Consider the following 69,901-nt stretch of genomic DNA (forward strand, 5'->3'; position numbering starts at 1 on the left):
ATTACCCACACCCCTCTCGTCACCGGCTGTTCCACATGAACAATTACTTTTCCATGCAATACTTTGCCCTCTTCTCGATGTTAAACTCCTCCTTCCCAACCCGATTGCTCACTGCTCTTTTCAAGAAAGCCTTCTCAGAGGAATAAAACCTGCTACCCTAGTCTCTCCATTTCTCTGTAACATCTCCACCCTCTGGGAAAGAGCTTGTTCTGGTGAAATGTTTACAGCTAACTGTTGCCTGACCAGTCTCCCATCTTCCTCGTGGTCATGTGTCCCAACTCCCCCATAGGCCATGTGGCTCGAGGGTCTTTCCCTCCCACAAAGTACCCATCCCGGCAGTGCCATGAACTAAGAAATTTAAAACTCATAGAGAATTTCAAATGCAGTTTATTGCAGCCACACAAGGAAATGGGAGTTTAAGATCTCTCCTCAAAAGACAGTCAACTTGCTTACACCGTATGTACAAAACCAAAGCAGCACAGCGCTTGCTGCAAGACATAGGATAGCAAGGAGTCCAGAGCAAGTGTGCTCCGTGCATGACAAAGAAGGGGTGGGTCTAACCAGCCCTCCTCCAGCGGACTTAGGAGGTGCTTTGAAATGTAATGTGTGTAGTAGTGATGGCTGAACTGTTTCTGAGGCAAAGCACAAAGCAGGGTCATAGCCAGAGACTGAGCTTGCCACTGACTTAAAATTTTCTTTGGGAAGCAGAGCAGAAAGGAAAGAGCTGGGGAAGTATGATCAACCAATGTAACTAATCATAGCTTTTTTCTTCAATAAGGCGGGGACAATTGACCTTGGTCTTGCCAAGCATATCTGGGAGTGACGGAGAGAGAGAGCTAGCAGTATAGAGAGTGCCTCTTTATCTGGTCCCTCGGGAATAGCTGGTGGAAATAAACTTCACGCTGGAACTGCCACCAGAGCTCTTGGTGCCCCCAGAGCTGGATCCGTGGCCTCCAGTCGAGTCCCGGCTGCCTCCGCCGCCAGCACCCCTGCCGCCAGAGCTGCCGCCGCCCCCTCCAGAACCTCCTTTGTGTCCCCCACTGCTGCCTCCGGCGCCGCCATAGCTGCCGCCGCCGCCACCTCCGGAGCCGTAGCTGCCACCTCCGGAGCCATAGCTGCCGCCGCCACCTCCGGAGCCGTAGCTGCCACCTCCGGAGCCGTAGCTACCCCCGCCGCCGCCGCGGTAACCCCCGCCTCCTCGGCCACCACCTCCACTGATGCTGGAATGGCTGGTGCTCACAGCTGCAAGGGAACGCTCAGTTATCTCCAACCCAGCTCCCTTTCCAACCCAGCGAAACCTGCACAGGCCCCAGAGAACTCAGCTTGTACTTACACACACTCACGTTGGCGGCACACTCTCCTGACATCCTGTAGGCGAAGGAATAACAAATCCCTCATCATTCTCCAGCTTTGCAAACCTCTTCCCCAAGCCCTCTCAGCCCTCCCAAAGCTCCCTGTCTGGGGCTTCTCCTTGATTGGAAATCTAATCCAGTCCCCTCTCGCCTCTAAACCTCTAGTATGTTTTTCACAAACAGGGAGAAATCTCCATAGAAGTTAGACAAGCGTTGCAGCTAGTGGCGGGTTTCCTTCAAAGGCACTAACTTTAGGCCAGATGACATCTGAGCAGCCCAGATGAAGAATACATTTCTCCATCTCAAAGCATTTCATAAAGACGCTATAGCCCTCAAAAGAGACAAATGTGTGACCCTGGTTCCCAAAGTGAAACAACCTTTCCCCCTGCACCATCTGCCTTTCCTTTCCCCACACCCAGGACAAGCAGCAGTCACGTGTTTGCAGCTTCAACAGCAGTCAGCTTGCAAGGGAGGAAGAACATAAGATGGGGCCAAACGGTCCAGGGTCCCTTTTTCACCTGCTTTCCTCTCCTTCCAGGAGGGTCCTGTAGGTGGCAATCTCCACGTCCAAGGCCAGCTTGGTGTTCATCAGCTCCTGGTAGTCACGCAGCAGGCGGGCCATGTCCTCCTTGGCTTTCTGCAGGGCGTCCTCCAGCTCATTCAGCTTGCCCTGGGCGTCTTTGAGGGCATTCTCACCACGTTGTTCAGCATCGCTGATGGACTGCTGCAGCCCAGATATCTGAGAAAGGAGAATCCAGCACATTACACACTCTCCTATCACCTAATCCCACCTTGGCCTTCTTATATCAAATTGATCTCTTCAACCCCGCAAGGCCTGTACGCTGGGTCCAACAGAACCACGAGAGCTTAAGTCGTCTCATATATTCTCCTGCCTCCAGATACCGTAGCGTATTGATACCGTGTTGACTTCCTTAAACACCCTTAAAAGTGATGCAGCAGCCTCTCTTGGTCAGGAGTTGAGGCTCCTCTACCCCTTGGCATTCTTCTAACTGTGTACCCTGAAACCTTCTGGCTGCCTTTCTTCTCACTCACCACCGCTTAAGTCTCACTTTGGGTCATGGGCTAGGTCACTCATGACACTCACTTCTATAGCTCTACTAGGTCATTTTCACAAGTTTCCTGAAAGAGAGCCCTCAGCGATGGCTGAATTCTGGAAATCAGTATACTCACCAAAAGAACTGGAAATAATACAATAACCTTGATGTGAACGGCAAGATTCAAAATCAGAAAAATACCCTCCAGTTAATTACCTGTGGGTCCCCTTTTCCCCAATCCAGTAGCAGGTGGAAGCAAGTACCTGTTTCTTGACACTGTCAATTTCAGATCTAAGTCTCTGGATCATCCGATTCAGCTCTGAAATCTCCATCTTTGAATTTTTCAAATTGTCCCCATGTTTACCAACAGTGACCTGGAGCTCTTCATACTAAAGATGGTGGATCAATCAGTTAGATGTGGCAGAGTACACTATGGCTCACGCACACAAATATAAGAGAAAACACAGGATAGCAAGGCAAGACATTTCAGGAAACCTGGCCAGATGTTCAGTCCATTCACCTTGGTGTGGTACAGGGCCTCGGCCTCGGCCTTGCTCCTCTGGGCGATCTCCTCGTACTGGGCTTTGACTTCGGCAATGATGCTGTCCAGGTCCAGGCAGCGGTTGTTGTCCATGGACAGGACGACATTGGTGTCACTGATATGAGTCTGCATCTGAGACAGCTCCTGCAAGACATAATAGTTCAGTGACTCTTGTAGTGTTAACACAAAAAACACCTTCGACAGAGGGAAGGGTCTCAAGATGGAAGGTATAACTGTTGGTGGGAATGCAGATTGGTGCAGCCACTATGGAAGGCAGTGTGGAGGTTCCTGAAAAAATTACGACTAGAATTACCATATGACCCAGCAATCCCTCTCCTGGGTATCTACCCAAAAAATCTGAAAACATTTATACATAAAGACACGTGTGCTCCAATGTTCATTGCAGCTTTGTTTACGGTGGTCAAGACACGGAAACAACCAAAATGTCCTTCAATAGATGAATGGATAAAGAAGTTGTGGTATATATACACAATAGACTACTATTCGGCGGTAAGAAAAGATGATATAGGAACATTTGTGACAACATGGATGGATCTTGAGAGTATAATGCTAAGCGAAATAAGTCAGACAGAAAAAGCAGAGAACCATATGATTTCACTGATATGTGGTGTATACACCAAAAACAACAAAAGAACAAGACAAACAAATGAGAAACAAAAACTCATAGACACAGTTTAGTGGTTACCAGAGGGTAAGGGGGTTGGGGGGTGGGAGATGAGGGTAAGGGGGATCAAATATATGGTGATGGAAGGAGAACTCACTCTGGGTGGTGAACACACAATGGGATTTATAGATGATGTAATACAAAATTGTACACCTGAAATCTATGTAATTTTACTAACAATTGTCACCCCAATAAGTTAAAAAAAAAAAGATGGATGGTATAGCTCTATTCTTCTGGATAGTGGTGGGTTCAGGCTTAAAAGCTCTCCATTTGGGTAAACGTGGTTGAAATTAGAGGACTTACCACTTGGTAGAGCGTTGTAAGGAAATCAATTTCCTGATGCAAGTTGTCAACTTTGGCCTGAAGGTCCACCTTGGTCATATAAGCAGCATCCACATCCTGGAGGAACAATAGACATCATGACATCATAGTCTTTCCAGGGCAAGTCCCTCTCACCAGCTGTGAGGGGATTTTCCACGTAGAAAAGTTGTTTGGGGCCTACTCTACATCTTTATATCGCAGGTGGATCACAATCCCTAAATTGCCCCACCCCTAGGATCACAATCACAAAGGAGTTTGCCTGATTTGCTGAGAACTTGCCTCCCCACTTACTACAAGAAGTGCTGAGGGATCTGGAGAAGTAGAGTGCCTGATAAGTCCAGGTTCATACACATGTGGGGGGGGTGGCGGGGAAACTCTACTTCAGCTTTTCATCAGGCCCACTACCTGGTTCTCCACATCTTGACTCCTTTCTGCTTAGTACTTGGAGACCTTCTTCTATTGTTTATTTCAGATGTGAGGTCCATCCTACAGAATTTGCTCACCTTTTTGATGGTCACAAATTCATTCTCTGCATTAGTCCGTTTGTTGATCTCTTCTTCATATCTGCAAGGAAATCAGAAGTGAACTCAGAAGGTGAGCCCTGAAGTTCTGCTTTCTAGACTAAAATTGGCACTGCCTGTCATTGCTTTTGTATTATAAGCCTGGGACATCTTAGCCACCCCTTTCTTTGGAGCAATAAAAACCATTAAGCTCTTTCTAGCTTCTGAAAAGATGAAGATATCCGAAAAGGCCAAATTGATTTGCCTCTAACCTAAGACAAGACACTGTTGCATACTGTCCATTGTCTTTGCTTGTCACTGTCTGGAAATATTTTAGAACGAAAGTCAAGAATTGCCCAGTCAGCTTTCCTTACTTGTTCCGGTAATCTTCCACCAGGTCTTGCATGTTCTTCAATTCCGTATCCATCCGAGATTGGTCACTCGTCAGTTGGTCCATTCTCTTTCTAAGATTATTGATATATGACTCAAAGTAGGGCTCTAAGCTGTGGGTCCTAGTGGAGGTATCCACCTGCTGCAGCAGCTCCCATTTTGTTTGCAGCACCTGGTTCTGCTGCTCCAGGAACCTCACCTAAAAACACAAGACCCTATTACTCACTGGGGCAGAAGTAGAGTCCTATGGCCACTGAGCACCAAGGGCTACCACACAGCAAGGCCATACTTGACTTAGAAAAGAACTTCAATTCCTGTTTTTCTGGCTATGACAAACAAAAAAATAGGAAAAAGATGATCCAGTTCGTACGATCTTCATTGTAAAACCCAACTCACTGTTCATTCAGTGAAGCGTTCATTTCCCTGAGAATGGCAGTTAAAGTACTATTTCAGTTGGAACTTTAGAAGGGAATAGCTGCACAAAAACCAAATAGCAAAACACACGTTAAAAAAATTACTGCAATTACACTTTGAAACAGGTACGTGACGCTTAAGAGATTTGCCTTCCGAATTTTTTTTAGGTAGGTTGCCGTAAAAATTTGTTTGCATTCCCTGAGCATACACACAGTTCAAAAGTATATGGGGAAAATCCAAAACTGGATTCCAAATCTATTATGGATAACTTGAGTTGGCATTATTGATGATTAATCAAAAAGTAAAAAATGGTTTACATGTTTTTCCAGAGCAGATACTTGGAAGTATAAGTATAAAAATATCTTGACCCTGATCTGGTACCAGTGTAAAATTCTCAGAGGGCAGACTTGCCCTTCTGACAGCAAAAGATGTTTGGCACTGACTACATACTTTCTATGACAATATCCGTTGCACTCTTTTTATACTCAACTCCTTTTTTATAGTTCGGAAGACTTTTCCAGGGCTCTCATTTGCACCTTACAGGGTTGAGTTAGCCTCTTTTCTGTTATCTTCATTCAACATATGTGAGTCCCAATTCAGTTCAAGGGCTGAATTAAAAAACACATTAAGGTGATGTCAAATTCGCACACGTTTAGGTAGCCCACAGACCCTTTTGTGAAAGAGAGTTGTCATTAGCATCATTCACAAGCATACTTCTAACATATGTCCTAGAAGACAATTTCACAAAATGCCTTTTAATCATCTATACACAGAAAGTTGAGGCTCAAACCCAAACATGTCTTGGCTGCGCCCGACTCAAATGGACCAGGAACAGCTCTCCCGGTGCACTGAGCTGATAAACTCACCTTGTCAATGAAGGAGGCAAATTGGTTGTTGAGTGACTTGATTTGCTCCCTTTCTTGAGACTTTACTTTTTGGATCTCAGGGTCAATTTCCACATTGAGGGGTTGCAGGAGGCTCTGGTTGATGGTGACTTGCTGTATGCCACCAGGGGGGCAGACAGGCCCAAAACCACCCCCAAAACCACCTCCACCAAAACCACCTCCACCAAAACCACCTCCACTGCCAAAGCCACCACCTAAACCACCACTGCCAAAACCACCCCCAAAGCCAAAACTGCCACCTCCAAAGCCACTGCCACCATAACCACCACCAAAGCCACTCCGTCTACCTCCTCCTACCACACTGATGGAGATACTTTTACTGCCACCAAGATTAACAAGACTTCGACTTCCGAAGCCGCCACCAGCACCCCCACCGCCACATCCTCCGCCTGAAAATCTCCCGCCACCTCCTCCACTACGGCGCACAGAGGAGCTAGTGGCCCTGCGCTGGAAGCTGACCACCCCGGCAGACCCAGAGCTGAAGCCTCCTCCACTCCGGTACCCAGACCTGGAACTAAAGTGGCGACTCATCCTGACTTAGAGAGAGTAGGAGCAAAGTGGAGAAAAGAAAGGAGCAAACACTCCTCTACCCCAAGCACAGAGACTTCCCCTTATATACAGGGAGTGATTGGGCTTGGTCCTCGAGTCAGCGGGACGCAGTGCCACTCAAAGGTTTGACTTGCCTGCAGCCATACAAGAATTTTACGAGCCTCGACAACACAATACAATAAACACAACACACCTCGCTCCCAGGATGGCTCTCAAAATTGCTGTGTATGCAAGATTTCTCTTGTAGTTATCATTTTATCAGACAAAATCTCTCTTCAAGTGCTTGCAACTTTGGGAAAATAGGACCCTACATCTGCCACCTTCTTGATAGGATTTCATAACCTCCTGTCACAAAGCTATGCAAGTTTCCATTCTTGCCTTGCCCTACTGAGACATTCTGTCCTCAGGCATGGCAGGTACAGTTCCCCATACTTGAATCTCAGAACAAGCTTTCTCACCCATTTCTGAGATCTGCCCTCCAAACCCCCGAGCTCACCACATTATGTCTCCTGACACAAAGCCAGAGCTTAAATAAGTGAACAATCAAAATAAATCATTTTTGTTAAATGTTAGCTTTATAAGTGCACTGCATTCATATTAGAGGAGGAGAAGCTGTCATCAAACAGGATGAGTGGGCGGGTGAGCTGGAAGGACCAGAAGGGAAAGACATGTTCTTTTCTAAGTGTTCCAGTGATTCCTTTTCCTCAAAGAGACACCAGCAACAGAAAACAGGTGCAAACAAAGGCATGACAAGCATATAAAGCAGTGAGATGAGCAAATAGAAGCTATTTCATACATGTTGTAAAGCAAAGGGGTGGAGGTACGACTTCACAGGTGGTTCAAGTCTCACACTAGACTATATGGAAAGATAAATGTAGATTTAGAAGGGAGTCCGGGAAGCCTGATCTGAGAATCTTAAATTGTTTCTGGACAATAGTCGTGGCAGTAGTAGTAGTAGTGGTAACAATAGCTAACATGTAACAAAAAAAAAACCTGACCATATGAGGGGTGTAAATTATGGGGTCTAACTATTATGTTGCTTTGTACACCTGAAACTAATAAAAAAGTCAAAAACAAAAAACAAAACTGACTTCGTACCAGGCACTGTTCTACACGTTCTATACATATTAACTTACTTCATGTTCACAACTTTGAGATTGGTACTATTATGCTGCCCATCTTTAAAATGAGGGTGCTGAGGCACAGAGGTTGAATGGCCTGCCCAAGTTTACCTAGACGGTAGGTGGCATGGCTGAGATTTGAACCAAGGATGCCGAGGTGTGCAAGATCCTAACCAGCGTGTTGTGTGACAGCACAGCAACTGAATTCAGGCTGTGCTGCCCACTGTGTGCAAAGCCAGACAATATGGGAAGCTGTCCCACTTCAGAGAGCTGCAGGAGGCCCATTTTATCCCTTTTTATCCTTGGCTCCAGATACATGCTTGGAAAATGTTTCTTCAGTTCACTCTGAGAAGGGGAGAGGGGAGATTGGAGGCGCAGAGTTCATGGGGAGAATTTGCTTCCATCCAGGTGCAAGAGTACCCCGCATGCAGTGCGATGGCCAGGAAATCCCAGAAGCCTTCCTGGAGAGCAGCATTTGATCAATCTTAACGGGAAGTAGTGGCATTGAGATCTGGAACGACCTGAACCCCACACAGACTTTCATTCTGAGGCTTCTTAGAAGTCTGGCACGCTCCCCACACTTGCATATGAATACAGAATTGAAGATTCAGTGTGGAGAAGCCAATGCCAATTTCAGCTCGCTCTAAGCAATTCTAAGCAGTGAATCATAGACCCGTATGGGTGGTCTCCACTGTGGAATACAAGATATACAGGAAAAAACGAATCTGTGAAGACTATCTGGTCCTGTTGCCCTATAGTTCTGAACCAAGACAGCTGAGTGTCAGGCCTCTCCAGCCACTGAGACTTGTGCCTCCTCTTCTCCCCCAGGTTTTGCCCTACACCCTCCTCCAGAAAGTGCCCCTCACCTCTCCACTGCTGCCTCTCCTTCCCTACCATCTCCATGGCACTGTTTTCTGAAACTGTCCTAACAGCATCCTTGGGCTGCTAAGCCACCTATTTCTAGTGTAATGAGTAATCCAGATCTTGTTCCTGAGTAGGAACAATGGGACTATCTGGGATAGTCTTGGTGTGGTAATGACTGTTGCCTAATTGTCTTCTCACAGGCAATCCAAATTATTTCAGTTCAGCACACTCCCTCGTGGGACGTATCACACTGCGCAATTGATTCCTTCTAGCATTTTGGAGGGGTGTGCATATGTGTATGTATGCATGTGTGTATTCATCCTCTCACCTCTGCCAGCCAACAACAAATCTTTGCAGTGATTCATGTTTCCATCCTCAAACTAAGAAACCAACAGAGAGAAAAATCAAAGCGGTGGATGGTCAGGTAATCGACAGAAATTTGTAGACCTATAAGACTTAATCTAGCTGCTACCATGAGGAGAAAAAGACACCGGAACTAGAAAGAGCAAGAAGACATAAAAATCACTACCGGCTTGTGTTTGCATAGCTCACCTCACCAAGAACATACACAAATACTGTCCCTACAAGATGCCTGAGGACTAGACGGTCGGGCTATTTTTAAGCCATTTTACAAAACAGAAGACTGAGGATCAGAGAGATGAAATGACTGGCTGACACGTCAGAGCTGGGAAAAGACACATCTGGGGCAAGAACCTGAGTTTTCTGGTTTCGATTCAAGTGTTCTTCCTCCTAAACTGGAGAAGAGGCTCAAGAACAAGCCCCTGGAACTGGCTGTCATAAGTGAGTGCACAGAGAATCACAGCATATTCCCGCCTGCAGGAACTCAAAGGGCCTCCCCATCGGACCTACCTATCAAAGAAGAGAGAAGCCAGATCCAAAGAAGCCAAAAACGTATCTCCAAGTCATGCAATCAATGCCTGGGGAATCTTCCAATTACTGAACCAAACTCCTATTCTCTTTCCACTGCTTACTTTTGAGGCACTCCAATAGGGCTGGAAACGGCCCCGCTGCCACTTAACCAAGCTCATCGTTTTCTGTGTCGCCAGGGTGGTGGAGGGTGTGTGGTGATATTAAAGTGGGAGAAAGGTGAGAACCACGCACTCTCATTCCTGGCTTGTTTGCGTACTCGAAGTTATAAAATAAAGGCAAAATGAAAGAGGAAAGAGGCATTAATATCTGCAGAAAACAACCAGGTGCAAAGAGCTACCTCTCATTTAAACATCAGAAAAAGTCTACAGAACGGTAGTTCTTAGCCTCATTTTAAAGGAAAGACGACAGGTTCACAGATACATGCCCCACTCCCTCAGGTGGTAACTGACAAGCCAAGTTTATCAGACTCCGAGTACATGTCTGCCTTCATCCCGTAGGCCCCCTCTTGTCAACAACCTGCATCACCTACAGCTTCTCTGATCACCTTCTCATCGAGCCTTATACCTTGACTTTTCCACTCCCAAGATTTACTAAGGGAGACTCTTCAGTCCTCTTCTGCCCTTTTTCTCTGTTCCTCTCCATCTTCCAAACCCACTTTTACTCTTCTCTTCTCTGAAAGGCCTTCCAGTTGCCTTGGCAACTCTCTTCAAACTCCTATCTATAGTCTAGCTCTGGAGCCACCTAAGGGTTCAATTCCTGAGCATTTGGGTCTGAATCCGGTTTTGGTCCATCAGGCCTTGAGGGCAAATGCCTACATCTCCTCTGCTCCACCGGGCACTGGATAGGCTGGCTCTTCCAGGGAGTTTTCTTCGATTAACACTACTCAGCTGTTCCATTGGTTTCTTTTTCTAAACTCAAGTTGCTACCAGATTCAAGTGTGTATTTATATACCGATGGCTTCATTTTCCTATGTGTGTGCATATGCGTGTGTGTATGTGTGTGCGCACATGTGTGTGTGTTTTCTGGTCCCTCAATTGCTCCGTAAGCCTTTTCAAAGCAAGTCCTCCATGTCCTTGGGTGCCTTCCCAGCACCCCCGCTTACCCCAGCCTCCCACATTGTCCCCTGCACTTGAGGGGTACCCCCATCAGTGCTGGATAACAGAAAGCCAGAGTACCTCCCACCCCAAGGACACACACACACACACACATACACCCCAGAACTGGTCGCAGAGATGAAGCTGTCACAGACAGGCCACGGCAGGGACAGGTGTGGTGGTTTTGAGAACTTTTCGGGGGATGGGACTAAGCAAAAAGTTGAAGAGACGCAAGCAGTGACAAGCCAGCCAGCCCTGCGGGACTCCACCAGGAACGTGGGAGAAGGAAATTTCAGGGGACTGGGGAAAGCTGAAACCTGGGAGGGGTAAAGGAGAATCATAAACAATGGGGAGGCGGGGTGAGATGTTGAAAGCTGGCAGCCAGCAGAGGAGGGGCCAAGGCTTCTTATACAGGAGGGACAGGTGCAGAACGAGGGGCAGCCTGTTCAGGGTAGACAGCAAAGAAGGAAGCACCCAGGAGCCACTCACTAGTGGTGCTGAGCAGAGTAGAGCCCGGAAAGGAGGAAACCACCGATAAGCACGTAGGAGAAGGAGGTGCAGGTTGTCTTACTTTGAAGCATGGAGTCATCCAGATTGGGCCCCACTCCTGACAGCAAATTTGTAGCTGTGCGACCGCAAGCAGGTCATTTGCCCTCTCTGAGCCTAAGTTTCCTCGTCTATGAAATAAGGACTATCTCTACCTTACAGGAATATTGAAGTGCGGTGGATAACAGGTAGAGGGAGGAGGAGGGATGCTCTCCCAGCCTTGTACTCAGACGGACGCAGAAAATGATCTAACTATTAGGTAAAGCTTTCGAACAAGCCCCTGGTGCACTGGAAACAGTGGAAAGACCCAGAAAGAAAGTTTAGGTTCTTGAAAAGAGGCCATCTTTTAGGAGAAGGCCTTCAGGGGACCATACATCTGTACTAGGGAAACCAGGGGCCCATCGCATACAGGAAAGCTTGCTGAGCGCACCTGAAGCAGAAGGAAGTGAGGCCAGACTGGGAATTACTCCCACTGTGGGATGCCGGCTCGGCAGGGTGGGGACGACCCCCAGGACTAAGCATACTGGGACGAGTATGGAGGCTGGGCCACACACTCTGAGTCCTTCAGAAGCCCGTCAGGCCTGGCACTGGGACATTCAGAACTGACCCTCCCTGCGGGAGGACCTGCCAACATCCCAAGTGCCGAGCTCAGCCTTGTAACAGAACACTGATCAACCCAAAGACATTCAGTGCCCTGCACTGATGAGGAAACTGATACAACCAGGGCAGCAGAGCCAACACAATCATAAGGGCTGCACTGAGCTGGAAGAGAGACTGGCGAAGCACATGGCTCATAATTCGAAGACACATCCTGGGCCACTTGGCTGGGACTTGAGTGCGAGGCAGCATTCTTGAGAGATTTCCTTAAACCGAGGACTCTCCAGCCCAGAAACGCACCTTGTCCTAGGTCAGACAGAGTTGGAATTTTATGAAGTCAATCATTGTTCCTCCTGTTCACCATGTTCCCAGATTGAAATCTATGTAGATGAGAAGCTGGTGGAATTAAATTTAGATTCCCAGAGTACACCGCCCTGCGGTGGCCTCTGAGAGGGAGGAGCAGCTGGCAAACTTACCCTGGGAATCTTGCTGCCCTGAGTGCCATGTTCCTTCCTGCTTCCCCTCTGATTAATGGATGGGCCTGCTTCGTTCTCCCTCTGAGTATCTGCCTTGTGGGAATAGCATTGACCAGAAGCAGGGATAGAGTGCTCCATGATCCCGAGAAGGACCACAGAGCCCCCACATATGGTCTCCCTAGCCCTCTCCCAGGGCCAGTGAGAATCACATGAGATAATGCACGTAGGAGCATTTTGTATATGGTAAAGGGCTAGGGAATTGCTCATTGTTCACAATGGAATTGCTTCTTACCCGTAACAGGAATAGTGTTTATCCCAGGAAACCTCTCCTGGTGTCGTTCAGTGCTAGCCCCCTGCTCAGGCCCAGAACATCACACCACGACTTCTCATTTAGACTCCAACATCTTCCGTGATTAACTCCCTCTCCTTGGCCTTCGTTTCTCACACCCCTACTCTGTGGAATCTCTGTTCCAATATTCCTAGAATTCAGACATATGACTATGACTGACATGGTGAAGGCTTCTGAAGAGAAAAGACCGGTCCATGTTTTCTGAGACAACCCTAATTCCTGTGCAGAAGGAGAAGGATGGGAAAGTTGACCTCAGGTTGGCCTTGACCTTGTGTTTTATCCCAGAGCCAACGTGGATTCCCTAAGAACATCATGCACACAGGCAAGTACAGGGATAATCAAATCATACCCTGTAATAGTTCTAGTGATGCCAGAAAACTTGGGTTCATTTTACAGTCCTAGCTAGAGCCCTTGGTCTCTCTATGACTTGATCCTTCCCTGGCATCTGATTTTAATTTTCCCATATATAAAATAGAGACTAGAATTCCTTTTTTCTCAGGCTCCATGACATGAATTCTTAAGGCAGCAAAGACGTGAAGTGTTGCCATACACATATCCCCACCCATGTTTCATGTCCTCTCTCAACCTCCTGCCAAGTGATTAGCCAACCTCTTCTTGAAATGTGTTAACTCCCCACACGGCCTCTCCTATCTCGGGATTAATAAAAAGGTGCTTCTTATATTGAGACAAATCTGCTGCAGTTCCAACCTGTCCACGTGTACCATCAGCTATGCTGCACCCCCTCTCTGCTATGGAAACGCCTCAGATCTTTGCAGTTAGCTATCACATCTCCCCCGAGACTTCTCTCCTCCAGGGCCTTCCACTGTCCTCACGTGGCCGGGTTCCTCATTCACCACCGCCCTGGCCACTGTCCTCTGAATGGGCTCTTATTTAGAAATCCTCAGAGTGGTCTGATTGCAAAAGAGCCATAGCAAGCTCTGCACACGACTCTCTTCCTGGTCCCCATGCCTATCCCCAGCAGCCACCACGCCCTATTGGTTCTCATGTGTTGTCACTGTCAGCTGAACACTCTAAATTATCATGTGTACACCCACTGCTGTTTGTCCCTGTCTTCCTGTCCTGGTCCTCATGCTCTTGCTCTTTGATTTCAAAGTGTAAGAACTGCTTATCTGTCTGTCCCCTCTCTCCTTCCCGTCAGGCAGCCCCTCATCTACCTTTCCCTTTCCCAGCCCCTCCCCCCACAGGCCTGCTGCCAAGACAAGTGAGGGGGCAGAAACTTCTCAGAGAGAACGTAGGGGTGTGCCTGAGAACACAATGCCTTATCGATATGAGTTGTAGTCATATTTGAGTGATTCTCATGTCCAAGTTCTATCTGTATTCCTTCAGGGGATGAGAAAGTAGGTCACATCTTTTTTATCTTGTTATTAGTTTCAGGTGGCTAAAAACAACATAATGATTAGACATTTACACCCTCGCAAAGGAATAACCCCAACAAGTCTACTACCCCCCTGGCACTCACTGTGCATCGCTATTATAATACCATTGACTATATTCCCTATGCTGTACTTTGCATTCTGTGACTATATTTTTTTTAATTACAGTTGGCATTCAATACCATTTTATATTAGTTTCAGGTGTACAGCACAGTGGTTAGGCATTTATATAATTTATGAAATGATTCCCCCCCCATAAGTCTAGTACCCACCTGGCTCTACACATAGTTTTTACAACATTATTGACTGTATTCCCCTTGCTGTATTTCACATCCCTGTGACTATTTTATGACTACCAGCTTGTACTTCCTAATCCCTTCACCTTTCTCACCCACCCGCCTCCCATCTAGGAACCATCAGTTTGTTCACTGTATCTATGAATTTATTTCTGTTTTGTTTGTTCATTTATTCTGTTTTTTAGATTCCACATATAAGTGAGATCGTATGTTTATTTTTCCTTTCTCAGTGTGACCATTTCACTTAACATAATATCTCATCCATGTGGTCGCAAATGGTATGATTTCGTTCTTACTTGTGGCAAAGTAATACTCCATTCTATATATGTACCACAATTTCTTTATCCAGTCTTCTACCAATGGATATTTCGGTTGTTTCCATATTTTGGCTATTGTGAATAGCGCTGCAGTAAACATAGGGGTGCATATATCTTTTCTAATTAGTGTTTTGGATTTCTTTGGATAAGTACGCAGGAATGGAATTGCTGGGTCATTCGGTAGTTCTATTTTTAATTTTTTGAGGCACCGCCATACTGTTTTCCATAGTGGCTGCACCAATTTGCAATCCCACCAACAGTGCCCCATGTTTCCCTTTTCTCCACATCCTCACCAACACTTGTTGTTTGTTTATTTATTGATGATAGCCATTCTGACAGGAGTGAGGTGGTATTTTATTACGGTTTTTATCTGCATTTCTCTGATGATTAGTGACATTGAGCATCTTTTCATATGTCTATTGCTCATCTGTATGTGTTCTTTGGAGAAATGTCTCTTCAGGTGCTCTGCCCATTTTTTTTAATTGGATTGTGTGATTTTTTTGGTGTTGAGTTGTATGAATTTTTTAATAATTTTTTTGCTATTAACCCCTTATCAGATGTATCATTGGCAAATATCTTCTCCCATTCAGTAGGATGTCTTTTCATTTTGTTGATGGTTTCCTGTGCTATGCAAAAACTTTTTAGTTTGTTGTAGTCCCATTTGTTTATTTTTTTCTTTTGTTTCCCTTGCCCGAGAAGATATATCAGTAAAAATGTTACTAAGAGTAATGTATGAGAGTTTACTTCCTATATTTTCTTCTAGGAGTTTTGTCATTTCAGGTTTTACATTTAAGTTTTTAATCCATTTTGAGATTATTCTTGTATGTGCAGTAATCAGAGGGTCCAGTTTCATTTTTTGCATGTATCTGTCCAGTTTTCCCAGCACCATTTATTGAATAGACTATCTTTACCCCAACGTAAGTTCTTGTTTTCTTTGTCATAGACTAAATGACCATATAGGCATGGATTTATTTCTGGACTCTCCATTCTGTTCCATTGATGTATGTGTCTGTTTTTATGCCAGTACCATGCTGTTTTGATTACTATGGTCTTATAGTATAATTTGATATCAGGAAGCATGATACCTCCAGCTTTGCTCTTCTTTCTCAGGATTGCAGTGGCTATTCAGAATCTTTTATGGTTCCATACAGATTTTAAGATTATTTGTTCTAGTGCTGTGAAAAATGCCATTGATAGGGATTGCACTGAATCTATAGATTGCTTTGGGTAGTATGGACATTTTAACTATATTAATTCTTCCTATCCATGAGCATGAGATGTGTTTCCATTTATTTGTATCTTCTTTAATTTCTCTCTTCAATGTTTTATAATTTACTGAGTACAGGTCTTTTAGTTCCTTGGTTAAATTTATTCCTAGGTATTTTTTATACAATTATAAATGGGATTGTTTTCTTAATTTCTCTTTCTGATAGTTTGTTATTGGTGTATAAAAATGCAACCAATTTCTGAATATTAATTTTGTATTGTGCTACTTTCCTAAATTCTTTTATCAGTTCTAATGTGTTTTTGGTGGAATCTTTGGGGTTCTCTCTATATAGGATCGTGTTATCTGCAAATAATGACAGTTTTACTTCTTTCTTTCCCATTTGGATGCCTTTTATTTCTTTTTCATGCCTGACAGCCGTGGCTGGGACTTCCAGGCCACATCTTTTATGTGACTTCTTTACACAGACTCAGAAATGTCACAAAGGATGAGGTGATAGCTTACCTTGCTCCATTCTAGAATTTCTGCATCTATACTTTTCTCAGGGGCATCAATGAAAGAAACTCATGCCCATAACACCCCCACCGGTTAATGGGCTCACCTCTCATCTCCCAGCTCAGTTTCTCCTCTGCAGCTGCCCCCTCTGATTCACACACATTCCCCTTCTCTTATCTATGAGTCCCTGAGCAGACTCTCTGGAGGGCCCTGCCCTGACTCGCTGCCCACACCTGCCCAACTCTGTTCCCCAGCCCTGCTCCACTTTCCAGCCTTCTAGGAATCAGTGGGGACTTCCCTTCCCCAACACTGTCAACTGCTGTGAGTCCCACTGCTCCTATTGTGCTTCATCTCCCTGTGTCCACAGAATAGGCCCTGTTCTGATTTCTCCCCCACCACCTCCCCTATGTCACTTGAGTTATTCAGCATCCTTCAGATTAAGAAATGTGTTCATCCACCATTGCATTCCCAGTGCCTAGACCACTGTCTACCACATAGTAGGAGCTAAATAAATGCCTGTTGAACAAATGTGTAACTGACTTTTGAATGATCGGTCACTTTAAGGATTTGTAAGATTATGTCTACGATAAATGCAAAAAATGCAATAAAAAATAATAAACTTTACTTCTCAAATATGAATAATTTCAGAGGCCTGCAAAAACTACAGAAGAAATAACTCCTCTCCTGACCAAACAGCAGTTTGAGATCACAGAAAAGTTTATTGTAGAAACACCAGAAATTTCAAGGTATCACCTTCAGCCAGGAAATGATGATGTCACAGCACTCCCCAAAGGACCTATGCTGAGCTCATCAGATGCCCCAAGAGAATCATGGACTAAGAGTTTGTGTTAGGACTCAGCAAGCAAGTGAAGGTGACTCCAGATCTTAGAAGCAAAGCCACCTTCTCTCTCACGACCCGTTAGTTGGCCAATAATGTCCTCTTCCTATCCCCTCCAGCACATCTCAAGCATCTTACGTAAGGCCCAAAACGAAGCGTCATTCTCACAAAGTGTTCAGTCACAGAGAACAGGAGGCAGAAGGGACTTTGCAGTCTGGAAAAGAGCCTTAAGCTACCTTGCAAATCACAGGCAGCTTGCAGCCTGGTTTAGAATTGAACCTCCCAAGACCCAAGTCTGATCCTCAAACTCTTCAAGGCCTGGGCACCTGGACAGAGTAGAGTTAGGCCGTATATGCCCAGCATGTTGGAAAAGTCTCAGATGAGTCGTTATGGAACAGAGTTCAGGAAGGGCCAGGCTTCCAAAGAATGGAGCTGTCAGGAGGGGCAAAACAGAACAAAACTTGTTTGCTTGTCCATCACCTCCTCCCTTCACTGCTCATCTGGGTCCTCCCTGTGGACAAGAACTCGTGCCCTCTGAAATACTCCCACCTGGGGCTATTAACCCGGGGCATAGTGCTTCCTGAGACCGAGACTCCAAATCAGGCCCAGACGTGACTTACAGACATGTGATGTGGGCAGCCAATCCACACTTTCCATGGCAGTGTGAGGCTATAGACCAAAAGGCAGGAATTGGTCCCCAGTACAGAAGAGCCCCATGCCAAGCTAGCTTGCCTTGCCATCAGCCACTCATCCAAAGGCCTCATTCTGTGGCTCCTTGAGGGATGGATTCTTGTTCCCAGGCAGCTCAGGTGCAGGAAAGGGGGCCTGGAACTGAGAAACCTGGTGTGCTTGACATCAGCTCTCCATTATCTGCCTTGTAGATGCTCTACACTCCATGGCTAAACTGGGCCCTGGGCATCCCCAGGGACAGGAGCAGGGCCAGCTGGGAGAGTCTGAGTTGAAAATGAGACTGGCTGTGTCCTGACTGCCAGCCAATGCTCTCCATAGATAGACCTACTTCCCCATCTAGAGTGGACTTGATTGGCGAAACTGCTGAGACCCATCAGGAAAAGGAAGTGAGAGGAGGTCAGAGGAGGTAGAAAAGGGAACAGGAGCGAGCCACCTCTACTCCACGGTTCGCTTGTGGGACGTGTTGGTAGAAGTTTGGATGATCTGCAGGCGGGCGGATCTCCCGCTGCTTCTGCCCTTGGACTTGCTGCTCCCTCCGTAGTTCCCACCGCTGCCGCTCCCGTAACCACCTCCACTGCCCGCTCCATAGCCTGCACCGCCCCCGAGAGAGCTCCCCCCACTGCTGCCTCCGTAGCCCCAGCTGCTGCCGCCGCCGAGGCCGCCACCGCCGCCGCTGTACCCTCCAGAGCCTCGGCCACCTCCGCCTCCTGCGCCACCGAGGGTCATCTGGCTGCTCTGCACAGCTGTTGGGGGAGAGGGCAGCCCAGTCGGGTATCAGAAAGACTGGGCAGGGGTACCTGCCTGCACCCACCCTCCAGACAGTCTCCTATGTCCTTCATCACTGGCAGCACCTGACTTGCAAAAACTAGATAAAAGTATATTCATTTCCAAAGCATTCTTCATGCTACAAAAAGATTCCGGGTACATTTTCAGTATTAATATACTGAAAATTCTCCGCCATGCTGATTATTGGGGATCATAACAACTAAGGTTAAGAAGCGCTAAAATCATTTATTTCAACAAATTTCTCCAGGCTTTGCAGTTGTGTTTGCTCATTTGGTTCTCACGGTGTGGGACTGGAAACTAAAATGCCCCCTGCCAGTTCCCTGCTGGGCAACCCTGCTGGGCCTTCCCTCCACTCAGTACCAACCCACCCCAGCCCTGGGCTCTGCTACTTACAGATGCTCACGTGGCTCTGCAGCTCTCCTGACATCCTGTAAAAACAAAGCACACACATGAGCCAGACCTGCCAAGCCAGAAGGAGAGCAGGCAGCAGCCTGGTGACATCAGGAACGGAGATGTCCCCAAGCTTTGTTGTGCATGGTCAGGGGGCCAGGGAGTCCAGAAGGGATTTTAAGCATTTTCTTCAAGACTTTAGCATTGGGAGGTGGGGGGTGGGGTCACCACCTGGCTGTAATGGCTGGGGTTGGGATATAGGAACATTCTGCTTAGAGATAAGAGAATGACAATGACCCTGCCAAATCACCCATCCTCGCTTCTGACTTGAATGTTTCTGCTCACCCTGGGTTACCAATCTTCCCAGAAAAGCTGTTGTCTCCAAATAGTCAGTCCCACAGCTCCAGGGGTACAACCTGCGCTTTGGTCCCAAAATATGGCCCACCTGCTCTCCTCGCCCTCCAGCAGCCTGCGGTAGGTGGCGATCTCCACATCCAGGGACAGCTTGGCTCCCAGCAGTGCCTGGTAGTCACGCAGCAGCCGGGCCATGTGCTCCTTGGACTGTTGCAGGGCCACCTCCATGCCCTGCAGCTTCTGCCCCGCGTCCTGAAGTGCCCGCTGTCCTCTCTCCTCTGCTTCCGAAATGACTGAGTGCATCTGGTCAATCTGCTCAGGAGATGGTCACGGAGAAGACGCGGGGTAGTGCGGGGCAGGCGGGGGGCAGGGGGAGGTTGAGTTTGAAGAGCCCCATCTGGCAGGGCATTCTGGGAGGTGACATGTCTGGACAGCCCACCCTGAACACCCATCTTACCTGCTTCTTGACGTTGCTGATCTCTGCCTGCAGCCTCTGGATAGTGCGGTTGAGCTCTGCAATCTCCATCTTGCTGTTCTTCAAGTCGTCTCCATGTCTTCCCGCTGTGATCTGGAGCTCCTGGTACTGAGGGTCAAAGACAGCAACACAGCCAGCCCGCGGCTCACCATGCGCCCTTCCAGGAGGGAGGGGTCTGCCTTCCCAGACCCTGCCCAGATCATTCTGCCCTGGGAAAGTTCCCAGAGAACCCAGCTATGTTCCCATGCACACACACTCACACCTGTGCCAAACCTCCCTTATCTGAGCTCTGAACACATCTACACACCTACACACACACATCTATGTAAAGCCTCCCTCATTGCCACCAGTCTGTGGGTCAGCCCCACATCCCAGACAGACAAAGTTGCTTGGTGACGTCCTTTTTACCTCTTTTTCCCCATATCTAAGCCTTTATACCAATCTTGACCACACTGCGACCCCTCCTCACTTTCTCCACTCTGCCATATTCCTTCCTACCCTTTTCCAGAATGATTTTCCCAGCAGTCAAGCCCTCATTTCCTCAGGGGCCCTTGGCACACTCCATATTTATTCTCATTTTCTTCTCTATCTCCTTTCCCATGTCTATGTGGCCCCAGCAATAGGAACTCCACCCACACGCCATGACTCTGAAGGAACAAGGGGGATGGTTGGCTCAAGGAAATCTCTGCATTCTGCTGTTTTCACTGTTGGCCGTCTACCTCCCCCATCTGATGCTGAAATCCATGCCACTCAGACAGGGGGACAGAGGCCAGCAGGGATTGGAGGTGGCCACAGGTAAGCCATCCACAAATCAGATCTCAAGTGCCAGCTGTTCAGAATTTAGTGACTGACCCTTGATCCTCAACGAGAGTCTGCACCCTCCAAAAAGGTCCAAGTCAACGTATGTTAAAGAAGTAACCAAAGTTGTGCCCAAAGACTTAATTTCAAAGGTGTTGATCTGAGGAGTAAGGGGATATTCCTACCAGTGATACCACGCTGCTATTAAAGGTGATGTAGAATATTTAATGTCACAGAAAGACATTCAAAGTGATAAATTTAAAAAGTACAAGCCTATATTTTGAAAGACCTCACTATGAAAAACTAAGAATAGACACATGATAATGGTGGAGAGCATGGGTTGCTAGAAGACACACCTGAGTTTAATTAAGTTCTGTCCCAGCCACAAGACCTTAGAGAAATTAGGTCATCTCGTACTCTATTATCTGTAAAGTAGGAATAATGAAATCCTTGCCTCCTAGGGTTGTTATAGGAGTACACTACACAATAGATATGTAAAGCCCCTAGTGCGGTGCCTGGAACATATGAGTTTGCAATAAACATTAGGTACAAAGACCTGGTAGGACATATGCTAACATAGTACTATTGGTAGTGAGAGATGAGTAGTCTGGACCTGTAATTTCGCAGTTGTCTGTAACAAGCATGTTTTACTTCAGAAATAAGAGAAAGACGATACAAGTTCCAGGAGGTACGTTTGGCTTTGGGTACCGAGTCTGGCCAGGGGGCCACAGCCCTCACCTTGGTCTGGTACAGCGCCTCCGCCTCCTCCTTGCTCTTCTGGGCGATCATCTCATACTGGGCTTGCACAGCGCTGATGATGCTGTCCAGGTCCAGGGAGCGGTTGTTGTCCATGGACACGATGACATTGGTGTCACTGATGTGGGTCTGCATCTGGGAGAGCTCCTGCGAGGCATGGACCACAGGCTAACTCCTTCCACTGTCCTCCTAGGGCCTCAGTTTCCCTTTTCTGCCCCCCTCGAGGCTCTCTGGAGAAGCCAGAAGCCTGGGCCAGGTAGGAGTCTTTGGGGAAAGTTCTTTGAATTTTGGTTGGCCACTGAGAGGTACCTTAACTACAGGTAAAGCCTCCCAGACCTAGTTCCAGGGAGAAGAGAGAGCCTGAATTCAGAGCCCTTGTAGACACCAGCTACCCAACATGCTGCTTCTGTGCCCTGTATATCTGCCTTGCTCTCGCTTGGCTACCATCTTGAGCTGGGCCCTCTGACAGGCAGACTTGCTTCTTGAAACCACAGGAGCTCCCAGAGGCCACAGGAAAAAACTACACCTCTGCTGCCACTCACCCTCACTTGAGTCTGGGCTCTACCGTTGACTAGGTAGGTAACCTAGCAAGTGACTGACTCCCTCAGCGCCTCAGTTTTCTCGTCTGTAGAGTGGAGATACCCAGGATATAGTGAAGCTCCTAGCACAGCATCTGGCCCAGAGCAGTGCCCCCAGTTTAGACATGGGTGACTGTAGGACCAGGGGTGCTAAGAGCATATTGTCTGTCACCACTGCACGCTTCATCCTCATTCGCTCTAAGATCCACACTGTCCTCTTCTGTGGAGTTCCTCAATAGCCCCCATCAACTTGCCAGCGCTGAGGAAGATTTCTGGTTGGTTTTACCCCTATGTGTCCCAGGTATTAACCTCATTTCTTAGACAGAAGTGGGGATGGTTTCACCTTCTCCTACCTCAGGACTCTCCACGCCTCCCTTCTCCAGTACCCCCATCCAGGAATCATAAGTACTGAGGGTTAAGAGAACGGCTGACTCCTGGTCCACAGAGTTGAGGTGACTGGGGAGAGGCGTCCCTAGTAGGCAACCTTGGGTTTCAGGCCTCCCCCTTTCACAGCCCGTTCCCCATGTAAGATATGAGAAAAGACAAGGGTTTCTTATGAGGATTTAACTCACGATCTCAAATAACTGCTTCAGGAAATTGACCTCCCCAAACAGTGAGTCCACCCTGGACTGCAGGTCCACTTTGTTCATAAAGGCAGAATCCACATCCTGAAGAGCAAGGAAAGACAGTCTGACTTTTTGCCTGGTTTGCCCGATACCAGGGGGCTGGGTGGCCCAGGCAAGTGGCAACGCCCCTCGGGGTTTGTTTCCTCCCCTTATTCAAATAAGAGACCTGCAAACCTTGGTTTTTTGGGCCAGAAGGAAGTGTGACACCAAGCTCTTCATCTTGGTTAATCACACACAACACCCCAGGTCACTCCCCAGGTCCCAAGGCCACAAACAACGGACACTCAAATGCTGTCCGTTAATTTAATTTCACTTTCAGGACCCTGGAGAGATTAAAAACTCAAGGATTCCTAAAGATTCACATTAACATCACTTTCAGACTTTCCCCTTCTGGGTAAGAGTCCCAGCATTTGGCCAGCACACTCAACAAGCCGGCCCCCAAGGTCACCCTGTCTATCCCTCAGTCACACAGCGTTTCACAGGAATTCCTCACTCTATTCAGCCTCCTGGGCCGACTGTCCCCTCCGGGACACCTCCATTCCTCACCTTCTTCAGGATGACAAAGTCATTCTCATTGTTGGTCCTCCGGTTGATTTCTTCCTCATATCTGTGGGGGGAGGTAAGAAACAAGACAGGCTGCAGGGGCTGACCTTGACTCTTTGAGATCTCTCCTGCAGAGGAAGGCTTGGAATTCCTTACAGTTTTACTCTCTTGGACTCTTGCTTCCCCCTACCAGGGCTTGCTGCTCTCACTGACAAGCAGCTGGAGCCAGGACCTGGTTCTGCAGGTCAACAAAGGGGACAACGACCCAACGTGGAAAACCTAGAGCCCCCCCTTTTTATTTGTAAACGTGTCGAGCTCAATCATTTATTTTTTTTTAATTGAGAACTTAAAGTAACCACTTTTGCTAAATCTTTTTAAAGAGAAAAAAATTTCATCTATGATTCTGCGCCCCCAACACCGTCAGTGCAAATTTCATTTCTCCCTTGTTAACTCGCACACACTTGACAGTGCACTGGCCCAAGGCAATAAGCACGTCAGGGTGATGTTTAGAGCAGTGCCCTGCACCCCTCAGCATGGGGAGGGAGAGGCCACTTGTCTGCAGGTGTAGGAGCAGCTGACCTAGCCTCAGACAAGTCCTGCTACTCCTATCGTTATTAATAACAGCCAGTGCCTACCGAGTGCTTAGCCAGTGCAGGCACAGCCTACGAATTTATTCAGAAGAATTTCATCTAAACCAGTGGCTCTCCGAATGTGATCCCCAGTACCCAGCATGAGTGTCACTTGGAAACGTTAGAAGCAAAAACACTCCAGCCCCATCCCAGACCTACTTGGTCAAACTGCTTTTCACAAGCTGAGGCACGCTCACGTTCGAAAGCCACAGATCCACCCCTCACGACAATCCAACAAGGAGGGTACTCACTATCCCTACTTTACTAATGTGAAAACTAAAGGCTTAGATAGCCAGAAAGTGGCAAAGCCCACACTGGAACCGAGACGTATCTGGTGCCAACATCCAAGAAGCTAGTCTACCCCTCCCCACGCAATACAATTGAGAGCTGACTGGCAATACCATCCTACCAGGGCGACCATGTGCAAAATGCCCCCCCCCCCCCCCTGCAGCTGTGCAGTGCGGAGCCTGCATGGCTGTGTCTGGTGGGCCTGCTCCCACCCCTTACACATTAACAATGGAGCAGAAGGTCTTGCCCTGTGAATCAGTTCCCTGCTGTGCTTCTCCCCAGGCCCTTGGCCCCGCCTGGAGCCTTACTTGTTCTTGTATTCCTCCACCATATCTTGCATGCTCGTGACCTCCGTGTTCTGGCGCATCTGCTGCGCGTTGAGAAAATCCACCTGCCTCCTCAGCTCGCCGATGTAGTTCTCTAAGAAGGGCTCCAGGTTGTTGGTCCAAATCGACGTGTTTACCTGCTGCAGCAGCTCCCATTTCGTTTGTAGCACCTGATTCTGCTGTTCCAGGAATCGCACCTAAGAGGAAGAGACCTCCAAGTTCACCCCAGGCTGTGGATCTGAGAAGCACCCCCACGGGGAGGAGGACGGGCAGCTCCACCGCATATCCAGGACTCAGAGACTCAGGATGGCCCCTCTAGGGGTCAGGGAGCTCCCCTTTCTCTGGGACAGGACACATGGGCACAGTGTGGTGGCTGATGGTTGATAAATGGCTATCAGGTCAACTCACCTGAAATTACACTAAGCTAACTTTGGTGTTGCAGGTAAATCCCTCCAGCAGGCTCCTTGTGTCCCCTAACTACCCCCATTTACGTCATAGGGCTGTCACCCAGGTTATTCGTGCCAACATGAGGAAATGGTGATCAGAGCATCTGACACAGCCAAGGCTCATTTCTCTTTGTGGTTGAACTGCATTATATGACTGAGGAGAGGAGAAAATCAAAGGAGGGAAGGAACAATTTGACTTCGAGTATTACACTGATTCCTGAGCAAACTTGCCTGGGTGTCCCCTCCCTGGAGGCCCCACCACCTCTGCTGTCTGCCAGTATGTTTTTCAGGAAGGTTACCTCACGTAAATGCTCTTAGAACCCAGACAGAATTTTAACAGTAAATAAATGTTCTCTTTTTTTTTTTTCATGTTATATAATGCATTCCAGTGCCCCACAGTCAGAACTTTGGGGTTATCTAGTATTCAGGGATTACCCAGGTTCTATTTCCTCCATTCTCACAGAGAATGGAAAGGGGACATCGTCCTATATTCTTACCATCTGTTCCCCAAAACTGTGGACACAAAGGTCAGGTACAGCATCCAGAGAGCTGGGTGCTGTGCAGACCAAGTGCGTGGACTGTCAGTTGCCTGATAATGATAAACCCTCACCTCACCTCTACTGGCTGCACACATATGGAGCCCCCACCCCCACGTCTTAGGTGAAGACCATGGATGCCTCTATGTTTTGTTCAGGTACACACACAGACACACACACACACTCTCCCCAGGATCTGTCTGGGGGCTGTGTCTGGGGACAAACCCCCTGCTTCAGAACGCTGAAGACAGCCCCCTACAATACGGCACTAAGGAGGGTTCCCAGAATCCCCAGGCCTTGCGACTGCCCATCTGAGGATCCAGTCCTCGTCAACCCCCTTTGGGTTCTGACTCTAGGCTGGAAAGTGAGTGCAGAGAACACTGTTACTCATGGCTTATTTTTGTTCAACTTATCAAAGCCAGAGATAAGGCAACTAGCTCTCACAGGTTTGTCCACACAGCTCGTAACAGCCCTGTGAGAAATTCTTGCCACCTGGCCTATTTTTCACTCTGGCAGCACTCCCAGGGAGTGGAGAAATCTGTTGAACACTTGTTCACAGCCCTGTGCTCTGTGTTGTGGGGATCAAAAGAAAGAATCTTATGGGCCCATGGTGAATTTCCACATCAAACAATGAGGAGACAGTAGGACACCTCTGGGTACTTTGGGTTTCTTTGAGTCCCCCTAGTCAAAGAAACCGTGGAGCTCATCAGGCCACCCAAACTGCAAAGGCAGAGGCTGGCATCATGGATTGCCAGACAATTTTATTGGGATTAAACCACTAGACAAGTCATTGAAAGTCATTGTGATCTTTCTCCAGGCCCCCAAAACACTCCTGAGCTGTGTTCCCCATTGGCAATACTCAGGGGAAGCTCAGCTAACACAGATAAAACTTACAGCATGCTGAGCTAACCCTCTTACTGGAAAAAGCACACCCCACTCAGCCTCTCATGCTTCTCTCCCTCCCACTCATGACATTCTAGCCACAGAGACCTTCTGGTGCCTCCAGCAGCCCAGATCTCCCCAATCCTTAGCCTGGCTAACTCCTATGCACCCTTTAGACCTCCACTGAAGTGGCATCCCCTGGTGTCTCCCCTCTGCATCTATCATGATTTACAGTCTTTTGGTGTGAGCCCAAGGAAGGCAAACCATGTCTGCTTTGTTCTCCAGTAAACACGGTGTGTATATCAATGGACACACAGTGCCCAACACAGAGAAGACAGTTCGTAAGCATCACAGACTAAAGAAATGCTAAGGGCTTTGAAATTGTCTGCTAGTGTAGACTTTCCAGCCCACTCGCTACCCTGGCATAGAGGACTCAAGTTCAGCTGAACAAAGACAAGCCAGTATCCCCATGAAAAAGGCTGAAATCCCCCCCTTTCCTTCCTGAGATCCCTTTCCCTTGTCATTGGTTCTTTTAAAAAGCCTTTGTCCCCATTCCCACTCTCTGAGAGTCAAGCCCGATACCTGAAGGGCTGACTCAGTTTTTCATTCAACATAGATTTATTGAACAATTATCATGTGCCAGACACTATTCTGGATGCTTAGAGATTCAATAATAAGCAAAACAGGAAAAAAAACCTGCTTTCCCGAAGTTTGCATTCTATTCAGAGAGACAACTGTAAAGAAATTGTTGAAATATACAGTGTATCAAATGGCGATAGCGGCTGTGGAGAAAAATTACACAGGAATGGCGGACAGAGATGCTGGCTGGGGTGGGCGTGTTACTTTAAATAGAGAGTTCAGGGAAGGCCTCAGTGAGACAGTGGCATCTGAGCAAAGACCTGAAGTAGATGATGGGGGAAGCCAACCCACTCTTTGGAAGAGAGGAGTTCCAAGCAGAGGAAATAGCAAGTGTAAAGGCCCTGAGGCAGGACCATGCTTCGGGTGCTGGAGGATGCAAGAATGCAATCGTGTGCTGGTAAGTACGAGGAAAGCAGGAAAGGAAGCAGAGAGGGAGTGTAGGACCACAGCAGACCGTGAGTGTGTACCCTGGGGAGCTGAATTCCAGCCTTCATTCTGTTCACTAAAACTTGCGGCTTGAGAGCCATTTCATCCAATGGTAGCAATGTCACCTAATTCTCATCACTGCAAGCCAAGGGCTAGCAACAGCTGTGGGTTGGAGAGCCAGATCATACAGGGCCTCAGAGGATCTTGGCTTTTATTCTACCTGTGGCAAGAAGCCAATGGAGGAGTAATATGATAGCTTGAAAGGATGTCTCCCGCGTGGTGCTAAGAATAGGCTGGCTGGGGTTAAGGGTGAAAGCAGGGTCAGATCAGAAACTAGGGTCAGGAGTCCCCGCAATGGAAGGCTTCTCCCTTCCAACCAGGCCAGAGCCCTCCTGGATGAGGATTCTCTCCTCGTGGTCACCACAAACCATGCCCTTGGGGAAGGACAAGAAGCCACGGTTTCCTGCATCTTGGCCTCTGCCTGTAGCCCTGGGCCAGAAAACTGAGCAGATGTCCTATCAGTGACAGGAACCGCAATCAGATGAGTCTCAGGAGACCAGCTGCAGCAGCCCGTGGCCATTTCACTGACTAACCCCCACCTCTCAACCAGCTCTTGTCCCTGACCCTGCCTTGGCCTCTCCTTGACCTCTCCTTCACCTGTCACCTCCTTGCTCCAGTCAAGCTGTCCCCGTCCCTGCCTGTGCCTGAGATGTGATCATATTCAGCCAAATTTCCCACCCAAGATAACCAGAAGTAGCCAGAAGCGTCTAGCTCTGTTGAACTCTTCTTTGGCTCTCGCTAGGCCTCCTCCTCCCCTAGCTCACACACGCTGGCCTGTCCCCAGCATGTACCCGGATCTCAGGGGCCTGCTATACAGCCCAACGCTGGACCATGGCGATGGCTACCCTGCAGTCAGATCACAGGTTAAGCTCTGGCCTTAACACAGAACTTCTGTGGGGACTGAGGGGAAGTCACTGAGCATCCAGCGGCCTTTGTGGTGCTTCCCACTACTTCCCAAGAGCCAAAACCTTCTGGGGATCCAACCGTAGCTGCCTTGCCTCCACCTCTGGACAAGAGGAAACGCTGGAGGAAAGTGTTTACCATAGGTCTTCCACCAGCCTCTGCTTAGTGATTTCGGCCTGGACCAGACCTAATCTGAAATTTAATGAGGAAACTAGGCTAGGGAGAAGGGGGACAGTGGCTTCATCTGGCCTATTTCGAGCCCTTAACGAGCTAAAATGAGGAGTTCAGTTAGAATCCTACTTAATATGCTATTGACTTCACACCCCAGCAATACCCACCAGGGCATTCACCTGGGCTCTGCCATGGCTCCTGGAGGGCAGGACTGGTGTCCTAGTCACCTTGTTGTCACCCTGTGGTACAGTGTCTGGCATATAATAGATGCTTAGTAAGTGTTTGTGGGATGGATGAGTGGATGGAGGAAGGGAAAGAGGAAGGAATGGATGGATGGATGGATGGAAAGTGAATAATAATGAATGAGAATAAGGTTACTCCACCATGTCTGTTGGATATTTTCACACCTTTTATCTGCTTTCCTGCCAAAAGGAAAAGATAAAAATGAATTCCCTCATTAAGTCAAATTGAGGCCTAAACAAAGTAAATGTTTTCTTGGAAGTGATTGTCACCACCAACCGACACAGCACAGTGCGGTGAGAGGTGGCCGGGCACGCGGCCCTCTCAGTCCTTTGCACAGGGACCAGAGACTCCGCCTGCCCCTGGAGCACTCACCTTGTCGATGAAGGAGGCGAACTTGTTGTTGAGAACCATGATCTGCTCCCGCTCCTGGGTCTTGACTCTCTGAATTTCAGGGTCCACCTCCAGGTCAAGTGGCTGCAGGAGGCTCTGGTTAACAGTCACCTCTTGGATGCCCCCCACGGGACAAGATGGACCAAAGGCCCTAAGCCCAAAATTACTACTCCCAAACCCAGCACCCCCAAAACCACCTCGTCCATAGCCACCACTTCCAAAGCTCCCACCCCCAAAAGCACCACCTGCAAAACCACCACCTCCAGAGCCAGCACCTCCAAAACCACCACCCCCAAAGTTTCTGCCCCCTCCAAACCCCCTTCCTGCTCCTGCACCCTGGCAGAAACTACTGGTGCCTCTCCCCACTAGGTTAACAGAGATGCTTTTACTGCCACCCAAATTGTAGAGGCTCCACGAGCCAAAGCCCCTCGCCTGGCTGCCATACCCACCCCCGCCACACCTCCCTCGGGCCTGACACACGGAACCCACGGCCTGACTGCCACCACCAGAGCCTGCAGAAGAGCCAAAGCTGTAAACCCTCTTGCTCCTTGAGCTAAACGCTGACTGAGAGCTAAACTGGCGGCTCATGGTTGCTGGAGCATCCAGGCAAGCAGACACAAGAAAGGGCAGCTGGAAGGAGGCAGAGACAGGGGCAGGAAAGAGTGATGACTCCTTTGCAAGAGGCCTGGCTCACTCCTATATATGCACACACACACACATACGCACGCATTAGCTGGGCGGGGCACCCTCCCAAACCTGAGAAGGGAGTATCTATGTTTAGTTTGTCTGCCAGCAACATCTGTTTAAAACCTCATACCTATGACTTGTCGGAATTGCACTGTAGACAAACTTCCCCAACTTGATCATTTATCATTCATCTCTTGCCATTTAGAGAGCAGAGTGCACTAATCTCTCAGGATCAAGTCGCTGGAAACTCCTCTACAAGTTTCCCCCAAATCATGAGTTGATATCTTCCTAAGAAACTCCACCATTGAGTTGTTTGTTTTTGAGGTGTGCCCTGGAGATCTGGGGCAAAGGTAGGGGATGTCCACCTGCCTTGGGACTACAGCGGGGACACCGGTGGAGACATCTGCTGCCATAGAATTATGGTGGGGCAAAGGTGTGTTCTGGCCTCCCCGCTACCTGCTTCTGCTCCCCACTGTTCCCATCACCATGTACACCCCAAATTTTAATCACATGAAAACACAGGATTGTGGTCATTGAGTGCAAGTGAAAACTAGGAGACTATGTCCAAAACCACCCACATTTTGCTGGGGGCATCACTGCTTCTCTGTACGCCTCAGGCTGCTCAAACACAGAACAGACGAAGTCCTGTAGCACTAAAGCTGTGGATTCACTGAGCGTCTACCAGGACCTACCATTGTCTGCTAGCCCCAAAGACAAGCTATCCCCAAATCTCTCTTTTTTTTTCTCTTCATTTCCAATCTATTGTAGACCAATGCGTTTGTAAAATTGAATAAAAAATGAATTACCTTTAAAGGGAGATGTTTTAAAGCTATACAAAATACAAACCAAACCCCAAGTTTTTAATTTAGTATCAACATACATAAAATTGTTCTATTGCTAAAAGGAAAAAAAATTTAATTGAGTTCCTAAATGCTTCTTCTCAAATTCTGTAACTCTTATTCTCAAACCAATAACAAAGTGCCCTGGACCAGCACTCGTGTGTGGGCCCACATTCTGGAAAGCGCTGTCCCAGACAGTAAGCAGGGGTGAAGCTCATTCAGTGAGCATCAACGTTGACCACCAAAAAATGTGCACTTGCCCTCCATGCTCAAATTGATGGTAGCTATCATCCAAAACTTAATGATGATGATGGTGATAAATAACAAAGAATTTGGGGGTGCGGGGGGAAACCTACATGTCCACACTCAGAAAAATGGCTGAACGATGGCTTGCTCACTTGGATACAATTATTTAAAATTATCATCATGGAGACCATGTAGCAGCTTATGATACAATATTAAATGAAAGCATGGAGTCTGCTGTGAATCCCTAAAAATTAAAATGCAGAGAAGGCAGACTTAAAAAGTAACATAGAAAGTGAATTGATTATTAAAGATTATGGGAGGGGTTTCCCCTAATAGTTAAAATGTCTTTTTCCTTTGTATTTGTGCCGTAAGTCATTATTTTTTGCAAAAGTTGGGGCTGAAATCACAGCTGCCAGGAGCTATAGAGGTTTAAAAGGTGGTTGGTGGGAAAGAACAAGAGAGGTTTGGGGGAGCCGCGGTGAGAAGAAGGCATGCTTGGGCTGGGAGGGGTTCTGTGGGCAGCCTCAAGCCTCCACACCTTCATAGCGATTCAGTAACTGTTTAGTGGACCGTCTCCAGGAGCCACTGTGGGATAGAAGAGAGTGAACCTGAAATTGACTGTCACAAGAACTGGTTTCAGCTCCCAGCCTTGCTTCTACTGGCCTGTGATCTTAGGCAAGTCGCCTACTCTAGAGTCTCAGATCCTTAAAGGAATCAGAGTATCTATTTCTCAAGGAGTCAATGCTTTTAAGGCCTGTGAAAAAACACAGAACACTGTAATATACTAAATGATCATAAATATACCTACCCTCAGATCTTGGTAGGATGACTAATGGTCCCACTTTGCCGCCAGGACTTTCAGGGCTTAAACCCAGATAGTCCCGGGCCAATCAGGACAGTTGTCACCCAAGTCTTGGCTCCTCGCGTCTGCACAGCCCTAGTCCTGGCCCTAGCCCCCTCAGGGAGCTTCTAGTAGGAAAGGGAAACCCCCAGGCGCTGGAAACATAAGGAGAAAACCAGTAGAGCAAGAGGAAGGAAAGAGAAGTGCAGCTAGGGATTGGGATAGGTCCATGTGAGAGAATAGCCTGAAGGCAAGGATTCTGAGTCAGGTAGAGGCAGAGAGAAAAGACACAGAAAACTGAAGGTGTCTGGAGAAAGGGTGGAAACGGCAGTGGTGTGGCGAAAGATCCTTAAGTTCAGCTTTGAATACCTGGCTTTGAAGCCAAGCTCTTCCTTTCTGACCCCATGGCTCGGATGGACACTTAATTCATTGAGCCTCAGTTTCCTGGCCTGTAAAAAAAAGGATCAAATACCAGCTTCACGGGGTGACCATAATGAGTAGCTGAGATCAAATATGGAAGAGCACATTGGAAACTCCAAAGAGTCATACAAGCGGGGTTCCTTCCCCGCCACCTCCCACAGCATCCCTGAAGATTCTAGACCTCAGGAGCCCACCTATCTCTCACCTGCTGCAGGGCTGTTTTTGCATCACTCACTTTCAGTCCCTGTCGTGAAGAATGCACATAATTAACCCCTTCACAAATGTCTCTATTGCCAACTAAATAAATAGGAAGCTCACCCAGCTTCTATTTACCCTCTCGCTGAATATGGGGAATTATTCAATTGTGATCAAACAAAAGAGGAAGCTCCAGGCAGAAGAATTTAGAAAGCCTCTCTGGTCTCTGGCCATGACCAGCTGCCACCATCCAGTGCCAACACTCCAATCCATTTCCCATCAGCTAGGTGGCTCCTGGGGGGCTGCTGTCACTCCCTTAAAGGGCTGGGGGTGAGGTGCCCATCAAATACGACTAACTGAGCTTTTGACGTAGGGTGACAGCTATTCTCCACTCCCTCAAAACAAGAAAAATTGGCTTAACTTGAGAAATTTAACTGTCCCAACGGAGATACTTAACCCCAGGTAAATATTAGATGGTGAATGAGGTTTCTAGGGCAATCTGCTATCCCCAAAGGAAACCACTCAACTGGTTGGACAGCGTAGAGCTGTGGTTTGTAAAATTGCTTCACGTTGATATCACCTGGAGACCTTCAAAACCACTGGTGCTGGAGCTCACCCCTAGAGACTGGATTTCACTGGTCGGGGTGTAGTCTGGGTTTGGGAATGTTTTAAATTCCCTGGTGGTTTTAATGGGCAAAGAAGTTTAGACACCACTGGCCTGGAGGAAGCAGAAGAACAAATGAAATGGCTTCTTCAGATTCCATTCAGTCTGAGGACAAAAGAATAATAATAGTCATGATCATAAGAGCTAACCTCCTGTGGAGTGTTTCCAGTGGGCTGTGCCCGGTGCTAGGTCTATAACAGTCTCATTAAATCTAAAAACCAACATTATAAGGAAGGTATTCTTATTATTGCCCTCATTTTACAGGTGGTTGAAAACAGCCTTGGAGAAGTAACTCATTCAAGAACACGTAAATCAAAGTGATGAAATGAAGATTTGAACCCAGATACTCCCACTCCAGAACCCACATATGTTGCAAAAGAGATGGGTCTTTGGAGAGAGAGAGAGCTGCCCCCTTCCTCCTCTCCACATCTCTCCCTACCTGCTCTCCTTAAAAGGGAAGGGAGAAGTCAGTTGAGGTCCCCAGCTTGCCCTGCTTGTCTCCCAGGTACTGAAACCCAGGGCTGCCAAGAGGGAGAGGCCCAGGGCAGTTATCAGCCACCAGATCCCAGATCTCGGTCAGTGGTGGGAGGCAGGGTTTGAAAGGAGTTGCTGGTGTGACTGGTAGAGGCAGCCCTTGCAGATCTGCTCCCCGTGTCACCCTGCATCTCCCAGGTCTTGAGGTAGATATCACAGGGAAGCACAGAAGTACGACAGGGGCGTGGGACAGAGGCAGGGCCCCTCGGGCAGAAAAAGGGAAGGAGGGAGAATTTCACTCACCGGCCCTTGGCCAGAAAGTAAAGGAGAACTACAGGCCTGGTGTAGGTTTGGGGGCTTTCAATCTCCTTGAAATAGGAGCTTTTGGACCCGTGGGCAGCAGAGGAAGGCAGTGATGTGACAAGAGTCAGGGAGAGAAGCTTCCTAGATCTTAATCGAAGCTCCTGGCCCTGGCTTCCCACACCTACAGACCACTATTCTCCCCGCATAAGAATGTCAGACCTGGACAGGTGACAGAAACCATCAACCCGACGCCTTCATTTTACAAAAAGGAAATAGGTATAAAGAGAGGAAAGGACTTGGTCAAGGTTACAGGGGAAACTTGGCGGTGCAGCTAGAAATAGCGGGGTATCCTCCCTCCCAATCCAAAACAGAACGGTGGAGCCTATGAGGAATTCCCGGCAGCCTCTATGCTCCTACAGCCTGGGAGAGATGGACATATGGGGAGCTCCCCTCCAATCTCTAACAGGCCCTGCCTGCAGGGTGGGAAGCTGGTGCGGGGCACACAGGAACCCCCTTCCTGAATCCTTCCCCTGGTTTCTGGGGTATGGCGGTTGTTTGAGGCAACGGCTAAGCCTTTGAGCTCCTGCTCAGGCTCCAAACCAGCCAGGCCCCCACCTCAGATATCCTTTTGACTAGAATCCTGGGGCTCATGTAGAAACTAGGGATCAGACAGTGTTTCTCTGTCTCATTAAACCTAATAGAAGCTCTTGAACGTGAAAGCCTTGCAAAGTCTCACATTCTCATGGCCAAGGTCCAGGGGTAATATTGTCCCAGGCATATTAAGCTCTTCCATCCAACATGCTGGAAGTCATGACTATTTATACAACCACTTAAAAAGCTGGCAACTCTCTCGTCTCTGAGACAAGGGGAGCAGCTATGTAGGTGTGGGCCCAAAGGAAAATGAAGCTGCAGGTTAGACCTGGACTGACTTGCAAGAGAAACTGTGAGGCCCCAGCAGGGCACAGAGGTCATCTAGGCAAAGGGTGCTTCTCTATGTTGGGTCAAAGAGGCAGACAGGACAGACTCAAGGTTACAGGGTAGTTAGTGGTGGGGTGGGCACCAGAACCTCAAATCCTTGGGTGGGGGGGGATGCAAGACCTGGAAATTCTCAGATCAGGTCTCACCTTGCTCATGGTGGGAGAGATTCGAGTGCTAAACAAATATAAACAGTTAACAATTTATTATTATGTCTTCCAAGAATAGGTGAGTTCCTGGAATGTTTGCCATAAATAGCAATGACACACAGACAAGGGGGAAGAACAAGAAAAGCCAAGTTAAGACATCTGATAGAGGAAGAGTTTTCACAAAGATGGCAGGAGTCCCAGAATCTGAATAGAAAGTGTGGTGATAAATGTGGAAGAATGAAATTTAAAAAAAGAAAACAAAAAAAACAGGGCTTCAGAGTATCATATCTTAAAACCACGAAAGAATGAAACAGGGCCTTACAGCTTCAAAGATGGTCTTCAGGAAGGAGACCTTATCTGTCAGAATCTCCACTTTGGCCTCCACATCCACTTTAGTCATGAAGGAAGTATCCACTTCCTGGAGAGAGAGAATACCAGACCAGCAATTCGCACACGCTGATTTGTTTAAAATATATACTTGTCAATAATTACAATTTTTATGAAGGGAAATGGAAACTGCTTTTACTCTGGTCACTAATCCATGGAGAGTTAAGAGGGACTTGAAAATGGGACCCAGGAATTAAAGAGAGTTTTTTTACATGATGCCAAGGCTTCATTCCAGCAAGAAAGTGGCATTATATTCCAAAAAACTGAAAGTGGTTCGGCCATTGTTGAGCCCTTATAGTCTCTGGAGTAGCACAGTCACAGGAAGAAAAAAAAAAAAAAAAGACAGCACAATTTATGCCTTAAGATACCAGAGATGGTAGACCGCAAAGGGTCCAAGTGCAGCCCTTTCCCCAGCCTGAGAGGTTCCCTCCCTCCCTATAACCCCCTATCCCATTGTCCCTGCCTCTCTGACATTTGAGAGATCAGTTATATCCCCTCCTGAACTTCTGGAAGACCAGCATACACATTTGATTTCCCTCCACTCTTGGGCTTTGGTTTATTCTGTGACTCCTTGAATGAAAGCCAAATACCAGAATATGAAATACAGTGCAATTTATTGAGAAAAGAAAGTGTAACATAATCATCACCAGAGGATCCACAGCTCAGGGAATTAGAGGGATAGAGGTAAGTCAGAATACAATGCCCAGATGTGAGAAGGGCACCCTGGGAACCATCCACCCTCTAGCACTGTACACACTGCACTGCCCTCCTCAGGTGGGGCTGAAACATGCTAGTTTCAGACCATCGACTCCCAGTGAGAAAGGGAGATGAGCCAGAGTGGGAACAGGCCAGTCTGGGAAGGTCCACACTGGTTTTGACTCAGGAGTTGCTGTCCACAATCACGGGCTATCACCAGGCACATCTAGGGACATCAGCATCCCAGACTAGCAGCTGGACCTCTCTGGCCTAGGAGACATCTTGGGGATAGAGGAGCCACGAAGAAGTTCAGCCCCTTCTCCAGGGAACTTGAAGAAAAAGCGAGGTTGAGGCTACCATCTGTGGATGCCAAGCAGAGAGTGGAAAGTGCTGTTGCAGGCTGAGAGGGAAGGAGGTGGGCACGGAGATTTGGCCCTGGAGGATTACTTGGAGCTGTGCTGGCTCGAGCTGGTGGTCTGGGAGAAGCGGATACCAGTGCTGCCTCCACTGCCAGACTTGTAGCCACTACCTCCAGAGGACTGGATGCCGCCAGAGCTGGAGCCAATTCCACTCTGGCTCACAGAGCTGCTACCTCCACTGCTGAGCCTGCTGCCACTGCCGCCGGTCTGGTAGCCGCCGGTACTGCCGCCGGTCTGGTAGCTGCCGGTACTGCTGCTGTTCTGGTAGCCGCCGGTACTGCCGCCGCTAACGCTGCCATAGCCACTGCTGCTGCCACCCCTTACTCCTCTGTGGTCACCAATGCTGCCTCTGCTGGTGCTGCTGCCTCTGTAGCCACCGCTGCTGCCACTGACCCCTCCAAAGCCTCCATGGCTTCCGCCAGAGCTGCTGCTTGTGTGGGCAACACTGCTGACCACCGCTGCAGAACAGGCTCGATTCAGGCTGACGGCCTGGCTCTATATCCCAGCTCCACCCTCGTTGGCTGTGTGACTTAAAAACAGATACCTAACTTCTCTGAGGCCTCAGCTGGTAAACAGCAAGAGTGAGCCTGGCCCTCTGGTGCCCTTTTCCAAGAATAAGAGCCAGCAGTATTGACAGAAATGTCTGGTTCTCCAACCTAAGGAACTCCCCAAGGCCACTGGGGTTCTAGCTTTGGCCTGAGAGTTTGCCAGTTTACACAAGGGACAGAGTGTGGCCATGGCCTGAGACTCTAAATACCATTTGGTGGCCTGGCCTCCTTGCATGGGTCAGGTTTTCCCGCCTGAAGATCAGTCAGGGAGAATGTTTCTAGTTCCCTTTTTTCTAACACAGGGAGAAGGTTTTTGAAGGGCTACTTACAAATGCTCACAGCACTCTGACATTCTCCAGACAGCCTAAAACGGAAGTGAGAGGGCGATGTGGATTATTTCTGCAATGAGTCTTTAGCCAAAAAGCTGAGAGTTCATGGTTTTGGGAGCCACATTCACCCATTTATCCAACTCAGTTCCTCATTTCCACCAGCCACGTTTCAAGTGCTCCAGGGGCTAATGGCTATTGTGTTGGACAGCACAGGTATAGAACATTTTTGTCATCTCAAAAAGTTCCGGTGCATAGCGCTATAACTTTTGTCATAACCCCAAAGCACTTTTTCTTGCACATAGCACATAGGAAGGATCAACAGGGTTATGTAATACAATATTGATGTCCACGGTAAATTGGACAGTTGGATGATCTCAGTTGACAAAAAATAATGGGGCTTGAATCCTAAGCACTGTCATTCAGGAGATTCTTTACCCTTTGTCTGAGTTGTCCTCTGCTTATCATTTTGCCCTCTTTCTTCATTATCAAAGATCACTCTAAAATTATACCCAAAGAACGCTGACTCCACGACCCTCACCTGCACTCTTCGCCCTCCAGCAGCTTGCGGTAGGTGGCGATCTCCACGTCCAGGGCCAGCTTGACGTTCATCAGCTCCTGGTAGTCACGCAGCAGCCGGGCCATGTCATCCTTGGCCTTCTGCAGGGCGGCCTTCAAGCTTTCAAGCTTGGCATTGGCGTCTTTGAGGGCCATCTCCCCACGCTGCTCAGCTTCGGCAATGGCCGCCTGAAGGTTGGCATTCTGGGGCAGGGGGAGGTAGGTAGGAAACCGATTAGCATAGTAACCAGGAAACAAACAACTGGTCTTTCCTGTGAGGTCTCTTCCCCATCCAGCATCCCTCCGTTTCTTTCCTTAGAAATCCAATGGAGCATGCTCAGAAAACAGAAGTTAGTTTTGCAAATGGTTCATTCATCTTTGGTCCATTGAAATTAACTCACGTCTCATCAAGAAAAGGAACACTGATTTTCTGGGAAAGGTAGTAGGGATCCGGTAAATGGTACTTTTTTGTAAGATTGTTTAAAAACTTCCTTTCTTAAGCGCCTCATTCTAATGATACAAATTAGCCGTCAAGGTTATGTGACATACGTGACAAATAGTTCCGTGAAAGCAGATCCTACTGAGAGCTGACTGTTTAAGGCCACCTCTACAGGGATAAGATTTGCTGAGAAAACCAGAATGGGCAACCATCTCTCCTTAGGGAGACTTCAAGAAGCCCAGCCTCCAGGAGGAACGCCTGGAGGAATGGAGTGTCCCAGGGACTGTGCCGTCCCTCATGTGATACCGTGAAGAAAAAACAGAGAAGCCACGTGGCAGAGGTACACCCGTTGCCTCGCTTTCTCTCCAGGGCCCAGAAGACCTCCAGGATCTCTTCACTAAGCCCAGACCCACCTGCTTCTTGACGTTCTCGATCTCAGCCCGCAGCCTCTGGATCATCCTGTTGAGCTCCATGATCTCACTCTTGGTGCTCTTCAGGTCATCTCCATGCCTGCCAGCTGTGGTCTGCAGCTCCCCAAGCTGACGGAGGAGAGACCAATCAACATAGCTTTGCAAAGTGTGGGAGCGTTCTTGAGGAAGGTCAGCAGGACCTAAAACTAGAGTGTGGGGATGAGGAGAGGGCTCCCACCTTGGTCTGGTACAGGGTTTCAGCCTCAGCCTTGCTCCTCTGGGCGATCTCCTCGTACTGGGCCTTGACCTCGGCAATGATGCTGTCCAGGTCCAGGCAGCGATTGTTGTCCATGGACAGGACCACGGACGTGTCACTGACGTGACTCTGCATCTGGGACATCTCCTGGGGGTGGGGGCAGACATAGATGGTCATCTTCAGTATCCCCTGGCCCCAGGGGATGTTGGGAATAAAGAAGTCCAAGAATCTTCTATCAGCATAAATACGGGACCAGGAATAGGACAGTTAGAAAAATAAGTTTACATTTCAGAGCTGGCTATAGCCTAAAGGATGCTAGACAACAAAGCTAAAGGAAAAAGAAATACACAAGTGTAACCAGGTGTCAGGCTGAAAGTATCAGCCACTGAACATACTGTGTGGGTTTCCATGGGACTACGGCAGGGAAGAGTACTCTGAAGGAGCTAGCTGTGATTTTATAGTATAAGAGCCAGCGGGAAGGTGTAGAACAAAATGGGGGAACAAAGAGGACAGAAAGGGACCCTGGCCCTATGGGCCAGGTCTATACAGGCTGGGGGAGTTAAGTTAGCATTTCCTGGGTGGCGCAGAGCTCCGTTCTGAGCCCTGTCACTGCTTTTGTGAGTGTTCTGCCACTTGACTGTCCCCTCAAGTTACACTTGAGAAGCATATTTGGGGAGATGCAGACAGGAAAGCTCTGGAGCTTGGTAAACCAAGAAATCACCATCTCATAGAGGGTCCTCAGGAAGTTGAGTTCATCTGTCAGGCCGTCCGCCTTGGCCTGCAGCTCCACCTTATTCATGTAGACCGTATCCACGTCCTGGGGGATGGGGAAGGGAGGCCGGTCAGAAACCCAAAAGAATGACCAGAGGGTCATACTTATTTTTCAGAGGGTCATTCGCCCCTGCCACTCATACCTCTTTCCTAAGTCTTCATGTCTCCTCTCTGGCCCTCACCCATCCCTCCTCCTAATTGTGACTTCTCACCTTCCCTTTTCAAAGAAAGAAAAAGTGTTTTTCTTCCTTTTAATTGCTTTCACCAATTAAATCCCAATGCCGTAATCACTAATAAACCATATTAGTCAGGCATGGAGTAAGGGTAGGAAAAGCACATTTATCTAATATGTGGCTTTGGTTATATTGTACCCAAAACCCAACCTCCCGAAAAGAAATGAAGGTACTCTAACTACTTCATCTTTATGACAACTGGTTTAAACAAGCTATAAGTATTTGTGGCTTGTTGTTGTTAACAATATCCAGACACATCCGTAGGCTGAAAACCTGGATTAATGCTATAATGTATTAGTTGACATTACTAATTAGCTCATCAGTCACATTGTAAGATGTCTTAGAGCAGCTTCCTTCATCAAACACCTCATTTCCAAAATTGCAAAGATAAATGTGAGCCCCCTACCCAGCATAGGGTCACTGTGCCCCAGCGCTGGCTCTGCTCTCTCTCCATGGTGGCAGTGCCCGGAAAAGAACGCTTGACCTGCCCGCCCAGCTCACTTACCTTTTTAAGTCCCACAAACTCATTCTCTGCCGCAGTGCGTTTGTTGATCTCATCTTCATACCTGGGAAAGAAAGAGGCACAAAATTTAACAGTGACATTTCAGAACTAAAAAAAGAAGGAGAAGGAGAAGAAGAAGAAGGAGAGGATCTCAAGCACTCGTGTAGAATCTCCTCACTCAGAGTCAGGACCAGCTTCGTGGGCGTATGACCTGCGCAGTTACGCAAGGCTCTGGGCTCAGAAAGTCCTCACACTGAGTTTAATACTCTGCTGATGCCATCTTGAAATTTTTAATGATTTTTTTTCTAACAAGGGCCCTGCATTTTCATTTTGCACTGCCACCCCAAAAATATATAGCCAGTTCTCCCGAGAGGATGTCCAGAGCTCAGGCCACGGCCTCGCCCTCCTCCCTCTAAGTCCCAGTGACAGGCAGGGGAGACTTCAGGGAGCCTGACCCCTTGGCCCACTTGCCCGGCTCAGACAGATGTCACAAAGGTGCACATATGAGGCATTTGCTCAGAGAGAGAGTTTCTGTTTCTCTTTTCATTAATTAGAGTTGCTTCTTACAGGAAATTGGGAAAAGAATGAACTCAGGTTTTCTGAATGCATCAAGGTGATGAGCTTCGTGCCCGTTAAGGACTAAAATCTCCCACCACAAGTTTGAATTTCACGAAGATTAAAGACTGGAACAATTCTGGCAGAAAAGAGGTTTCTAGGCAATGGGAATATGAGTTGCCGCTGGAGCCTGTCACAGATGGGTGCCCACCAGGTTTGTGTAGTTGAATTGGAATGTGGCCTGCTCAGCGTAGGTGTACCCTCTCCTGTGGGCCCTCACCCCTGAGAATGTCTGGAGCTCCCTCCCCACCTTGAGAGGCCCTGTTTACCTCTTACAGACCTCAGAGGGTGTCCACTACAGCCCCAAACATGCAGCAGGAGGCTGACTGAAGTTGCAGAAACATAGAATTGGACTGGGCACGCTGAAAGACTGCTTTACAAGGTGAAGCCTGGACCATCCGCCCAGAATCCCTGGGAGCTTTGAGGTGCTCACACTCCTAGGACCTGCCCCACGCCCACTGATTCAGAGTGTCTAGGACTGGAGCACAGAAATGTGCATTTTTTGACAAACATCCAAGGGGATTCCTATGTATAGTAAAGTGTGGATCCTAAAGGACTTCAAACCCTGGGAGGCTCTCTCGTCCATCTGGGCTGGCCTAGGAGGGGGCCTGCCTGGAGACTGAAAAATGTGTCATAATCAGCCCCTAGGAGTCTCAGTCCCCACTGTCTTACGCCATTCTGCTTGGTCATGCTTCCCTCAATAAATCTATCCAAGAGTATTGATTGAAGTTATAGTCGGGAACAGTTAAAATCCCAAATTGGGGCCTCGCCTCCCTGCTAATCCCCCAGAAGGAGAGACCCCCGGTTGGGGCCCTTACTTCTTTTTGAAGTCTTCCACCAGGCCCTGCATGTTCTTCAGCTCTCCTTCCAGGTTCCCCCTCTCCCCCAGAGCCAAATCCAGCTGCCTGCGCAGGAAGCTGATGTAGGATTCAAAGAAAGGCTCCAGGTTGTTGGGGCCTGAGCCGGAGCCTGAGGTCTGCTGCTGCAGCAGATTCCATTTGGTTTCCAGGACCTGGTTCTGCTGTTCCAGGAACCGCACCTGCATCAAGGGAGGAAGAAAAGGGATCAGCCTCTTGATCTGGGCAGTGGGGCCATCCATCCCAAAGGGTAGAAATATGGAACATAAGCCCAGTTTTTCAAACTGCAATAGCCTCTGGGTTTGTTGTTTTGTTTGCTTTTTGGAATTTGGGGAGGATGAGAATTTAGAAAAGGGAGAGCTAGAATATGTTAAGTGCTTACTCTATATCGGTTTTCACATATTATATCTCATGTAATCTTCACAACCACCTATAAAGGGGGTGTTATTATCCCCGTTTTGTAGATAAGGAAACTGACGTTCAAATAGCTTAATTAAGTTGCCCAGAGTGGCTACTACTGTGAGTGTCAAAGCTAAGAGTCAAACCAAGCACTGCCCTCGTCTATTGGGATCCTTCGGAATACAACTAAAAGAAGATAGCATAAATAGTTATTTATCACTGAAAACTTGTTCACCTCCAAACAGGCAATGAAAACAGTCAACGAGGTGCAATTTTTTCAAACTTGTTTCACATTTTCCTTAGTCATTTCCCCTTTCAATTACTCGGCTTACAGCTCACCTAGGCTTAACTTTCAATCCCAAATTCATCCCTCAGACGCAGCGCACCCTACCCTGTCCTAGCATGGACCCCTCTATCTAATAGCAGCTGAGCACAGCACCATTCGGGAGGTAAGCCAGTTGCCAACACTCATCCCTGAGAGGCACAGGATTTCTACTAGTGCAAGTTTGATTACCAGCTAGTTTAGATTATCAAGCAATTGCTTTGCTTAGCTGTGATAGTTTCATGACTAAGACTCTATTCTTACAAAGAGCTAAGAGCATGTTTGGACCCTCACCTCATTTTCCCTGATCCTACCCCCAGAAGGAAATCAGGAGCCAGAATCCTTACCCCATTTCATAGCTGGGCCCAAAGAGCAAGAGAAACATGCTCACTGTCCTATAGGGGCCAAGACAGAACCAGGGCAAGAAGCCAGACCCCACCTCTAAGCCTGGCAGATCCCACTGGCATCATTGTATACCGACCCCCTAGGTGGCCCACACCCTCCACGACACCTCTGGTCTTTGCCCTCACCTTGTCGATGAAGGAGGCGAACTTGTTGTTGAGGGTCTTGATCTGCTCCTTCTCCTGGGCCTTGACTTGCCCAATCTGAGGGTCAATCTCCACATTGAGAGGTTGCAGGAGGCTCTGGTTGACAGTCACTTCCTGGATTCCCCCAGGGAAGCCACCAGGGCCAAAGCCACCAGGCCCACCAAAGCCACCAGGCCCCCCAAAGCCACCAGCCCCTCCAAAGCCACCAGCCCCTCCAAAGCCACCAACTTTTCCAAAGCCACCAACTCCTCCAAAGCCACCAGTCCCTCCAAAGCCACCTCCCATTCCTCTGCCACCACCAAAGCCACCACCAAAGCCACCTCCATAGCTACCCCCAAAGCCACTGCCACAGCTACTACGCCCTCCCCCAAAGCCACCCGCCACGCTGGTGGAGATGCTCTTGTGGCCCCCCAGGCTGTATAGGCTGCGACTGCCAAAGCCACCTGCTCCACCCCGGAGCCCACAGGCCCCTCCGCTGGCTCCCCCAGAGCGGGCCACACAGCTCATCCTGCTGCTGCCAGAGACCAGAGCGGAGTGGCCGGAGAAGCCCTGGCTCCCACCACCTGATGTCTTGCAGACTTGTCCCTTCATGGTGAGAGAGCTTGGAGGTGAGCTAGCAATCACTAAGCAAGAGCTGAGAGGGATGAAGACAGAGGATGCAGCCAACAGAGGTGGATGGCCTTTATATACCAAGGAGTTCAGCTTAGCAGGAGACGCCTGCAATTAGCTGAGAGTCAACTTGGGTTTGGTTTGCCTCCCAGGCAATAAGTTATTTCTAAGTTCCCAACACACCTCAAAAATAATCCTCTGAACCAAAATGATTTTGCGTTCTCAGCTTAATCACCCAAACTTGCCTTAGTTAACAAAAGACTGTACCTCTCCTCCTCCCTTCATTTCCTCAAGGGTCTTAGGAAAGTCAAACAACACCAATTCCAGCAGGGTGATTGGGTTTTGACACCAGGGGATTAGGAGCCACTAAGCTCCATGACACAGAGGTGAGGACCAGACAACCTCTGCCAGGGGGGCTGGGTCCCTTCCTGCAGTGCCTGAGTGCTATGGCCCAGTGACATGTCCTCTGTGCCTACCTCTTCAGGGAAATACCCAGAGGAGGACTTGGGGGAGGGGGGCGGAGGATGAGAGGTACCCTGACCCCGCAGGGTGTACCCTGGCACCACTGCAGCCAGAGGCATCCCTTTAAGGCAGCCTGCCATTTGAGCTGAGAAATGCTGCTCGTGGGAAATGAAATGAGAGAGAAAATGACCTGTGGGGAAAGTGAGGGTCATGTATGAAGCAAACAAGTATGAGGCTTAGGAAGAAGAAAAGGATGTGGGCAGGGAGAACTAAGCCCCTCCACCGCCGTCCTAGACCAACAGCAGGTGATTTCTGGATCCCGAAGCAAGAGAGGACAAAACGGCCCCTCCAGGTGGCTAATAGAGTCAGCTGAGAGACCCCACTCATCTTAGGATGAGAGTGTGTGCTGTGTCAGATCTGGTGGCCTTAGGATCTCCTATCGCCTTTACCACCTGGTCTGAATTAGATGCCCCTCCCTGTTTTATCACCATACCTTGTACTTTTCCCACCATGGCCCTGACTTAAGGTTTATTTGTCAGTATCCCTCTAGTCCCTGAGCTTGTTGAAGGAAGGCATTGAGTCCTACTCATTCTGAATCTCCAATTCTTGCATAGGGTAAGCACAACACAAACATGTGTCAACTAACTGATGACCAGTGTTTAAAAGTATAAATATCTAGACCCAAGTCCCACCCCACTCTTACGGAATGAAAATCTTCAGAGGAAGGGCTTGAGAGTCTACATTTTTAACAAGCCCTCCAGGTAATCTTTATGACCAGGGAAGTTTGGGAAGCCCTAGTTTAGACTATGGGTGTTCCCTCTGGGCCAGGGAGTGGGGGTCCCATGGTGGGGGAGTAGGTACATAAATGCTTTACTGCTCTAACTTCTGACAGTGTAATAGCCCTCCATCCCCATGCCAACCCACTTCCACATTCAACCACACCACACATGGCAAGGGCAAACTCTCAGGTTGTTATCTACATACGGGACTTCACAAAGTATGACAGGAGTAGGGGAGAGTGATTTTAGACTGTCCCAGAAATAGGTGGTGGTATATCTCCAGAATTCCTGTCAAATTAACAGTGAGCACTCTGTCTTTCTGGGATGGTTTTCAGACAAGGCAGTCTGGGGCAGAGGGTTGGTCTAAAAGACCCTGAAGAACCTCAAGTCAAGACATTTTAAGTGTTCTACAGCTAATTCTCAGTTCTCTGCTCTGTCGTTGGTCTGCCTGGTCAGAATCCCAGCTCTACCACTCACTAGCTCTTTGACTTTAGACAAGTTATTTAATTTTTATGTGTCTTGGTTTCCTCAACTATAAAATGGGGGAATGATTGCAGGTACTCAATGGGTTGTTGTGAGCATTAAACAAGTTAAATAAATATGAAATGTTCACAAGGTGCTTGGCACACAGTAAGCATTGCGTGTTTAGCTATGGTCAGTATTCTATTTGGAGACATGGGGAAAGGGAATAACTTATGTTTGGACTTGGCTGTTCTCAAAACAACTTCACACCCCTGACAAACAACAACAACAACAAAAACAACAAAAAATGCTAGGGAAAGGAAGCTGAGTGTGAGTGGAGAGTAAGAAAACCAAGCTGAGAGCATAGAGAGCAAGACTTTTGCTAGAATGAATTTGGGTTGGGTGACCTTGGGCTGTGATTTAACACATAAGTGTGTGTTCTGATCTGTCAAACCCCTTCTGACCTCATTGGTTTGTGGTGAGCCTCACGGGATATAATGTAAGTGAAAGTCCTTTGAAAATTACCAAATGCCACACAAGAGTAAGGTCACTGTGGTCTAACAGTAAACCTGTCATCATGCACTTCAGAAGACCTGGCTTCAAATCCTTGTCTACCTCTCACGATGTAGTGACCTTGGACAAACTACCTGACTTCTTTGCGCCTCCCTTTCCTTATTTGCCAAATGAGGATTCTATCCCAGTTGCAGGATTGTTTTGATATTCAAATAGTGTCCAGCTACAAATGTTCGGAGTTTTAAATTAACATTACCCATCCAGACAATCCATGAAGGGGATGGATTGGTGTTGTGTTCTTCTTGGAGACATTTACTCCACCCTTCAATTGAATGCCAATCCCTCTTGCTGAGGTCTTTATTCATATTCTTTGAAATTCCTTTAAGAGCAAAAGATCAAATGCCCTCCCTGGGAAGAAAGCTGAGCCAGGCTCACCTGAAGCCCCAGGTGAGAGCCCAAAGCAAACAAGAGCAGTCAGTGTCACCGCTGCCTGTCCCCTCCCTTGGCTCCAGGGCTGAGGCAGCAGTGGTAGCCTCCTAAGCGTGGCTCATCTCTAGCAGCCGGGCGTACACTGGAAAATAGGAACGGAGAGAAGCGATGGGCAGCTTACAAAAGCACGGCTTAGGGTTGGGTTCTGCTAATCCACGTCTCCCAAGTCTGCCAAAGCATCACCCGATTTAGCAGCTTGGGGTTGTTTTCTCAGCAATTGACTGAAGCTGCTAGAAATATCCAGAGTTAGCATCCTCGGCAATATTTTTGCTATTCACTGCAGGATCTTTTAGAGCAGTGGCGTCTACCTGAGCTGCCTGCTGCCAACAGTCTGAGTTCTAGTCACTCTCCTGCCAGAACTTTCTGTGTGAAAATTGCCAAGTGGCTGAGCACCGTGGATCCTTATTTACTCGCCTATAAAACAGGGGGAATTGTCACGGAGCACTTATTCCCTCTAACGAAATTGTTCTCTGTTATTCACTGCACTGAGAATGCTTAAGAGCGGCCTGTAATACATTGTGAGCGGAGGAATCACGAGACAGTAGTCATTACCTGTAGGTCAAAGTGAGCAGACGTCGTTCCGCGCTCGGAGCTGAGGATGGAGGGGTGATAGTTTCGTGTCCCTTCATACGTGTGGATGCACAGAGCTGGTTTTCAAGATCATCATTAATTTGCTCTCCAAAAAATAAAAAATGAACAGTCACTTGGGAGATGCTACCCCTGTACTCAGAATTCCCATTGTTTTTTCCTTTTTACTGTGTTAAACTAAACACTTATCACTACTGAAATAACTTTACTTAACAAATGTACAGTAAAAATATATTACCATATAGAGCTAGCTCCCTTTGTAGCCAAAGCTTGGTAAAGAAACAAACATCTGGCGCAGCCGGTTGGCTCAGTTGGTTAGAGCGCAGTGCTCCTAACACCAGGGTTGCTGGTTTGGTCCCCGCATGGGCCACTATGAGCTACACCTTCCACAACTAAATTGAAACAACTACTTGACTTGGAGCTGATGGTTCCTGGAAAAACACTTAAAATAAGTAAAAGTTTTAAAAAAAAGAAATAAACATCTAAGTATACCTAAATCCTTTAGTTACTAAGTCTTAGATGTTAGCGAACACAATTTATTCTAATTCTGGTCTTTTCTCCAGACTTTTTAAAAATACTCTTCAACTCACCCGTAAATCCTTATCTAGTACTAGATTCTCTCCCAGGGCTTGTCTAGGGCAGAATTCTATCCCCAAGATAGCTTTGATTAAAAAGTTCTGTGGTCAAATAAATTTTGGAAATAAAAATTCTGTAGCTTTCTCTTGGGGTCTTAATAAATCTCATTTGCATATTAAAAGCTCTGAGAAGTCCTGTAAAAGAGAAACATTTACTTTTACTCAACAGAGTTTCTCAAACAAATCTGACAACAAAACCTTTCTCTCTTAACCCCTGTTAACATGTTATTGAATGTACTTGGAGAAACACTAATCCAACTTCGCATCCAAAATGAAAAGAATGTGCAGATAGGGCAGTCAGGGGGTTAAGGCATAAGGTCAAGGAGACTTGCCTCATCCCTGGAGAGAAACCACTTGCTCCAAGTGAGACAGAGGAAGCTGAGAGCATACTAAGGCATGCGGGTTGAAGAAACCAGGAGAAGCGCTGTGGGATGCTGGAAAATGGAGAAGTTCCCTGAGGATGAATTCTCCTGTCAGTGTATACGTCTCACTAGCTATGGGTCTTGCTGGGTCTTCCCAAAAGCCATTGATCTTCCCTCAGGAAACACCATGGGAAAGGGATCTCATCCCTTTTCACTGGGATGCTGGATTTTCTGGAACTCAAATGACAGCACCTCCTCCCTCTCATTCCTTGCAGCTTGGAGGAGTGGAAAACATGGAGGCCTTGGAGTTAGGCAAGTTGTTTTACCCTTGGGCCTCAGTTTTTCGGTCTGTAAATTGGGGTTAGCGTAGCCTCCTCATTGGGTTGCAGTGAGGACTATAGGAGGTAGTGTTAGAAAGCTCTTACACAGGGAAGGTGCTCAGCATATGGCAGCCCTTGTGATGATGACACTGATGTACGAAGCCCTCCTAGAAGTTGTCAGTTTGGAGGCTGCAGAGGAGGGAGGTGTTTAAAGAGGAGGTCAGTTTAGGGTCAATGCAGCATTGAAGTCTGATTTTTGCATAAAGTTGCGAGGAATCACAGCATCTGAATTGTGAGTTACATAAAAGCCATTCTTTCATGCCTGGCCAAGCCAGTGTCCCACTCCAGGGCTAATCAGTAATGCAATCCATCAATTGACAAATATTTATTGAGCTACTGTACACTTCCCAGAATTGTGGGGACTATGATTTATTTAGTATGTCCGCTTTCAAATCTTTACTCTTTTCACCCGTCTGTGAAAAAATATATAAAAATGGCCAACATTGATTGAGTGCCTGCCATATACCAGGCACTGAATTAGGCTGTTTACAAGTATTTCTAATTGTCATAAAAGTTGTACAAGGTCAGAATTTTCATTCTCATTTTATAGATAAGGACACAAGATAAGCAAGGTTAATTAACTTGCCCCAAGTCAATTAACTGGCTGAGCTAGGATTTTTAATCAGACTATCCAACTCCAAAGCCTGTCGCAAATTCATGGATCGTTTTTATCCATGTGGGCTTCAGCAAGTGAAAGTACAGCATCCAGAGTGAAGAGTCCGCTTGGACATTTAAAAAGCCCACCCATAGAATGTGATGGACTGATATACTTTGAAGCATCAACTTGTATTAATGAAAATAGTTTTAAACCTAAGGATTCCTCTTTGGCAACAAAGAGAAATACCCATCATTATCAAGGCATTTCTCCCAATAAATCTCTCTGACTTCTCTGCTGGAGATCAGAACTCTCCAGAGTTGATGGAAGGCCCACCCACCCTCACAGGACCTCAGCTGGAGAAACCTCTCCTGCTAATATAGGAACTTCAAGTTTGGTTTCCGGTTCCTCAAGACGCCAGAGAGTTGTTAGCACCATGTTCCAGAACTGGTACAAGAGAGGGCATCCAGGAGGCTGAGAAGTCAGCCAACCCCGTTCAACAGCATAGCACAGTGGTTACGAACGTAGGCTTTGGATTTGAGGCCCAGATCTGCCACTTCCACTGCTGACGCCAGGCACGTTACCCTGCCTCTACGCCCCAGTTTCCTCGTCTGGAAAATGAGGACAATTACTATCTGATTCCTATGGTAGTTGTGGGGATTAAATGAGATGACATGTATCAAACGCCCAATGTATGACTTGCACCAGTAAGAACCACAAAAAAGTTAGTTGTTTAATGGTATTGTTTTTGTTAAATATGTGAGGACAGCAATTACATTTAAGAGTCTCCCCTATCATTTGCAAGCACCTCATTAGCTCAGTATATTCACAGTGCCTACTATGTGCCAGGCATTATGCCGGGCATTGAGAGGCACAAAGATGAGGATGGCACATCCATCCCCTCAAGTAACTTCTATTCTAGTGTGGAGAACAGACTCTGAAACTGGTCATTTTAATACCGTGTTTCCCCAAAAATAAGACCTAACCAGACCATCAGCTCTAATGCGTCTTGTGGAGCAAAAATTAATATGAGACCTGTTTATATTATATTATGTTATATTATATTATATTATATTATATTATATTATATTATATTATATTATATTATAATATATTATAGACCCGGTCTTATATTATATTAAAATAAGACCGGGTCTTACATTAATTTTTGCTCCAAAAGATGCATTAGAGCTGATGGTCCGGCTAGATCTTATTTTCGGGAAACACGGTATACTATGGTGAGACTATCAGCTGATTTCTCAACAGAAACTTTGCAAGCCAGAAGGGAGTGGTAGGAAATAGTCAGAGTGATGAAAAGCAAGGACCTATAACCGAGATTATTCTACCCAACAATGCTATCATTTAGAATTGAAGGTCAGGTAAAGAGCTTCCCACACAAGAAAAAGCTAAAGGAGTTCATCATCACTAAACCAGTATTACAAAAAATGTTAGAGGGACTTCCTTAGAATGGAAAAAAATTTTTTTAAAAATATGAACAATAAAATGGCAATAACTATATCTCTATCAACAATTATTTTAAGGATCAAATGCTCTAATCAAAAGATAGGGTGGCTGAATAGATAAGAAAACAAGACCCATATATATATGCTGCCTACAAGAGACTCACTTCAAATTGAAAGACACACACAAACTGAAAGAAAAGGAATGGGAAAAGATATTTCATGAAAATGGAACTGAAAAAAAAGAACTGGGGTAGCAGTACTTATGCCAGACAAAATAGATTTTGAAACAACAGCTTTAACAAGAGAAAAAGAAGGGCCCAGTAATCCCACTTCTGGGTATTTATTCGAGGAAACTTAAAACAGTAAGTACTTCAAGGGGACGTGTGCATCCATATGTTCATTGCAGCATTGTTTACAATGGCCAAGATGTGGAGGCAGCCTGGGTGTCTGTTGATGGAAGAATGGATAAAGAGGAGGTGGTACATGTATACAATGGAATATTGCTCGGCCACGGAAGGGAATGGGTTCCTGCCATCTGCAGTGGCATGGATGGACCTGGTGGGTATTGTGCTGAGTGGAGTATGTCAGACAGAGAAAGACAAATGCAAAATGCAAATAAAAACCACAATGAGATATCACCTCACCCCAGTCAGAATGGCTATCATCAACAAGACAAATAGCAACAAATGTTGGAGAGGCTGTGGAGAAAAAGGAACCCTCATACACTGTTGGTGGAAATGCAGATTGGTGCAGCCATTATGGCAGGCAGTGTGGAGGTTCCTCAAAAAATTATGAATAGAATTATCATATGCCCCAGCAATCCCTCTCCTGGGTATCTACCCAAAAAATCTGAAAACATTTATACATAAAGACACGTGTGCTCCAATGTTCATTGCAGCTTTGTTTACGGTGGCCAAGACATGGAAACAACCAAAATGTCCTTCAATAGATGAATGGATAAAGATGTGGTATATATACATAATGGAATACTATTCGGCGGTAAGAAAAGATGAAATAGGACCATTTGTGACAACATGGATGGATCTTGAGAGTATGATGCTAAGCGAAATAAGTCAGACAGAAAAAGTAGAGAACCATATGATTTCACTGATATGTGGTATATAAACCAAAAACAACAAAAGAACAAGACAAACAAATGAGAAACAAAAACTCATAGACACAGACAATAGTTTAGTGGTTACCAGAGGGTAAGGGGGGTGGGGGGTGGGAGATGAGGGTAAAGGGGATCAAATATATGGTGATGGAAGGAGAACTGACTCTGGGTGGTGAACACACAATGGGATTTATAGATGATGTCATACAGAATTGTACACCTGAAATCTATGTAACTTTACTAACAATTGTCACCCCAATAAACTTTAATTTAAAAAAGAAAGAAAGAAAGAAAGAAAGAAAGAAAGAAAGAAAGAAAGAAAGAAAGAAAGAAAGAAAGAAAGAAAGAAAGAGAGAAAGAAAGAGAAAGAAAAAAGAAAGATACAGTGTGATTTCACTTATATGTGGAATCTAAAGCACAAAATGGACAAACAAAACAGAAACAAACTCATAGATACAGAGAACATTTTGATGGTTGCCAGATGAGAGGGGTTTGGGGAGGGTAGGTGAAAAAGGGGAAGGGATTAAGAAGTACAAATTGGTAGTTACAAAATAGTCCTGGGGATATAAAAGTAAAGCATAAGGAATACAGTCAATAATATTGTGATAGCGTGGTACGGTGTCAGATGGTGGCTGGACTTATCATGGTGACCACTTCTTTAGGTTTATAAATGTTGAATAACTATGGTGTGCCCCTGAAACTAAAAGAGGAGGGGCTATATTATTAGCTATATAAGGAGTGTGTTAGCTATATTTTAATAAAAATATTTTTTCAAAGAATGGGGGGAAAAAAGAAAAAAATATATATATCAAAATGTAAAATCAGTAAATCTTTTTAATCATATATATGTCCATACACACACTATGGTGAGCGATACAAAGGGGCTAACAGCGAGTGACAGAAGGCCACCAGGCATCCAGGGCCTCGTGGGAGATCTAGGAAAACTTTCAGGAGGCAGTGCCTCTGTGATCTTCGATGAGAAGTCAAGGCTAGTCAAGTAATTGAAGGCAGAATGAATATCCCTGGCCAGGGGGGCAGATTATCAAAGGCACAGAGACATCAAACAGCCGGTTCGTACCAGAATTGCAAGCACCTCACAGACCATTGGCACAGGTCTTGAAAGTACCCACATAAGGCCACACTGTTTACTTGGCTTGTTTCCTATGTCTTTGCCCAGAATAAAACTGCATTTCCATTTTAAAATAAACTTCTAAAAATGTATATTTCCCTCAAATGCAGAATGGTCTCTATTCAGCTCAGCTATAACCAATATCACAATGAAGGATCCTTTCCTAAGGAGACGGGTGAACGGGCATAGAGTTTCTCAACAGCAGCTTATTGACACTTGATGCTGGAGAGTTCTTGGTAGTGGGGCCTGTCCTGTGTATTGTAGGATGTTCAGTAGCAACCAAGCCTCTCCCTTCCAGATGCCAGTATCATTCCTCCAGTTGTGACAGCCAAAAATGTCACCTCGACATTGCCACATATTCCCAGGGCAGGGGCAGGGGGAGGGGTGACGGGACTGCCCCCACTGGGAATCACAGTTTTATCACCGTCCAGAACCATTCTTCCCTGCCCCAGTCTTCTCCAGGAGTTAATGAAGCGGTCACCATCTAGTGATGTCACCACGGATTCCAAAGGTATCAGATTGCTCCTGTCATACCTCTATCAGGGAATCAACTGGCCTTCAGTCTTCAGCCTAGGCTGGAAACATCAGTGGTGGTTTGCTTGATTTTAGGCACAAGAGATGTGCATTGTACAGTTTGCAGGCCAGAGGGGCTTGTGAGGGATATAGACAAAGTACACATGAAATACATGAAGAAGTGTTTGCAGAACTTAAGTGAGTTTTTCTCAGTCATCCCAAGACTGCTGCAAGGTGTCCACCTTTCTGGCCTTGGCTGCAAAGAGAACGTGTAGCTGGGCTAGCGTGCTGAGAAAGCTGAGAGAAGGGGCAGTCCAAATCCCAAAAGATGAAATCTCTGATGATTGGCTAACAAAAACCCCACCCAGCACTAGGCAAAACACAGAAGCATTACACAGAGATGTACCTACAAATTACCTAAAACTTTATTTACAAACTTTGATCAACAGTCACGTCTGGATTATCCACAGGCAGATTCTTGTGAGAAACAGTTCCCTGATTTCCTTAACCGAGTCTTTTGTGGCTGTGTCACCATCACTGTTGATACTTGCTCTGGCCTGCACTGTAGCCCACATCCCAGAAGGACATAGAAGGAAATAACCTGAAATCTTAAAACACATCTAGGTCTCCCTAACATCAAAGGATGCGTGAACCAGTGAGTCGACATGCTTGTAGAACAGGAAGGTGTTGTTTTGAGCTTTCTGTCCAGTTTGGGGTGGGGGGCTCAAGAGGGGAGTAAGCAGAGAGGAATGAACGGGGGTGGGAGTGGGGGGGGGTAGAAGTTGGGTCCTCTGTATCATCACAGGGGAAGGTGCCATTCCACACCCAAGGAAGAGAAATGTGGAACAAAGCAGAGAGAGCAAACGTAGTACTTGCCCAGTGACCAGTGACCAGTGCCCCAAATCCCAATTTAGGGCCCAGGCATACAAGTCAGCATTATTCAACAATCTCTGTGAGTTCGTGCTTTGAGGGGGTGGTGGGGTGAAAACATGCCTTAGAGGATAAGACAAGAAAAGACAACACAGGGCCAGCCCGGTGGCTCAGGCGGTTGGAGCTCCGTGCTCCTAACTCCGAAGGCTGCTGGTTCGATTCCCACATGGCCCAGTGGGCTCTCAACCACAAGGTTGCCGGTTCAATTCCTCGAGTCCCGCAAGGGATGGTGGGCAGCGCCCCCTGCAACTAAGATTGAACACGTCACCTTGAGCTGAGCTGCCGCTGAGCTCCCGGATGGCTCGTTGGTTGGAGCGCGTCCTCTCAACCACAAGGTTGCCGGTTTGACTCCCTCAAGGGATGGTGGGCAGAGCCCCCTGCAACTAGCAACGGCAACTGGACCTGGACCTGGAGCTGAGCTGCGCCCTCCACAACTAAGACTGAAAGGACAACAACTTGAAGCTGAACGGCACCCTCCACAACTAAGATTGAAAGGACAACAACTTGACTTGGAAAAAAAGTCCTGGAAGTACACACTGTTTCCCAATAAAGTCCTGTTCCCCCGCCCCAATAAAAATAAAAATAAAAAAAGAATGAACAACACAGCACTAACTGGCTCCCAACTCAAATAATGAAAAGTCTAGTTAAGTACAAGAAAGCAAATCCAAGCCCAGCAACTAAAGAGCACTTGAAAAATCAACATACAAAGAAATTCCATAAATGCTGAGGTGAAAGGAAGAGAAGGAGCACTCAGAATCAGGAAAAGTTCCCTGGAGGTAGTTCAGCCTGGATTAGAAATGGTCTCAAGGCTGTGCTGAGAATATCCAGCCATGCATGGAAATAACTCCTTTGGTCTCAGGTCCCGGCACCAAACCCACCTGCCTGGCCATTCCTCTGGCATGATAACCCTTCCAAGAAATACCCCTCTCTATGGTGCCATTCCGCCTGAGCCAGGCTACCACTGGCTACTCTCTCCTTGAAGAAACTACATGGATTCCCCCCAGCCACTAGAGCACACAGGATTACTGAGCCAGTGGGCATTGGTTAGAGCACAGGGAGGAGCAGCAAAGGCAAGAGGCCACTGTCCAAACATGAGCCTTCAGACCAGTGGACAGTATCCCAAGGAAAATGGCCTGTTCTGGACTTCCCCTGGAGCCCACTTAGAAACCCTTGACCTCTTAGGTGGAGGCATTCTGGAAAACCTAGCTGACTCTCCTCTCTTCCTAACTGTAAATGCTGGGCTTCCTTGGAGCTCAGCCTGGGGCCTCTTCTCTTTCCTGTCTCTGGGAGAACTCCTCAGTTCCACGACTTTCGGAACCACCTTAACCATGCTTAGGCTGATGACGTCCAAACGTGAGTCTCCAGCCCTGAGCAGCCTTCCTTCTGAATCCACACTCACGTCTCCAACTGTAGTTGGATATCTCCACTTGGCTGTCTCTTGAGCAGCTCCAGCTTTCCTAAAGCAAGGTCCCGGCGTTCCTCCTCAAACCCACCCACCCTCCCACCCCTCCTCCCACCTCAGCAAATGGCATCACCAGCCACCCACTTGCTCCTTCTGGGAAACTAGGCAGCCTGGTTGAATCTTCCCTCTCCTTTACTCCCCACATCCAATCCATTAACAAGTCCTGTCATTCTTCCAGTTCAGCCCCTGGTTTCTTTTCTTCCGACACTTATCACAACTTGAAGTTCCTTTGTTTGTTTGCTTTTGTGGTGTTCGTAGACCCCCTCACTGAAATGAGAGCAGGAGGCAACATCTTGTTTGTGCTCACTGATGCATCTCCAACATGTAGCCCAGGGCCAGAGCGTAAACATGTAATGAACGTTGGTTGTAGGAAGGAATTCATAAATAATGACTTTGTCCAGAGTGAAGCAGTGATCCCGAAACTGGCCTGGCGCATTCCCATAGGGCCAGCTCTCTGAGCTGGGGCAGGCATTGAGTCTCCCCACCTAGCTCTGTCCACAGAGGGATACCAGCCAGAAAAGGCACCTTCCTGCCCCAAAATGAGGCAACAGCTACTAAGTCCCACCTCCTTCATCGAGCCTTCCGGGGGAGGTCGGAGTGGAACTGACACTAGTGTTCTGTCAAGCATGGACATGGGGATTCTGTACAAATCTCTTCCAGCCCCCATTGCTGGTTTTCTTTGTTTATTTAATGGTCATTCCCTTTGTCAGAAATAAATTCAGCTTTGGCCTAAAACGGGAATACTGCTTCCCTGGCCTGACCTGGCTAAACATTTCTATTCATCACCTATGTGTTCTGTGGGTCCCCACGCAGCCAGCCACACCAGGAGGGCAACAGTGCAGCCTGAGAGACAGTGTGGGGACGTGGAAGGAGCTCTAGAGCCAGATACTTAGGGGTACCTCTAGCTCACATCCTCAGATGCTCTACACCCTAAGCAAGCCACTCCACCTATTGGAGCCTGTCTTCTCGTTTGCAAATGAAGTTCTTGGACTCCTTGTACCTGAGTCCCTTCCAGCCATGACCTTCCAGACAGCACACCCCTGGCTGGCTAACACTGTATGGGTGCTTCCTAGTGCAGGGCAGATGCCTGGAGCTTCCATGGCTGGTGCACATACCTGGGGGCTCAAAGTGCATGCAGACAGTGCTCAGGAGCAGGACGTTTTCTGAGGAGTGTTAATAGTTGTTTACCAGGACAGGGACCTCTGTGGAAAATGCTGAGTTCAAGATAGCTAACAGGTATTCTTTGCTACAAGACTTCTCAGAACTTCTAATATGTGCTCCAAAGAGAGATGTGATGGACATGGAAACTTTTTTTTGCAGAGCTCCCCAACAGACTGGGGTTCCATGGGTCAGACTTTGAGGTAGGTGAAATCCCTACAGCCCTGGGGTTCTAGCAGCTCACACTTACCCAGGTGTACCTCAATGGGGGGAAAGCTTTCAGGCTGTCAGATGGGGACCAGCACCGAGGAAAGAAGTGCTCTGTTCCCAAGTCCCTCAGCAACTCAAGGTCCTCTTAGGTTCCCCCAAATGAGAGAAGGCAAGGAGGAGACGAATGTCTGCATGGTCCCGCCTCCCCCGTGGAACTGTAAGGTCACGTGGCCTCCTGGAGTGTGCCCAGGCCCTCCCTGTAGTGATCAAAGAACAAATGAACAACCAGATCTTGCCTATTTGGATCCCATGCGATGGACAGTATGAAGTAACCTCCTTGGTTTCAGAGGAACTATACTCCAGCTGTTCTGAGGGTACTCAGCCCATGTGGGAGAAGATGAGAGAAATCAATCCAAGGGGGAGAAAGTTGTCCAGGGAGGACCCAGAGGCCTGATGTGAAGCAATGCGCTTTATTGGTGACAGAATGGATCGGTTACAGGAGCCTGTGTGTCACACACATCAGAACTGTGGTGACCATTCCAACCAGGGAGGGTAGCAGAAGGTGGGGGCTGATGCCACACCTGGACAATCACAGCGCAGGCTGGAGCCCGAGAGAGCCGGAAATGCTCATAGCTGTGCTTGGCCAGAGAGCTGGACGCAGGAGCAAGAGGCCCCGGTCTTCGAGCCCGTAAGAGGGGCTCCAGGGGGACGGGGTGGGAAATGGAGCTAGGGTGCTGCTGAGGTCTGTCAGAGGGGAGGAGCGGCTGGGGGCTGGGAGTGCTGGGGTAGCAGCGGTGCCCATGCGCGTATTTATCTGGAACAGCGCTGGGAGGACTGGGAGAACTTGACGCTGCCGCCCAGGCTGCTGCCTGAGCTGAAGCCTCCGCCACTGATCGCACCGCAAGCCCCGGAGCCAGAGCCAGAGCCAAAGCCGCTGCCGCCTCCAAATCCCAATCCGCTGCCACCACTGAATCCGCTGCCGCCTGCAGGGCCGAAGCCACCACTGAAACTGCCTCCATAACCACCGGCCGAAGCCGAGGTCGTGTTCCTGCTGCTGACCACCGCTGCAAGGGAGAGGGCATTACTGCAACCAGCCCTGAGCACCCAGCCCCCACGACCCTGTACTATAATTAATGATTCGTTGGGCTCAGGCTGATTGAGAGGCGATCAACGCAGCTTTGCACCGGATGGTCATTGTGACACATTCTAATGTAACAAGGTGCTGGGCCCCATGGTGTTAAGACATCATGATTTGTCCAGTGGTTCCTTCTACTTATGGTCAACTCTTGGTGACGCCCTTGGAGATTAAGCAGAATTTCTCCTCCTACCAATAGGCTCCCTATTGGATATTCACCATGTGTAGTATAGACCTATTAATAGTACCTCGAACCCAGAACAATGACAAACGTGTATCTGCTGCCCCTTCTACCACCTCCAACTTCCATAGAAATATTTTTTAAATCAATTTCTACTGCCCTGTATTTAGTACAGACATTTCAGAATCAATTCTCATTGTTACGGTTACTTTGTTTACTTACAGATGCTGACAGCATTCTTGCACTCTCCAGACATCCTGTATGAGGAAGGAGGGGAAAAAAAAAGCTCCATCACAAGGCAAATTTCCAACAAGTCCATGAATGAAGATGATGAATAGCAACCAGAACTGAATTCAGAAGCCTGGCAGATCAGTCCCCTTTTTCTACCCTTCTGTGGCCCACAGCAAAGAGACCCTGTGCACACTGGTTACATACGTCCTTTGGCTAACTATGGAGAGATTGGGCTGGTAAAGACAAGTGCTTCTCTGCAAGGCCTATGGAAGGTGGGGGCCTCTCTCTATACTGCAGGCCTTCATCCCCACTTACGTGGTCACTTCTCTGGCCCACAGCATGTGACTTGGATGAGGGAAGATGGGGAGTTGGATTTGGAGGCCCACCTGCACTCCTCGCCCTCCAGCAGCTTCCTGTAGGTGGCAATCTCCACGTCCAGGGCCAGCTTGACATTCATCAGCTCTTGATAGTCACGCAGCAGCCGGGCCATGTCATCCTTGGCCTTCTGCAGGGCAGCCTGCAGCTCCTGGAGCTTGGCATTGGCGTCTTTGAGGGCCATCTCCCCACGCTGCTCAGCTTCAGCAATGGCCGCCTGAAGGTTGGCATTCTGGGGCAGGGGAAGGTAGAACAAGGGATGAGCCCAGTAGGCGGGTCCCAGGCTCTCTGAGTCTCAGAACAGATTATCCCAGAGCAAGCTTCTTCAAGTCAGGCAACATCATCCCTCCACTAGCACTTCTATCTTATCTTCATCCATGGAGATATTTCTCCTGTAGATTACCAGCCATCTAAGCTGGCTTGGTCTTTGAACTTCCTGGAAGCCAGTGCAGCCTGACCCAACCCCAGAAGTCCATTCCAGACTAGGAGTCCTGAGATCCTAGCCGCCACCCCTCACGGGTCAGCCCAGGCATAAGCATCCAGTGCCATCCCACCTGCTTCTTGACGTTCTCGATCTCAGCCCGCAGCCTCTGGATCATCCTGTTGAGCTCCATGATCTCACTCTTGGTGCTCTTCAGATCATCTCCATGCTTGCCAGCTGTGGTCTGCAGCTGTCCCAACTGGAGAACAGGAGGGAAGGTGGAGTGTGCCTGCAGCTTTGCCTGACTTTCTTCTCTATCCCAAACATCACCCACCCAACTTGAGGTGCTCCATAAGCATTTGTGAAAATGACACTGAGTTATGTTTCAGCAGGGACATCTCTGAGGCAGCAGGGAAGAGAACATTTGGGTTGTCGTGGTAGAAGAGACTCCCACCCTGCAGGCCCTGAACAAACTAGAGTCAGTCCCATGTGGCCTGGCAGGGGACAATGGAACCACCTTCCCCCAGGAAGCAGCACCTTCTGTAGCTAAACAACCATTAGAGGGATAGCTTCAGAGAATAGAACCAAGAGGGGTCTACTTAGTGATACTGGAGACTCATCAACCAGCCATCCCATAGGCCACAAGCTCCCTGAGACCCTCAGAGGATTCTTTGAAAGGTGCCTAGTTCCCACCTTGGTCTGGTACAGGGCCTCAACCTCGGCCTTGCTCTGGTGGGCGATGTCCTCGTACTGGGCCTTGACTTCGGCGATGATGCTGTCCAGGTCCAGGGAGCGGTTGTTGTCCATGGACAGGACCACGGATGTGTCACTGACGTGGCTCTGCATCTGGGACAGCTCCTGCCAACAGAGAGGGGCCTGTTCACTCTTAGGTCCTCTACAACAGGCACACAGAGGCCCAGAGAGACTCCTGGTCAACAGTCCCAGTCATGACTCAGCTCTGAATACGATCTGCCCCACCCTGCCCCCAGCCCCTCAGAGAACCCCATGTCTGCAGCCCATCCTGTGGAACCACAACAAGGGACTTTATCTCTAGGCTCAGTATTTCCAGGCCCTAACACCGAATGCCCCAGCCTCAAATCCAAAAATGTCTCACCCTCCCTCTCTCCCCCTCTTAGTAGGAAGCTTCCTCACCATATCATAGAGGGTCGTCAGGAAGTTGATCTCGTCTGTTAAGGCATCCACCTTGGCCTGCAGCTCTACCTTATTCGTGTAGGCAGCATCCACGTCCTGAGAAAGACAGAAGCATGAAGGCCTTATTCCCCCAAGGACCAAACGACAAACTGTAACTTCAGCAAGGAAGAGTCAGGGGGACCAGGGATAGTGATTGATTGGTCTTTGTCCGACGCTGGTCTCCACATGAAGGAATGATATGCATCTCATTGAGGTGGTTTAAGTTCAATCCTACTCAAAACCTAAAAACAAATGAACTGACTTATTTAGGGACCTTTCCAGACTAAGATATACCTGATTTCTGTTTTTCCCTGCAAGTGCCTGAACTTGGTGGCTCTGTGGCCGTGGAGTAAGGAAATTCTCTCCAACCCAGCCAGAAACCTGCGCCTACCAGCCCCGGGAACCTCACACACAGCACTTACCTTCTTCAGGGTCACAAATTCATTCTCAGCAGCTGTACGCTTATTGATTTCATCCTCATATCTGTAAGAGTTTAAAAGAAATAGCAGAGTTGGGCTTTTGAGGTAGTCAAAAACAGCACTGTTCTCTGTAACTCTGAAAGTCCAGCCCTCTCCCACCCCTCTTAGACGAACACACCTTTTTACGATCTCCCTATTAGGAGGGCCAGCCATTCCAATTTGTCCAGGCAGACTGTCTTGGTTTTAGAACTGAAAGTCCCATGTCCTGGGAAACCCTTCAGTCCCAGGCAAACTGGGATGGTTGGTCAACACACCTTGAGTTTTCCCAGCATCCTTCAGATCCTAGAACCAGGATCTTCCCCAGCCTGGCTTCTGAAGAAGTGCTTCCTCACTGCTAAACTCATCCTGCTTGCCACAATTCCATTTGTAAAAGACTATCCTTGGAAAAGCAAGGTGAGGAGGAAACTAATGAACCAAGATGTCCTCCATGAAGATAGGAAAATAGGCTAAAGTGACACCACTGCCCAGCAGGAGGAATGCAGTGAGGGCTGGGACCCTGAGATAGGGTGGCCCATGGCATCCGCCCACTCCTGCCCCTGTCACTCACTTGTTCTTGAAGTCCTCCACCAGGTCCTGCATGTTCCTCAGCTCTGAGTCCAGGCGACCTCTCTCCCCCAGGATGGTATCCAGGTAGCTCCGCTGGGAGCTGATATAGTTCTCAAAAAGGGGCTCAAGGTTGTTGGTGCCTGTGGTGGAATTGGTGCCCTGCTGTTGGAGCAGGTTCCACTTGGTCTCCAGGACCTTGTTCTGTTGTTCCAGGAACCGCACCTGCAATGCATTGAGGAAAGCAACATCAGGCCAACTTGTTGCAGAGGAGCAGAGGGGTCTGGGCTGAGGTAAGACAGGGAGTCTGTATCTCCTCATCCCTCAGCACAAAGGCCTAGAGGGAATATGAAGAGAGGTTCCTCCTGTAGCCAAAGAGGACACAGAGAGTCACCTCAGTCAGGCCACGAAGGATGCAGCATGGTTTAGACAGTTACAGAAGGAGGAGAGATGGGCGGGGGAACTGGAAGGATCCCCTGCCTAGATGCAGTAGACGACCCCTTGGTGTTCCTGGGTATTTCATGACTCTATCATATCTCCCAGAAATACAGTACACGCTGCAAAAATGGACTTACACCTTAGCAGTGTCATTTCTATTTAAGGCTCTCCGAACACTCCAGTCCTTCAAAGGATGTGAGTCACTGGGAACTGATACTGATTGAAATGCCATAATCATCACGACAGGGGAGAGACAGCCAGTGTGAACTATCCTGGTCTGGAGGTAACCGACCACCCCTCTCTTGCTGATGAGGTTGATTAGGGGTGCAGACAAGGTTGCCATCATCTCCATTGACCCTTGGGACTAAGGTGCCGTGTAAACCTCTGTAAGCCTTCTCTGGGGCATCTACTTCCTTTGCCTGGCACAGAGACATAGAGGGAACAGGCCCCCTGGAAAGCCTCAGAGGACAGCTTAGGTTTGGAAAGCTCCCAGTGCTGGGTCAGGCCCTTCCCTGCCAGTGGTCAAGGCCCTTGCCATGTGCTGCCAGCTCTGCCAGCCTAGGCCTGATAAGGCAACAAGGAGAAGACTTGCGCAGAGTCAGACAAGCAGGACTTGGGGATGTCTGGACTTGGGGATCATTGTCTTTCCTGCTCCCGTGATCATGTAGACAAGCTTAGGGGCCCTGAACAGCTCCACAGGCCCTAGAATGCTGCCTAAGCCCACCCCAGCCCTCCAGCCTGGCCCATCCAGGACTGGTCCTAAACACTGTGTCTGAATGTCAAACTCAAAGTCCCCGGCCCATAAACTGGGGCCCAGTCAAAGCTTCATCACCTTGTCGATGAAGGAGGCGAACTTGTTGTTGAGGGTCTTGATCTGCTCCTTCTCCTGGGCCTTGACTTGCCCAATCTGAGGGTCAATCTCCACATTGAGGGGCTGCAGGAGGCTCTGGTTGACAGTCACTTCCTGGATTCCCCCAGGGAAGCCACCAGGGCCAAAGCCACCAGGCCCACCAAAGCCACCAGGCCCCCCAAAGCCACCAAGTCCCCCAAAGCCACCAGCCCCTCCAAAGCCACCAACTCCTCCAAAGCCACCAACTCCTCCAAAGCCACCTCCCATTCCTCTGCCACCACCAAAACCACCTCCATAGCTACCCCCAAAGCCACTGCCACAGCTACTACGCCCTCCCCCAAAGCCACCCGCCACGCTGGTGGAGATGCTCTTGTGGCCCCCCAGGCTGTACAGGCTGCGACTGCCAAAGCCACCTGCTCCACCCCGGAGCCCACAGGCCCCTCCGCTGGCTCCCCCAGAGCGGGCCACACAGCTCATCCTGCTGCTGCCAGAGACCAGAGCGGAGCGGCCGGAGAAGCCCTGGCTCCCGCCACCTGATGTCTTGCAGACTTGTCCCTTCATGGTGAGAAGACTTGGTGAAAGAAAAGTGTGAGAAGGAAGCAGGGACACCTAGAGTCAGAGGAAGAGGAAAGGAAACTGAAGACCTGTGCAGAATCAATCCCTTTATATACATCTAGGAGGTTGAAGGAGAGATAATTAATCCCAAATAGTCATGGGTTGGGTTTGCCTCCCAGGCAATAAGTTTGTTCCAGGCTGCTAAACACACCTTGAAAATAACCTGAAATGTTAAAAGTGCTAAGGTGGCAGGCTTCCCTGGCAGGGGGTGGTGCGTGGCTTTGTCCCGTGCTTGGGCATGGCCAGCTCCTAGCTTTGTCTGACAGGACCCAGGAGACACGCTCATCTGCATCAGGTATTCAGGGGCCGTCTGTTTGCCAGCTGTTCCTGTCCCTACAGGAGCTGGGCTCAGCTCTGAAAAGGATGGAATAAAAGGTGGGTTGGGGAGATTCTGGTTTTCTGGGTCGTAGAGACAGTGAAGCCCAGCCAAGGACTCGGGGGAAATATCTCCATAGAAGGGGTTCACCACACTGAGTGCCCACTGTGTGCCTAGCTCTGTGCTGGGTTTAGGATGAAATAACGCCTTCTCTTCCTCCCTTCATGGAAACAAAGCCCAGAACGATCACAGGTCTGCCTCCTGGGTTCCCCCTCTATCCCAAGGCAGCCCCATTACAGTTCATGACTATCTTCTGAGAAAAAGGGTAGTTAACACCTATGTACTTTGAGGAAACATTAGCAAAATTCAAATGCAAAATGTGTATTTGTTTCCTGGTTCATTTGTTTTGAAAAGTTCCCTGCAAACCTATACACTAATCGACATTTTGGAGCTTTCTTTCTTGCTCCCCATATTTTTGGCATTTCTCTGCTTTCAGCCCAAGTCCCAGAGAACTGGAAATTCAAATATTAATTCTACCACCCAGTCAACAAATACTGACAGAGTGCCTAACTTGTGCAAGGCCCTGGAGACTCAGTCATGAACTAGACACGTGGGGCCCCTGTGGGGCCATTCTCTGGTTGAGGGGCCATGTTCCTGGGAGGTCTGTGGCCTCATTTTCCAGACCCCCCCACCAGCCTCAGGAGGCCAGACCTGGCAGAGCCGGTAGCACTACATTGTGGTCTGACTCCAAAAGCCTGAGAATTTTCTGCCAGCCTAGTGTTTTTCAGAGGCGTACGGTCTCGGCTTGGCTTGTCCAAGAGGAAAGCCTTTCTGTGAAGCCATAGAGCCTGCCAAAACAGACACTTATCTCTTTCCAGGACACGTCTTTTTTCTTTTTGTCTGCTGCACATTAGGCCCTGCCAAGGGTGTGGTCTGTGGGCCTTGGCAGGGCCTCCTCAGAATGGGGGTAAAGGAGGAAGGGACAGGGGATTCTTCAGCTCTCACTGGGCAGGGCTGGGGATGGCTCAAGTGCAGAGGAAATGAAGTATTCTTCAATGGCCTGTTCTTCCACGTTGTCATTCTCTCCCCTACTCATTACCCCCAGGCTATGCAACATCTAGAGCCTTCCCAGAATAAAGCCATAGCCATAGACTCTTCAGGAGCTAATGGACATGTTAATGTACTGGATCCCTTGATTCTTTTTTTTTTTTTTTGACTTTAAAAAATTTATTGGGGTGAAAATGGTAAACGTTTTTTTTCCTCTAATTTTCATCAAAATATTGATGATCATAATTTAGACCCTTAATATTTTCAAGAAGTTTTAGAAAAACATGTATGTAAAATATACATTCTTCCACAAGTAAATAATCAATATCAAGAAAAGTACATGGAAGTTACATGGCAATACATTTAATGTTTTAATTATATAAAATAAAACTTTGCCCTCTTGTGAACTTTTTGGAATTTTCAAGCCAAATGAGACAAAATTTCAGGAATATAAGTACATTTTTAATTACAGTATAAGTAATTGTGTCATTCATTTAAGATTAAAACCCTTAATAGAGTTACTGAAATCATGTATGTGATTTTCACTTAACCTTTATGGAACAAAATAACTTGAATTGTCTCATGAAATGCATCACATATTTTATTTTTTTATTTTTTATTTTTTATTTATTTTTTTTTATTAATTTATTTTTAATTTATTGGGGTGACAATTGTTAGTAAAATTACATAGATTTCAGGTGTGCAATTCTGTATCACATCATCCATAAATCACACTGTGTGTTCACCACCCAGAGTCAGCTCCCCTTCCATCACCATACATTTGATCCCTCTCACCCTCATCCCCCACCCCCCAACCCCCTTACGCTCTGGTAACCACCAAATTACGTTCCCCAGATTAATTTTCAAACCCCGTGGCCATCCTGTGGTCACCGACTGCCCTCCAATCCCCTCTGTATTCTTAATACAGTGCGTTAGTTAGTTGAATGAATGAACGAGTCAATCAATCAATTGATGAATTGATGGATGGATTATGCTTTTATACTGGATTGCAACCAAATAAAAGCTAGTTCAAATCCCACTACATGCGCTAGCCCAAGTTAACTGAGATCCTCTTAACAGGAGGAATCCAGGCATTTCAAATTTGGTGTTCAGATTGAAGAAAAGGTACATGAACAATTAGTGTCACCTCCTCCCCAGTGGGGAAAAAAATGTTGTAGAATCACACTATCAAGAATCAATCAATCACAGAATCAACTGAAAATTGACTGGACATTTGCTCAGCAGTGGGATTCCCTCTCTAGCATGTGTGACATAGCCCTGATCTGCCACAGCTATTGCCCAAGGCTTAATGGCATGTGAAATTAGCCCAAGGCCAAGGGGGTGGCCACACACAGACACCTCCTCTTCTTCACTCCCTCACAGGAACCAAAGTTTAAAGAATGAACCACACCCAGAGCTGGACCAGCCCCTTCCCATGACTAACCATCATCAAGGCTGTTTAAATTCTCTGTGGGTCAGCATCATTAACCATTAAAGATGGTCAATCATCTCTGGCCCTCTGCATCCCACAGGAACAAAGCTGAATGAATGAACACTCTGTCAAGTGCTTCAGGAAAAGTCCCACAAAATTTAGGCCATATCTTTTTTCTCTGAATATTGGAGAGTATGTGCTTTAGAGCCAAACATATCCAAGTTTTTTAATTAATTTATTTTTTAATTGAGGTGTCATTGACATACATCATTATATTAATTTAGGTGTACATAGACCCAGTTTTTCAATCTCAGCTTTACCACTGCAAGTCCATGAGCAAGTTCTTTAAACTTTCTGTGCCTCAGTTTCCTCATCTATAAAATTAAATTACTGGCGGTACCTCTTTCGTAGAGGTATTGTCGTGCCTAAAAGGTACCTAGCACAGTCTAAGTGTTCAATCAATGTTCACTATTATTTTTAACCATTTTTATTGGCAAGTCACATGGAGAATTTCAACTTTCAAACCTCTCTAAAGAATCCAGCCAGTAAAATGATGCTTCCATTTGCAAATTATCCACTGAGGCCCCACAGGGGATGTGAACATAACTTGGGGCTAGATAGCTAGAAATCATCTCAACTCCATGACTTGGTGTGAGGGAAGCAGGCCTCAGCTTCCAGCCCAATGAAGAGAAATCAGTGAACAAATACGAGGAGTGTTTATTGAGCATGGACTCTCTCGGTCAGCATGGTTTTCAAAGAGCTCAGCATCTAGACAAACCAAACAGTACACGATGATGTAAAACTAAGTGCCGTGTTACAACTCCTATGAGAGCGTGGACCATCAGAAAAGCAAGAAAAAAAAGTCAGATCACATGGGAAGGTTTCCTGAAGAGACATAAGCCAAAACTTTTGAGGAGGGCAGGGTTTGGCTAGACAGAGGAAAGGCAGCTCAGCCCAGGTGGTCATGAACCAAGGCTCAGCACTGAAAACAAGCACAGTCGGATTTAGCAAGTGGAGAGACTGTGGGGGACTTTTGTCATCTGTGGCTACACAACATCTTGGAATGCTTTCCGTTTGGGTCATTTCCCACATTGTTATCCCCATCTTCCTGGGTTAAAATCCAGAAAACACTTTCCGAGAATCTTTTGCAGGTAGAAGCCAGGCCTTACAATCTTCCAGTGAAATAGACCCCTGTGAGACTTGGGGCCAACATAAGGAGATGGCCACGGAGAGAGCAATTGATCTTTCCAGAGAGTACAACGATGGGGACATCTGGGTCTCTGCGGACAGAGGAGTTTTGTGATTTTGCACCAAGCATCACGGCTGCAGCAGCGGTGGTCACCATGTTTTCACCAAAGCGGAGCACAGGTGTGGCTGTGCATGGTTCCAGGATACAGAGCTCCCAGAGATGCCATGAGCAACAATGTCCTTTACTAAATTATTTGCAGTTTATTTTAGACAGAACAGATGTTCTTATTTGCAGGTATGAGCCCTGACTGATACAGTGATAAGATAGGCCCAGCTAGAGCACCAAGGGATCGTCGGAGAAGTTGGTAGGGACGTGGGTGAGAACAGGAGGGAGGGCCTGCCTTTTGTGCCAGACAGACTGAGGCTGCTGTGTGACCAGGTGTGGGGCCCGAAACCCAGGCTGATGAGTCTCTAGGAATTCTTAAACCCATAGTGAATCAAAGTCCTTTAGTGCCCCTCCCCCGCCCACCAGGGCAGATGCCATTGCCAGAGCCCACTGATCCTTGTCGTTCCTTTAGAGGGAATTCCCTTCGAGAAGAATCTTTGAGAAGCAAAGCCCCAACCACCCTTGTCATCAACAAGTCCTGGATCTGAGACTTCCCCACTAGGTGGTGGAAGGAGTGGGAAGAGGGGCTTAATCTAGTCTTATTCTGCAGCCAGGGTGATGGAGAAGACATTGTCCACGAGGAAACGAGAAGCAAAACAGGGATTAGAAGCGCATTAGCAGAACTATAATGTCAGTTCTGACTGGAGAGTCGTGAGTGATGCAGATGATGGAAGGGGAGGGAGCAATCAGTAAGTTGAAGTTCTTGATGGTCGTGCCCAGCCCCCTGGATTTGGGGAACCCAATACATGTTTTGAGAAAATGGAATTGGCTTACACTCACCTTCAACACCTGGATTATTTGAAGCTTCACTAAGTACCCTAAGTCCTTTCCTCCCGGGAGAAAAGAGTGACTCACTGCGTTGCAATGTATCACATCAGAGCTTCATAGGCTGCTGTAAGCCAGGAGCCTATCCAGTCCCTCCTCTACCTTGAAGCAGCCCTCCCGCAGCCTCTCTGTTCGGGATCCCCATGGAAAGCGATTCATCAAATCTCCCGGCTTGCCCAGGCCAGCAAGGCGCCACCCTGACCGGAGGAAGGTCTTCGTGATCTAGCTTTAATGCCTTCTGCTCCAGTAGAAGCCAGACCCCTCTTCCTGTGGTCAGTGAAGGTGAGGTTGTCAGGCCTCACCGCTCTGTCCACTGTCATCATGGCACCCACCCCTCTCTGGATCTGAAGGCCCCTTTTAACACCAAAAGATTATACTGCGCTTCACATATGTCAGAAGTAATACTTTCAATATCCTTTGAGAAGATACATTTTTACTACAAATTTAGCAGTAGTTTTAAATAAAGTTGCATCTTATAATCACATATATTTGGAAATGCTACTACATATACCTGAAACATTTACTGTTTATTCAATCTACAGACATTTGTGCACATTCGGAGGCGTGGAACACAACCACCACCCTAACTGAGACCTTTCAGCCTCAGGTCACAAACTCCTGCCAGCCAGCCTCTTCTACTGCTGGACAGCTCTGTCCTTTACACAGGGCTCACTGCGCCCTTCTGAGAGTCCCCACGGGGCTGTACCCCTCCGAGTGCTGTTACCACCAGTCCTCCTTGCCTTTTTGTCCATCAGCATCTGGAGCTGGCAGGCCCTCAGTGAATGTGACCTGAACTAAAATCAGTTTGCTCTCGTCTGGCCATCCAGAGCAATGTACACACGCTTCCTTCGCTTCTGTCTGACAACTCTTCCAATATTAGAACATCCTGTTGAATTTCCAGAAGCTGTTCTCCAGGTTCAATATAACCAGTTGCTTCTCCCAGTGTTCAGTGCACGTGGTTTCCAGGTCTCTTCACTCTATTCCGTCAATGTACTTCTTAAAACCATGGTGCCTAATTGAGATATAATATTCAGAGGTGGTGTAATGTGCACTGAATCTCCTAGGAGGCCTCTTACTGTCTATGATGTGGACACTGTGCTTCTTTCAATGCAGACTAAGATCCTATCCCCTTCTTTCACTGTTGGCTCCTGGCAGTTCTGCCTGTGGGGCGAGACATGGACTTTGCCCCACGTAAGTCAGGCGGTCCTGGGTTTGAATCCTGGCTCTGCCTCTTACTTACCTGTGTGATCTCGGGCAACTTTCCACATCTGTGAAATGAAAATAATAGCAGATTAATCTTCCATAGCTCTTGTGAGACTTGAATTAAACAATGTATGGCAAACACTAAGGATGGTACCTAGATATAGTTAGTGCTCAGGAAACATG

At 47.7% G+C, this 69,901-nt stretch overlaps 4 protein-coding genes across 4 annotated transcripts; all 4 read right to left on the reverse strand.

Moving 5' to 3' along the window:
* Positions 1-369: 369 nt before the first annotated feature.
* Positions 370-6,751, reverse strand: KRT1 (keratin 1). The gene is made up of 9 exons (XM_033118584.1): positions 6,125-6,751; positions 4,829-5,043; positions 4,458-4,518; positions 3,937-4,032; positions 2,928-3,092; positions 2,671-2,796; positions 1,871-2,091; positions 1,334-1,368; positions 370-1,242 (listed from the first exon to the last, which is right to left on the reverse strand). Exons 1-9 carry the CDS (start codon positions 6,692-6,694, stop codon positions 860-862), a joined length of 1,872 nt encoding a protein of 623 aa, XP_032974475.1. The 5' UTR covers positions 6,695-6,751; the 3' UTR covers positions 370-859.
* Positions 6,752-17,095: 10,344 nt separating this feature from the next.
* Positions 17,096-29,807, reverse strand: KRT77 (keratin 77). Its single transcript, XM_033118775.1, has 9 exons — positions 29,133-29,807; positions 24,437-24,651; positions 23,215-23,275; positions 22,615-22,710; positions 21,447-21,611; positions 19,893-20,018; positions 19,527-19,747; positions 19,085-19,119; positions 17,096-18,648 (listed from the first exon to the last, which is right to left on the reverse strand). Exons 1-9 carry the CDS (start codon positions 29,736-29,738, stop codon positions 18,341-18,343), a joined length of 1,833 nt encoding a protein of 610 aa, XP_032974666.1. The 5' UTR covers positions 29,739-29,807; the 3' UTR covers positions 17,096-18,340.
* Positions 29,808-36,469: 6,662 nt separating this feature from the next.
* On the reverse strand, positions 36,470-43,820 carry LOC117028635 (keratin, type II cytoskeletal 2 oral-like). The gene is made up of 9 exons (XM_033117471.1): positions 43,212-43,820; positions 41,922-42,142; positions 40,492-40,552; positions 39,704-39,799; positions 38,965-39,111; positions 38,730-38,855; positions 37,861-38,081; positions 37,338-37,357; positions 36,470-36,915 (listed from the first exon to the last, which is right to left on the reverse strand). The coding sequence occupies exons 1-9, from the start codon at positions 43,818-43,820 to the stop codon at positions 36,470-36,472; spliced, it is 1,947 nt and encodes a 648-aa protein (XP_032973362.1).
* Positions 43,821-57,822: 14,002 nt separating this feature from the next.
* KRT3 (keratin 3) lies at positions 57,823-63,487 on the reverse strand. The gene is made up of 9 exons (XM_033117480.1): positions 62,909-63,487; positions 61,643-61,863; positions 61,039-61,099; positions 60,578-60,673; positions 60,119-60,283; positions 59,559-59,684; positions 59,016-59,236; positions 58,621-58,655; positions 57,823-58,146 (listed from the first exon to the last, which is right to left on the reverse strand). The coding sequence occupies exons 1-9, from the start codon at positions 63,485-63,487 to the stop codon at positions 57,893-57,895; spliced, it is 1,758 nt and encodes a 585-aa protein (XP_032973371.1). The 3' UTR covers positions 57,823-57,892.
* Between the last annotated feature and the right edge of the window lie 6,414 nt (positions 63,488-69,901).

This window comes from Rhinolophus ferrumequinum, chromosome 10, assembly GCF_004115265.2.
Source record: "Rhinolophus ferrumequinum isolate MPI-CBG mRhiFer1 chromosome 10, mRhiFer1_v1.p, whole genome shotgun sequence".
NCBI lineage: Eukaryota > Metazoa > Chordata > Mammalia > Chiroptera > Rhinolophidae > Rhinolophus > Rhinolophus ferrumequinum.

Excerpts from the sequence above, each read along its gene's own strand:
- KRT1 (XM_033118584.1), bottom strand. The coding sequence starts at position 6,694 with ATGAGTCGCCACTTTAGTTCCAGGTCTGGGTACCGGAGTGGAGGAGGC. Across the intron at positions 4,519-4,828 it reads GTGGAAGATTACCGGAACAA|ATATGAAGAAGAGATCAACA; the intron begins GTAAGGAAAGCT and ends ATTTCCTTGCAG. Across the intron at positions 1,369-1,870 it reads CTGGAAGGAGAGGAAAGCAG|GATGTCAGGAGAGTGTGCCG; the intron begins GTGAAAAAGGGA and ends CTTCGCCTACAG.
- KRT77 (XM_033118775.1), bottom strand. The coding sequence starts at position 29,738 with ATGAGCCGCCAGTTTAGCTCTCAGTCAGCGTTTAGCTCAAGGAGCAAG. Across the intron at positions 23,276-24,436 it reads GTGGAGGAATACAAGAACAA|ATATGAGGAAGAAATCAACC; the intron begins GTAAGGCTCCAG and ends CTCCCCCCACAG. Across the intron at positions 20,019-21,446 it reads AGGCGCTGTACCAGACCAAG|TACCAGGAGCTCCAGATCAC; the intron begins GTGAGGGCTGTG and ends TTTGACCCTCAG.
- LOC117028635 (XM_033117471.1), bottom strand. The coding sequence starts at position 43,820 with ATGAAGGGACAAGTCTGCAAGACATCAGGTGGTGGGAGCCAGGGCTTC. Across the intron at positions 39,800-40,491 it reads AGTTTGTGGGACTTAAAAAG|GACGTGGATACGGTCTACAT; the intron begins GTAAGTGAGCTG and ends CCCATCCCCCAG. Across the intron at positions 38,856-38,964 it reads AAACCCTGTACCAGACCAAG|CTTGGGGAGCTGCAGACCAC; the intron begins GTGGGAGCCCTC and ends CTCCTCCGTCAG.
- KRT3 (XM_033117480.1), bottom strand. The coding sequence starts at position 63,487 with ATGAAGGGACAAGTCTGCAAGACATCAGGTGGCGGGAGCCAGGGCTTC. Across the intron at positions 61,100-61,642 it reads GTGGAGGACTTCAAGAACAA|ATATGAGGATGAAATCAATA; the intron begins GTGAGTGACAGG and ends AAACTCTTACAG. Across the intron at positions 58,656-59,015 it reads CTGGAGGGCGAGGAGTGCAG|GATGTCTGGAGAGTGCAAGA; the intron begins GTGGGCCTCCAA and ends TTCCTCATACAG.